General features: G+C 34.1%; 1 protein-coding gene across 1 annotated transcript; it reads right to left on the minus strand.

Moving 5' to 3' along the window:
• Positions 1–7502: 7502 nt before the first annotated feature.
• Positions 7503–11770, minus strand: LOC131032145 (DELLA protein RGA2). Its single transcript, XM_057963073.2, has 2 exons — positions 11004–11770; positions 7503–9180 (listed from the first exon to the last, which is right to left on the minus strand). Exons 1-2 carry the CDS (start codon positions 11421–11423, stop codon positions 7654–7656), a joined length of 1947 nt encoding a protein of 648 aa, XP_057819056.2. The 5' UTR covers positions 11424–11770; the 3' UTR covers positions 7503–7653.
• Positions 11771–72089: the final 60319 nt, after the last annotated feature.

Raw genomic sequence — 72089 nt, forward strand, 5'->3', positions numbered from 1 at the left:
AACTGCAAGCAATATTTCGCTGGCATATACTCTGGTTCTTCATCTCTTGAAGTGGTATCATGTTCTGTTCCAACAATTGGTTGTATATCAACCGCAACCTCAAATGCCTCACTTGGCCTCATATCATTTTGCAATGCAGATCAGTTAAGTGGCCAAATCCCTATCCTACGAAAGTCATTGATTATATTAGCCGGTGTCAATGCTTGGGCAAAGGCCTTGCTTGCAAGAGTTGCCAACTCCTCCCTTCCAATTTCAATTTGTGGGTACTTTGACATCCATATACTCCTCTATTGTTTGAAATATTTCTTGAAAGGTGAGAATACATAAACATCAAGTGGCTGCAGTTTGTGGCTTGTATGAGCATGAATGGTTACCAAATCTATACCTATATGCCTTGCTTCTTCAATTGTCTTGAAGGCTACATGGCTGCCATGACCGTTGAAGATTAGTAGGGCCCTACGTGAAGGTGAAACTCCATCAGGGACTGAACATGCAAAATATTTCAACCAATTTAAGAACAACTCCTTTGTCATCCATGCATGTTTTTGGATTGCCATGCATTCTCCTAGCTCACAGTTTGCAATGTCGTTTCAGATATGCCTCTTAGATTTGAGCAAATAAAATCTAGAAATGCTGAAACCACATGAACTAACACATGTCAAAATAGTAATCCACTCTCTACTCTTATAAATTAGGTGTGGTACACACCTCTAGCCCAATTTGGCTATCACTCTCATTCCACAATTCCTCCAATCTTGCACACTAGTCTCATCACAATTCCAAATCCGACTGCTACCATACTGATTGAGGTTGTACATTACCTCCAAGTTGTCATAGAAAGAGGCAACAATACAAGGTCGAAGCATAATAGCCCTATCAAAGTCCACTCCTTTTGTTGTTCTCATCATTAGATCAGGGTGCCTTCGTCTAAAACCTACCCACCATGACCTCCCTGACATCCCATTTTTAAATGGATTAGGCCTATTTTCGCAAATTTGGGCAACAATTGATTGAAGTTGACTGATTTGGAGACCGTAACCAATTTCAACCATGTTCTTGCACCATTGGACAACTTCATCCTCCTCCTCTGCTGATAAAATGGTGCATGAACCCCTCACAGTCGTGGTTGTGGCTCCCATCAGCCATGCCCTCAAAGAGGCAATGGGGATACCATACTTCATTGATGTGCCTTTAATAGACATGTGCTTGTCTTCTATGCATGATATTGCTTCTTTCATGTAAGATATGCTCCATTTTGGTTTGGCCACCTATACAACAGTAGTATTATAGGTTGTAGTAGAATGATAATCTACAATAGTAGTTTCCACATCAGTTGCATTGTTAGGTGAATGGTCATCTACAACAGGAGTCATTGGGTCTTCATTTTGGACAAAACTATCTCATCAGGGAAGTGCACCCACAAGTGACTCTAACTGTTTGACGTCTAACACATCTGTTTCCATTTTTACCTGGTGCCATTATGTTCAGTGAACCTGTAACGATAAGGTACCAATGATAAAATGCAATTGTGTGTGCCTATATAAATATATATACAAAGATAGATCATTGAAATGAAACCCTCAATGCCATTGAGATAAATGACGAAAAAGAAATCAATTTCTATAGGTACCAATGAGTACAAATCCATCATTGAACATCTCTGAACATAATAGAATGATACCGTGTCTCTATTTCTGTATACCTGATAATATAAACAATAACAATATAGCCACACAAATCAAAACAACCATGCAGCAGTTAAGTATGTAACTGTGATGTGATTGAAAATTGGATATTGGTGATATTCTATTAGATAGTGAACAATTACATCATTGAACATCTTTCAACAAAATAAAATGGTGCTCTGTGTGTGTATATATATATATATACACACACACACACATATGTACATAACTTGAAACATTATATAACAAGGAGAGAAACTAGAAGCACGAGATGCAGGAGTGAAAGATGTAATTGTGATGTGATTAAAAACTAGATATTGCTGATATAGTATTAAGATACAGATTCATTTCTCAAATGACTAATAATTGAATGATGTTGTTGTATTTCTCATATAAAATTTATTGAAAGTAATATTGTTTATGCTTAATAATATTATATACAATGAGTATATTAACAAATTGAAGGCAGAGCGAACAATGAAAATGCCTCAAAAAATATTCATTTCTCAAAGTTTTTAGGGCAATGTAGTTGGTGGCAATTCGTGCCAAGTGGATCATAACGTGTATGTGAGAAGGTTGTTGTATGTCAACAATAACACATATACACACATATGTGTGTGTGGACAACAACCTTATAGCAAGTATATAGTCACTGTAAGTAATAGTATCAGACATACACATTATTGTAATGATAAATAATGAAGGGGTTTTGAATAATTATGAACAATAATCAATTTTTTTTGCATTCTCTGTAATTATTTTGGCATTATAAATAGAGATGCACCATTTAACAGCGCACCCATAAAATGAAATGATAAATAATGAAGGGGTTTCGAATAAAACAAATAGATAAGCATTTTTTTTTGCCATTCTCTGTGAGGATTTCGACATTATTATACTGTAAGGATTTCAACATTATTATACTGTAAGGATTTCGACATTATTAAATTGTAACAGAGCATTGAAATGAAACCTATATCGCAAAATGAAGCATAGAAAGTGGAGTCAAGTTCGCACTATAATGAAGCAAAGAAATTGGAGTAAAGTTCACACTATTAATGGACAATAACCATATAGGCACATTAAAATATAAGAGAGCATTGAAATGAAACTGTAAACCACATACAAAGAAATCATCAATAGACAAAGCATAATGCAGCTACAAAGGAGCTAAACCATCATTGGACATCCAATATGGCTGTTAATATTATTTACAGTGACTATATTGAAAGAAATGTTGATTTATTGAAAACAATATAATTTCAATTGAAAGATTTATAGCATTTAACGTTGAATGCAGAGGGAATTTAGTTATTTTGTGTGTACCAAGCTGAATGTGCACCCTTGAATAAGGAATGTGCAGAGGGTATTTGCAGAGCTCAGAAATATGCAATGAATTGGATTGTAATGAAAATGACACGGAAAATTCCGTCTTATAATATAATTCGAATGTGCAATGAATTTGATTGTGGTAGCTAGCTATTTTCAAATTTGAATTTTTGTGGGAAAAGTCGGTCATGTCAAATTAAATATGCAGTCCTCCATTGCTTCAAATTGTTCAGTTTTCTTCTATGCTTTGAATGAAACTTGGTTTATTTTATTTGATTTTATGCAAATTCTTGGTTACTGGAGAGTCTTACACAAGTTGTTGCAAATGTTGGTACCAAATGCAGATCCATTTAATGCATGAAGTTGTGAAGTGATATTTGGAAGAATGTACACTTGAGTGTCTAAGAAGTCAAAAGTTGATTGTTTTTATGTCATGTAATGCACCAATAGTTGTGCATATGTAAATTGTAATTGGAGTACATTTGTACTTTTTAGCCACTTGCATAAAGTGGCAAATGTAAACATTAAGTTTTAAAAAAAATAAAAATGTTTATTAATTGTGTAAGTTGTTTTGTATTAAAATAGGAAATGTACCGGTAGTTGTTTATTTTTTTTACTTTTTTGTTTTCAATTACTAATTCATTTGTGAGCATGTATTGGTGTTGAAATAAATATTTACTGGTATGTTTATATTAATGTACTGACAATTTTTTATTTATGTTTTGGGGGTTCAACATGAAAATAAGGTGACGGTTATTGGAACTATGTTATCTATTGGTACACTTCCCCTAGTTAAGTCGCATGCGGAGACAACAAAAAAAATTGTCAAAATTCGATGTACCATTTAGAATATGTACACAATAAATAAACAATAAGATTGGAATGATGCCTAAATACCTAAACTTGAAACTAGACTTGTGCTTCTAAAATTTAATATAAAACCCTCCATTAATTTTTTATTTTTTTTCCCATTTTATAATTCTAGGAACAGGCCGGTTTTATTACACCGAAGGCGTTCCTTATCTGAAGTAGACCAGCTTACTTCTACCATCAGTAGCTCAAAAGTGTCTAAACAAGATGCAAGACGATGAAACCCATCTGAACCGTGGATTTTCACTATTTTTCATTGGTTGAAACGAAGACACTCGAAGCTGGTTTGACCGCTTAAGTGGCAGCTGTGGGCCCCGTTCCTGTCGTCAGCATTCGTTCCTATTGCCAGCGCCAGCGTTTGTTCCCGTTCGAACAGTAGTCGTCGTTAAGTTTGAATTTAGTCTATTCCCGCGCGACGTCAAGTGGATGCCTGTGATGGCTTAAAATAATACTGCTGCTTCACATTTTGAACCTAAAACTGTTTTGTAAGAAGCGACAATCGGAGCTTCAAAACCGGTTATGGGCAATCCATCGAACTATGGAAGAGAGGGGATTATCGTCAGATATTATAATTGGAAATGCTCAGGTAGACATCTCTGCAAAATATGGAAGCATAGACAAGGCACGTGAACTGTTTGAGCGATGCCTCAAGGAAATGTTGTTTCGTGGAATGCTTTGATTGCAGGAAATGCAGAAAATGAGTTTGTCCAAAATGATATAGAAACATGCAACCAAATGCGATTGGAAGGAATAAATCTAAACTCTGCAAACTTTTCCAGCATCCTCCCAGCCTGTGCGGAAATGAGAGGTTTGGAACAGGGCATGGACATCCAAGGATAAACGATAGAGGGATTTACTCAGATGTAGCTGCAATTGATCTGCTAGATGTGTATGCAGAAAGTGTACGCATAGACAAGGCACGCGAACTGCTTGACAAAATGCCTCCAAAAATTGTTTGACCGAATGCCAGGATTGTAGGATATGCAAGATGTGGAATCATCGACAAGCCAGGTGAAATGTTTGGCAGAATGCCTCAAAGAAATATTGTCTCGTGGAACGTCCTGAGTACAGGATATTAACAAAATAGATTTATTGAAAAAGCTTTAGAGACTTTGCAATTGGCAATTGGCAGGTTTAAAGCTAGACTTTACAACCTTCCCACTCTATCCCAAAAGGATGGGGAATTTCCTCAGAGGTGTTTGCAACTACTCTAGTATACATTTATGCACAATGTAGCTACATATTTCTTAGTAGTGTTGATATCATAAATAATTGTAGTTGCAGTGTATCATACAAATTAGCAAAGAATATTTGAGTTTAAGGTAGTTGAGGAAGGTTCAAATGAGGTATATGCTTAGGTTGAAACTAGTGAAATAATCATTTAATGGATGTGTACAATATTAAATTTTGATGTGTATCTATAAGTTAAGGTTCTTAGTTTAAACTTGGATGGTGTTTATTCATACCCATATAAACACTACCATTCCTCCTTGTCATTCTATGCAACTCTACATTTATAGAATGATTTTCTCTTTTACTACCATTTTGTTCCCTCTTACCTCTCACTCTTTTTATACACCATTCATTCTATCTAGGCTTCTTATACTACTACTACCCACACTTCTAAACCCTCAATACACTAGTCAAATAGTTTGATCAACTTAAGAAGAAAATCGTAACTCTAACTAGAGAGTGTGTTTAATCCTTCACTTTGCACATCTTTTACATGTGAGGTTGTTACACAACCCTTGCCCATTGACTTTATTGTAGCTATATTATGAAAAAGTTTGTCAAAATATTCACCTATAATCTTTTAATAATGCATGTCTAGATGTTACATAAGAAGATAAAGTCTTACCTAAATTATTTATATGAACCTTAAGGACCATGCCATTGAATACTTCTAATCCCTAGCTCCTATTTCTATCCATTATTTTGACAAGCTAACCGCCACTTACAACACTTATGTGTCAATATGGGCTAAGAAACAACTAACTAATTTAACTAAACATTCTCAAAGGCATAATGAGTCTACTAATGACTATGGAATTAGCTTCCAATATTTATATTGTAGAATTTGTGCTTCCATTTAAAAAAGATTAAATTTCAACTATTTGAATCTAATGGTTGGAATTATGTAAAATGTCAAAATAATAATGCATTTTCAAAAAAGGGAATGAAAAGAAAAAAAATATAAATCTAGTTCCAATAAAATTTGTATCACATCTACTTTTGTATCATTCAAACATTAAGGGCCTAGGAAATTGTAAAGCTTAGAAAACCATTGAATAATGTTCTTCAAACCATCTTAATAATTTTGTCAACCTTAGTTCTATCAATCTATTTGATATCTCCAAAGACCTAAGAGTTTTAATGAATATTTTTTCTACAATTTATAGAAAGTTGATGGACACCATACATATACTTGTATGGTTTCTTGAGCATAAAATCTTAGATCTCATTAATAGTAATGTGATTAATCTAATATAAGGAACAATATAAGCTAATATAGTCTATCTAATTAATCTCTATGGTATAAGCTAATATAGTTTGTCTAATCTCAATAGGTGCAAAGCTTGATTTATTCAACAATATTTTATCTTAATATTTTTGAAAGGAACACCAAAATTTATAAACTTTTTGCTAATTGAATTTTCTCTAATACGGGGAATATGACAATAGATTCATAAAACACAACACAAGACACTCAAACACAACTCTCTCTCTCTCTCTCTCACACACACACACACACACACACACACACACACACACACACCATCTCTTTACCTCTCTAGCTATATATCTCAATGTTTATTCTTCTATCTCCCCCCATATCTCTAAATATGTCTCCCTCTCTCCCTCTCACTCTCCCTAGAGGTATCTCCCCTTGCATCTCTAGACATGTTTCCCTCTCTCCCTCTCCCTCTCCCTAAAGGTATCTCCCCTTGTATCTCTAGACATGTCTCCCTTTCTCCTTCTCCCTCTCTCTCCCCATTTCCCTCTCCCTAGACCTCTATATTGACATATCTTTACCTTTCTAGCTCCATCTCTCACTATTTCCTTTTCCATCTCACCCTCTATCTCTATCTCATTACCTATCTCTCTATTACTATATATCTCCCTCTCTATATGTTTATCTCTTCTATCTCTATCTATCGCTCTCTTGTCCCTCTCTTGCTCTACATATCCTTCTCCATCTTAAAATGTCTATCTTCTCCTATCTCCTTACCCCCCCCCCCCCCCCCCTCTCTCTCTCCCTCTCTATTTCTCTCTCCCTCTCTACCTATTGCAAATATAACATGACTCCAGATTCGTAATGGAGCATGATTATCTTCTTGATTTAATTATCACTTCCCCATTGATACCTTTGTTGTACAAACAACATTATATTCTAAATTTCCTCAATTGACCTCATGTACTACAGAAATGTATGCAAATAATTGACCTCATGTACTACAAAAATGCATGCAAATAATAGACCAAAAAAAATTTCTATTTGACCTTCCATACCCATTTGGACGTACCCATTGCACACCAAGGTGCAAGTGCTAGTTTGTTAAAACAAACAAGCACACACCCCTTTAAAATAAATCCAACAAAATAATACAACCCGCGAGCAACATATAACCCGTACACCAATTATTTGAATCTCTTTACAGAATTTACATATAATTCGCTGCTACATAGATACGTACCGAAGAGAGGCTGCCGAATTGATAACTGGAATTCTTTGGTACGGTTGATTAAGTACAGGTTTCTGGAATCGTCATTAGCAGTGCCAGGCAGATGCCGTGATAAGTGGGCGGTTGTGCCAGCCCAGAGTGAGGCAACCATTTTTTTCTTCTACTCTATGGCCATCGCCGCCAGAAAAGAGCTTGAGCAGCATACTGGCCTGTTTAAAGGCGTTGGAGCCGAGTTGCAGGGGTCGAAACCCCGCAGCATGCATTCGAATCCTCCACTGCATCAAAGTCTCGTGTCTTTCCACTCTCTCGTGTCCCTCGCAGGCAACAATGTTGCAAATGTCACGCGCCAGGTACATCTCCGACATGACCTGCGGATAGCTGTGCATAGGCAGGCGGCGGGATTCCAGTGAATCGAACATGGTGGAATAGTAGTGCAGGGCCTCGGTGAAGCGCTCCAGAAAAACAGGGTTGTTATGGTTGGCTTCTTGTTCTGCGATTGTGAATATTTTAGGGTTTAGGCTTCGAACTGCTGCCAGGACGGAGGCTACTGGAGGGGGGATTTGTTCTGGACTGTAAAGGAGGCGGTGCAACTGGAGAGTTGAGTTTACAGCTAGGGTTTCGCCATGGCAGACATCTAGCATCCAAGGCTTGATGTCGCTTAGGCTGTCTGCGACGTAGCCGCGGAAGTCGAATTCGACATTGACGGAATCGGCTAAATGAGCAAGCTTTAGGCCGACATCGTGTAAAATGTCGTTGCCTTCGGGATGCGGAGGGCCAATTCCGGTGAGGCGCAGTGCCGGTGGGCCCCCTGGGCGCAGGGCCAGGGCTTGTATTAGCGCCGGCCATTGCATACCCTGTTTCAGACTGAAATCGATGACATGAACCCTTTTGTGGCCATGGAAAGCTTCCAGGATTGCCTGGTTAGCGGTAAAGTGTGCGAATTTCAGGTACGGGCAGGTCTCGTAGAAATGTATGTGGAGCAGATCCGAGAGCGAGTCGTTTTTCAGGTACATGGTGTCTTGGATGGGGAAGCCGTAGATTCGCTTCAGGAGCGCCTCTGAGAAATATTGTGCTACTTTCCCCATGGCTCCGCCCGTGGTAGCTGATAAGAGTTTAATTTGCCGTAGCATTTCCTGAGAGACAAGGGGGTTGTTGCTCTGCACTGCTTCTGCGCAGGCCATGAGTGTGTGTACAAGCTTTATCCCTGAATTGCATTCTTCCACCGCCGGATTCGAACTCGCGATCTGCTGCTGCTGAATAAGAGGCGGCTGTACTGTGCATGTATCATCTGGATTGACTTCCTCAATGTAATTGTCAATGTCATTAATACCGTTGTCGTTGTTTTTAATCTCTAGCTGCTTCTGCAAGGTCTGGGGTTCGATTCCCTGCACGGCCGATGCAGAGCAATGCTCCAGCCTGGGGTATTTAGGGTTCTGGAAATTCTCTACTGTGCTTGCAGAAGAGCAAGATGAGGACTGCGTCTGGCTAAGCTGCTGGTACGCTTCGTCCAGCTCGCGTGACCTTTGCAGAGTAGGCTGCAGGTCGTATGGTGGAGCCACCTTTGTTTGCCCCTGTTCCTGCTGCATTCCTTGACTTTTACAAATCAATGGAACCTGATACACAAGCATACTAAAATTAGGTAGTTTTCAGAGAAAGAAGACAGATAAAGAGATTACTATTACAATGGAGTACATCGATAAATGCAGAGATGAATACAAGAAAAAGCAATTTTTATTCAGTAACAATTTGTTCTATTTTTAGGAATACTAGAAAACCGTAAATCGCGTAAATCCTAACCAGCAGGCACGTTATTCTGATGTTAGTCGAAATAAAATCGACAAATACATGCTAATATTCATATTTATGTACAGAGCAGAGTCAGGCGAGTCGCTGCAATTCAAAAGTGGAGCTTGCTGAAAAAATTGTACAGTCTGAATTCTAGAAAAGATGTGAATTCAATACTAGACCTGAAATTTCAGGTTATTTGAGATGTATCAGCTGTTTACATCATGTTATTCGAGATGTACCAGTTGATTAGATCAAGTTATTTGAGATGTAACAATTTAAATAGAAATGATAGCGAAAGCCTAAAATTTATACCGTCTAAATTATATAAAAGATTTAGACTCAATGCTACACCTTAAATTGCAGGTTATTTGGGAGCTTTTCATTTCAAAATTTGAAGCAAATTAAAAGTATACACAGATCTAAGTCTACATTAAAATTTAGCAGTAACATTCATCATTGGCCACCACATCTGAAGTTCCTTTCGATTCGGCCTCCATTTATTTAAATATCAGAATTCAGTCAATCTGACAGAGGCTTCCAGCCAAAAAATGTTAAATAACCGACGAATCAGAAAAATTACTGTTTGTTGTAAACGTTTGAAACTTGCAAAAGTATTTCAGACTCTAAACCAGAATCTGCGACATTCTAGATCTGCAAGGGTGCAAGAATCCTAGAATGAAATTAGGAAGAAGTTATCGATTATTTATATGTGATTTACAGGAATTATTTTATTTATTGTATTGTACACAATTTTATTTAAAATCTAGGATTTACCTGCAGCAGAGGCTCCTCGTCATCGGCGTCGTCGTTAGTGGGGACCCCGAGCAGAGATGAATGCAAGAAAACACAATTTTTTATTCACTAACAATTTATTCTATTTTTAGGAATAGTAGAAAACCGTAAATCGCGTAAATCCTAACCAGCCGGCACGTTATTTCGACGCTAGTTGAAATAAAATCGACGAAAACATGCTAATTTTTACATCATGTACAGAGTAGAGTCGGATGAGTCGCTGCAATTCAAAACTGGAGCAGCGTCGGGTGAGTCTCTGCAATTCAAAACTGGAGCTTGCTGAAAAATTTGTAGTCTAAATTTTTTAAAAGATGTGAATTCAATACAAGACCTAAAATTTCAGGTTATTTGAGATGTACCAGCTGTTTACATCAGGTTATTTGAGATGTACCAGCTGATTACATCAGCTAATTTGATATGTACCGATTTTAATAGAAATGATAGTGAAGCCGAACAGATGTAGACTCAATACTACACCTAAAATTGCAGGTTATTTGAGAGCTTCTCATTTCAAAATTTGAAGTAAATTTAAGCATATACAGCAAAGTCTACATTAAAATTTAGCAGTAACATTCATTATAGCCTACAACATCTGAAATTCCATTCGATTCGGCCTCCATTTATTCAAATATCCGAATTCAGTCCACCTGCCAGAGGCTTCCAGTCAAAAATATTTAAACAGGAGACGAATCGGAAAAATTATGCAAAAGTATTTTAGACTCTAAACCAGAATATGACATTCTAGATCTGCAATGCTGCAAATATCCTATAATTTAACAAAGAAGTTATCGATTATTTGTATGTGATCTACAGGAATGAATTTAATTAAAGAATCTTTTCAATATTCTGGATTTACCTGCATCAGAGGCTCCTCGTCATCCTCGTCATCGTCAGTGGAAGCCCCGAGCAGGGCAAACAATCCACCTATGGTGTGATCGTCATCATCGAAAAAGGCGGGCGTTTCAGGCAAGTCTTGGAATTCGGGAAGTTGCATTTCGAACTGAGCACCGCTAGGCTCAGACAAGAGGCCGCTTCCTAAATCCGAGGAGGCAGGTAAAGAGAGCTCATCTATTTCGTTCATCCAATCTCCCAGCTCCGACAGATTGTAATGCATAGTATCTGTGGAGAAATTAGGGACGCCTGATCCTTCAAAAGCCATTTCTAGCTGCTCCAGCGTCTGCGCCACCTGCCACAGATCAGAGGTTCGAACATTCCTGCTTTCCTCCATCGACGGTGACGCCAAGCTTTCATCTTCTTCTCCTGCAGCCTGCCTCATCCTTCACAGTTTCGTTCTCGAATTAAATGCAACTACAGCATAATTGCAGTCACGTATATTGACAACTCTCAGTTCTATTAAAAGGCAAATGCAGGCCTGGTGTTCTGGATCCTGGAAGAAATGCAGACTGAATTTTCAGTAGTTTTCAGAATTCATACTTTGTTTGCACGCTCTTCCAATCGAAGGACGCTTACGTGTTAGTATTCCGGACGAGGAAGGCCCGAAATCTGTGGATAATACCGATTGTTGAAGATTCTCCATGTTGTTTCTGGGATCGAAATAACTATCGCTGGATGGCAAATTGATAAATATGTATAATTGCTTTCGAGATTAATTACAAGAGACAATGGAATTATTCCATTCCAGATTATTTCATACTACGCGATAAGATTAAAAATGAAACAACGCCCGCCATCCTTCCCTGACGATCTATGAATCTTTATCGTTTATACAAGACTTTAGTATTTCCTAGTACTTATTAAATGTGCGTAAATGTGCGTAAATGTATTTATTTTAAAAAAATAGTTTTCCCTCGTGTTTTTAAGATAAATGTATTAAAAAATATTTACAATTGAAGAAATGATGTGTGTCAAAACTAACGGTTTAAATCACACACACTAAGTGATCAGAAACAAATTTGAAATATCGAAAAAATATTTTCATATTTTTTCTAGTTTTTCTATATGTTAGTAATTGGGTATTTTGAAGGCCTTCGGGGCATTTTCAACCCTTGAAACTTTGGCCGGTCCTTTAAAACATTGTCGTAGGCTCTTTCAAGGCTTCACCTTCAACTCTTGGAGACCTTTCCAACAAGTTAAACGACTCGTAATTTTGAGTCCTGAGTAGAAAGTTATGTCTAGTCAAAGTTAGGACAAAATTTGATATAGTTTTTTGAAAATTTCGTAGTTTTGGATTTTATTATGTAATAAACAAATATGACTGTTGAGTTTCGATTCTCAAGGGGTTTTGGTGACCCTTGGAATCTCATGAACTGTTATATGTTGTATTTTCGAATTGAATGGATTACTTTTTGGCTTGCTTCAGTTCTGTGTTTACCTTGTTTGTGTAAACAAATCCACAATACCGCAGGTTCTCATTCAGGTGTTGTCATCCGAATCCATAATTCGGATCAATGGTATCAAAGAAAGTTCGCTCTTGTATGTCATATCACACACGATCAACATATCAAAGATTGGGGTTGGAAACAAGAAATCCTTCAGACTACCTTCCTTTGAGACGCACACGATCACAAATGGCTAAGTTGCAGACTGGCGATGACATTAAAGCGTTGGTTGCAGATGCATTAACAAAACAACATGAAGAAATGATGGAGCAATTCAAGCGAATGCTGGAAAGTCGTGGGTCACAAGCAAACCTACCATTCATAGGGTATACACCATTCAAGGTGCAAGTGAATTTTGATATACCCACGTTTCAAGGAAAGATTGATGCAGATGTTGTTGATGATTGGGTTTCAAAACTGGAAAGGTATTTCTCTGTCAACCAGTTCTCAGATGAAGAGAAAATAACTTTCGCTCTTCTCAAAGCTGAAAATCATGTGAAAGATTCATGGGAAGCAAAGTTAGCATCCAAGGCAGAAGAAACTGGCAGTACTTTTATTTTTGATCAAAAAACCACATGGGGAGAATTCATGGAGCACGTAAAGGAGAAATATTTTTCTGTAGATACATATGAACAAAAATATATGCAGTGGCAATTGCTTCAACAGAAAAAGGACCAAACTATTCAGGAATATACTAATATGTTTCATGCTTTAGCAACAAAGCTTGACATCAAAGATTGTGAGAAGCACAGAGTTCTGAAATATCAAAGTGGGATCCATAGGTATATCCAAACCAAAATGGAATTCCTGAACATAGAGACTTTACCTAGTGTACATATATAAATTTGCTACAAAAATTGAGGAGAAATTCAAACAGAAAGGAAGGAGGGATAACTTCGCAAACAACAAATGGAAGGGTGAAGGTGGCAAAACTGCATGGAAACAAACCTCCAAGGAATCTTCTCCCAATTCACCACTGAAAAAGGCATGGGGTGTGAAGAAGGCACAAGAGAACGATATGTGGTGTGAATTCCATAAAAGTCCCTCTCATAACACAAAAGATTGCAGAACCATAAAAATTTTAATGATGGAGACGCATGAGGACAAGGCAGAACCTAAGGTGGCAGAATCTTGCACAAAAGAAAGTCATGAACAGGTCATTGAGGCTGATCCATATGCAACAGTAGCTACTACCAAGATATTGCCTCGGGAGGATGAGGAAAGATTGTTCCACTCACAGACGTGGGTCGGAGGAAAAGCCCTGCACTTTATTGTTGATAGTGGAAGTCAAAAGAACCTAATATCAACAGAGATTGTGAAGAGATTGAATCTGAAAACAACAACACACCTGCAACCCTATTCAATGGGATGGGTAAGTCAAGGGAGAGATATTCAAGTGCACCAATAGTGTCGCCTTTCATACTCTATAAAGCCTTTCAAAGATGAGGTAATCTGTGATGTAGCTCCTCTAGATGTTTGTGATGTTCTGCTGGGACAAGCATACATGTACCAATGCCATGGTGTTTATGAGTCCAGACCTTGCAGCGTGACAATCGGATTGGGTGAGTAGAAATACCGAATACCAGAGGTAAGCCCTGCATACTCTACATCTTTGATTAGTGCTAAGCAATGTAGGAGGTTGGTTGCCAGAACGAGAACATTCATATTATTGATGATTCATTCTGAAGAAGAAAGGAAATTAGTATATAATTCCCATGCCATCACAAACACCACAACATTGTAGAAAAGATCAATGGATCAGATTTTGATAAAATATGAGAATCTGTTTAAGTTACCAACTGGGGTACCTTCACACTGCCAAGTGAGACACACTATTGATTTGATACTACAAACTCCATTGCCTAATGGATCAGTCTACCGTAGATCAGTATTAGAAAATAATGAAATTGAGAGGCAAATACAAGAATTGATTGAGAAGGGACATATTCGTCCAAGTGCATCACCCTGTGGCAGTCCCATTGTTCTGGCAAAGAAAAAGGATGGAACTTGGAGAATTTGTATTGACTATAGGGCCTTGAACAAAATTTCAGTCAAAAATAGGTATCCACTTCCCCAGATAGATGACCTTTTGGACCAACTTAGAGGGGCCCGATTCTTCACAAAAAATGATTTGAAATTGAGATACCATCAAGTACCAATTGACTCAGCTGATGTATGGAAGACAACTTTCAAATCTAAAGGGATTGTTTGAATGGCTAGTGATGCCTTTCGGTCTAACAAATGCCCCAGCTACATTCATGAGAATGATGAATGATGTACTCAGACCGTTCACTGATTCCTTTGTGGTGGTATATCTGGATGACATACTCATCTTCAGCAAAACTTGGGAGGAATATTTGCAACATGTGGAAAAAATTCTCTCAACTTTACAAGACCATGGGCTTTATGCAAACAAAGAAAAGTGCTCCTTTGGTATGCAGAGTATTAGATACTTAGGGTATGTTATTGACAGTGAGGGTGTCCATGTTGATCCTGAGAAGATACAAGTGATTAAGGACTGGCCATCTCCTAGAAATCTCACAAAGTTACGAAGATTCCTCGGGTTGGTAAACTTTTACCGCAGATTTGTGTTGGGGTTTTCCCATTTGTCGTGGCCTTTAAATCAGTCATTGCGGGGGGAACACAAGAAAAGTTCAAATGGATAGGTGCTCAACAAGAATCATTTGAGGAGTTAAAACAAAGGTTGTGTTCTGCACCAATTTTATCTCTTCTTGACCTACAACAGTCATTTGAAATATAAACCGATGCATCAGAATATGCCCTAGGAGCAGTCCTCATGCAGCATGGTCACCTAGTTGTATATCATAGTGAGACTTTTTTTTGATACAGTGCGTCGGTATGCCACTTACGACAAGGAATTGTATGCTATCATTCAAGCTTGTAAGCAGTGGAAACATTATATTTTGGGTAAGGAGACTGCCATCCACATAGACCACAAACCTCTTCAATTTTTGCAGACACAAGGGAAGTTGTAGAATGATCGACATCAACGATGGTCAGCCTATCTTCAACAATTTCATCTCAATATTTGCCACAAGAAGGGAAGCACTAACAAAGTAGCAAAATGTTGGAGTAGGCCTCTGATTGCAGCTATAAGTATGGTATTGGACTCCTGTGGTCATCAAACTGAAGCCTAGGTTCGCTTGTATGAGAATGATGTTGAGTTTGCAGATGTTTATAATCAATTGGTGAAGGGAAATCAAGTGAATGACTTCTATTTGCAGGATGGAATGCTTTGTCACCTTGGCCAAATCTGTGTGCCCAATGCAGAACACAAAAAGATGATATGGGAAGCTCACTATAGTAAGGTTGCTGGTCATTTTGGCATAGGTAAGACTACTGCTATACTTCAAAGGTATTTTTATTGGCCAAAGTTGAGAAATGATGTCATTTCATATATTCAAGCTTGTACTACATGTGCTATTGCTAAGCCTGCCAATCGTAAACTTGGACTATATTCGCCACTTCTTGTTCCTGAAAAACCTTGGCATTCAGTTTCTATGGACTTTATGTCTGGTCTTCCTGCCACCAAAAGAGGCCATGATTGTGTGTATGTTGTGGTAGATAGGTTCTAAAAAATGGCAGTAACAGTGGCTTGTAAAAAGACAATTTCTGCAGAGGACACTGCAAAGCTTTTCTTTGAACACATTTGGGTTCATTTTGGTCTGCCGAATACCATTATTTCAGATAGGGACAATAGGTTTCTTAGTAAGTTCTGGTCTACATTATGGGAGAAGATGGGCACCAAATTAACAAAGTCTATTGCGTTTCATCCTCAAACAAATGGCCAAACATAGGTAGTGAATCAGATGATCATTCACATCCTATGCATGTATCACTCAAAACATCCCCGCACATGGGATGAAAGTCTTCCATATGTTCAACATAGCTACAACAGGGCAATTCACAGTTTGACTGGTGGGTACATGCACGAAGTTGTGGTACCAAAAAGGTGCCACACTTCAAAAAAAATGAAAAATGCTCATAAGGCGCACGCCTTATAAGGTGCGCGCACATAGGGCGCCACACCAAACCTAGTAGGCGTGCGCCCTATGTGCACGCATCTTATAAGGCATGCGGCTTATGAGAGATTGTGGGCTTGGATCATGGGTCAAGGCTCCCATATAACCGTTTTTAGTGCAACTCATTTGGCTAGCACCAAATGACTTCCATTGAATTTTTTTAACATTTGATAAATTTATACTCTATACCCTATAATCTATACTCTATACCCTATAGTTTGATAGCCACAACTATAAAAATTAAACTATTTCAAACCTATAACAAATACCCTAGATCCTATGACCAAATATGCTAAATCCTCGACCCTATACAATAACCATAGACCCTATAACCCAATATGCTAAACCATATGAGGTTGTTATGGGTCGTATGGTGTCCTAAGGGGTCATATGGTGTCCTAAGGGGTCATATAGGTATCGATCAAGGGTGGATGTTTACTCACTCATTATGGTATTGGGATTAGAACTGGGCACCCCGTGTGAGGAGGTTAGGAAAGTAATGCGAACAATTGTGACGGAGGATTATCTGCTGAACATGGATTCACTACTTGAGTGGGTGGTGCCAAGGCGGGGCTTCGATGTCTTGGAAGGAATTTTGGTTGAGTAGGCAGAACTCAGAAATAGATGTATGAACATCCCCTTTCTTAGGAGGAGAGAAGAAGTGAAGGATTCGTTCTGAGAGACGACGAGGCGTGGTTGGGAGGCATTGAAGTTGTATGTTCAAATCTTGGAGCTAGAGGAAATTATCCGACAGGCACGAGTGGAAGCAGGGGAATTTGAGATGAATGGAAGGAGGTTGAGGCCGCGAACTAGAAGTATGTCTGAGGCTATGGCAACGAGAAATGCACCTCTAGCAATAGTTCAGAATGAAGGTGGAGATGCAACGGAAGGCACGGGTGGAGATTCAAATGTTGTGGTGGTGAAGGAGGAGGAGGAAGGTCGTCAATGATCCAGAAGAGTTCCCAGGTACCCCTGTTTTTAGCTCGTCATGTGCATAGTCTAGTTTTTAGCTCTGAAACTCATATACTCTTAGTAGTTGTCTGTTAAAATTGAATTGCCAGTGATTTTTTTATTATGGCAATGATGTAATGAGCGTTTTCGGTGCTCGGTTAACTATTACTTGGGTGTGGGAAGCTGGCTTGGCAGGTGGCTGGATGGTTGTTTTTTTATACTAATTTCTGGTTTGGGTGGTTTGGGGGTTTAAGTGGGTGGTTTTGGGTGGATGGTTAAATGACTCTCTGTTAATGTAGTGCTTTTATTTCATAATATAATAAAAAACAATATATTACCAATCAAAAAAATAAATAATAAACGTGGATTTTAATAATTTAAATTTAAAAATTTATTATATTTCAATTTTGAAAAGTTGCTCTAACTTATTTGCAGGACTTTCCATTCACCTCATTAGTTGATTCATGTTGGTTCATTTATTGATGAGCAATTTAAGTTTTGCATTTTAAGTGATATGAATAGCATGCAAGGCATTTTAATCAAAAACTTAATTTATAATTTTATTGAAAATATGTCTCCTAATACAAATAAAAAAAGAACAATTACATAATCCATAGTAAAACAAACAATCTATTTAAATATCATAATTTTAAAACAAATATACCTTTCCATAAATCTTTATTTATTTAAGTAAATGATTATTACTATAAATTAAAAACAAATAGAAGCTTTAAGGAATTTATATTTATTTAAACCTATTTAAGCATACTATTATTAGAGAAAAAATAATTAGTCATACAAAAAACAACTTACATTTCTTGTTATTTTTTCCCTACCCTCGATATATTACCCAAATAATATCTTACTATCTGTGTAACCATTACACTTCATTTGGTGCAGATGCTAGTAATATTAAATGTGCACAAAAATGTCTAAGGCATTGGCAAGCACTTAACGGTTGCACAAAAACATTATTCTTTCCTTATACATGTAATAAACAATATTCAACATTTTTTTTATTTTCATGGGTGTAGTAAACAATATTCTTGTGCATGTGGAATGCTTGAATTATTTATCACTTTTTTCTATCTAAAATTTGATTTGACTTGTTCCTTCACATAGAAAGTGACTAAAGTAAGAGGTTGAGCTAATATTCTCCACTCTAAATTTTATTTTTTAAAAGGTTGAGCTAATATTCTCCACTCTAAATTTTATCTTTTAAATTTTAAATTTAATGATAGGCCTAGGTGAACCTTATCTTAATCAGCTTTTTATATGGGAAATGTTCAAATTGAATGACATACCTATCATTTTGGATATTTCATAACATCATCGTTCCGTATAAATATATTATATAATTAAACATTTAAAGTAGTTATTATATCAATAGCTATAAGTATTTAATGTTTTTATTTTATTTAAGAAATGTTTATTTTATTTTATTTAAAAAATGGCTTATTTTTATGTAAATTTTAATTTTTACTTTTAAATATGTTATGGAAGAGAAGTAATAATCCCTTTATAAATCTAGGTACTAAATTTAATTGATATAGTGTTAAAAAATAAAATTATGTTATTTATTTTTTAACATATAAATTTTATTTTATTTAAAAAATAATTTATTTTATTATTATTTTATTTAAAGAATTTTTCATTTTTATGTTTTTACTTTTAACTGAATTATATTTAATATTTTGGTAATTGTTTTATTTTATTTTTATTTTGAAATGTATCATAAATAAATGTTGTGTGTGTGATTTCTTAGAATTTAGAATTTTGATTTCATATTTTTTTAAAATATGTTGATTGCTTTTGGTTATTATGTGCACGCATTTATATAATGTCTTCTGTTTTTTTATAATTGTAGAACTATTTTTTAGTATAATCAATTTTAATAAAATATTTAATTATGTTTTTAATTTGATTTTGGAATTGAAGTAAAAATAAAATAAGTAAATTTGTGTTTTGATGTTAAAAAGGGAAATTGATTTTACTATTATTAAGGAATCCTACTCGAAATTTCATGTTTTACTTGGAAATAAATAGTTGTGATGAATGTGTACTATGAAATCTAAAATAGTGCACAAAGATTTGGAACATGGCTACATTTGTGGCTCTAAACCCTTTCAGTATAATTTTGATTTCAAAAGTGCAACCTTGAACCTTTAGTGTAGTCATGAACATTTTCTCTCTTTCTTATTTACATGCATAATTATGTAGGGACACAACCTTTTAATTCAATTAAGTTGAAAAAAAGACACCAAAACTAATAAAGGAAATTATTATGATTAAGCATGGCACATGTACTTATCTTTATTACACTTAGAAATATATAATATTAGGATCAAACAATTGTCTTGCAAATACCTAATTTGTTCAGATTGGTGTTAATGTTGATGCCATTCTCTTCATTTAATTTATTTGTTTTTTTTAAATTTGGAGCTTTAACAAATATAATTAAATAATTTTTTTATTGTATGAAAGTTTAAAGTAACAACAACAATAATATTATATGTTAAATCGAGAGTAAATTATAGCATGATAACTCTCTATCAATCTAATATTTAAAGAGTGACAATCAGATGACAACAAAATAGTTTAAAGACCATAATAGTATGGCAATATAGTATAAACATGCATTATAGAAAAATAGTAATATAGTAGACTTAAGAGCCATTATAGTATGACATTACAAAATAGTCAAAACACAATAAATGAATAGTAACATAATGATAGCTATCTTCATCTTCATGATATCTCATCTGTGTAAACTAAAAACAAAGAGTTAAGTTTGCAAACTTTAAACTTGAAACCATGATTCTTACAAGTTCATTACTTCAATACGACATAAGTAGAACTTAATTTTATCTTAACGTAATAGAAATTAAAGAATTTTTTTTGCAATATTTTAGCAATTCAACTACTAATGTTTCATGATCAAAAGAGGCATCATATCAAATGCTTTTATGTTTTCTACTTTCTACCCTCTCTATTTGTCTATCTCTATCTCTCTATTTTTTATCTCTCCCTCTTCCTCTCCCCCTCTATCTCCATCTCTACTTTTATCTACTCTAATCTAATTACACTATTGGCAAGAGACAAATTGCCAATACAAAATACAAAATAATTAGCATAGGGAAAAGCTCTCCTTTGACATGACTAGTGCAAGGTAAAAATATATGGATAAACTTCTTTTAAAAGGAAAAATGAAGACACTCTTTGGACAAGATCCTTGTTTAACTCCTCTTATAGAATCATTGCTAAAGCTTGGCATCCTTGCTTAACTCTTATAAAGTCATTGCTTAAATTTTAGCTACAAAGATCAATTAGTGATGAAAGGGATAGTAAGATCCAAACATACATGATTTCTTGGTAGAAGATTTATCGTTGATGACTTGATTTTGATTTGGGAAACTAATGAATGAACTCAACAATCAGATCAAAATGCATTGCTAGTTAACTCAAATTTTGATAAAACATATGATAGAATGTGATGAAACTTTATCCTCATTGCAAAGTTGGGATTTGTTCCCAAAATATGTAAGCATGTTCAAATGTTCAGAACTGATTACACATCCATATATTTAACAGGTTATATAAGGGACACATCTCGCGATAGACCTTTTTCTTCTTATATAACTTTTTATATAATAGTTGTTCCAATACTTAATTGATAATTAATAATTCTTCAGCTCATCCATTCTATCTTAAAAAAAAATCCTTGACAAAAATATATCCATGCCAACGATAATATTGTATTCAATTTGCATTATGCTTCTCAATTATTAACTCTCAATCAAAAGATAATCATAAATCAATACCCCACCTTACATTCCCTTCAACTCTTAGTCAAAACAATCATGCAGGTATTAAGCCTTTACTTCACCATTAATAATTGCAATGGAGCCAAAGAGCACATCATAAAACATGTGAAAGACAGAACATGAATCCACGTCACGTGCTCGAAAAGAGAGTTGCTTAAAACATTCTTATTTTTGTTTCTTTAAAGTTAGTAATTGAAAAGTTGGATGAGCAAAGAGTGAAAGATCACTAAAACATGAAAGGTAACTTATTCATGAAAATATGTCACTTTTTCATATAATTTTGAAAAAAAAAAGAGAGAAAGTAAATGAAAAGTGACATATTTTCACCATTCCAAATTTCCAATTGAAGACCACATATGGGTATTCCTACTTTAGTTGCCTTGTGCGAACTGGCATTCAATACACTTTCGTTATCATTTACAACTGCATTGGCTAAGTGCCTCCAAGTCATTGATGATTTTCACTTTGAAACAAAAAAAAAATGAAAACACTCACCATTCCAAAATTTCAATTGAAGACCACAGATGAGTATTCCTACTTTAGTTGCCTTGTGCGAATTGGCATTCAATACACTTTCGTTATCATTTACAACTGCATTGGCTAAGTACCTCCAAGTCCTTGATGCTTTTCACTTTGAAACAAACAAAAAAATGAAAACACTCACCATTCCAAAATTCCAACTGAAGACCACAAATAGATATTCCTACTGTAATTGCCTTGCGTATTGATATTCAATACACTTTTGTTATCATTTACAACTTCGTTGGCTAAGTACCTCAAGTCCTTGGAGCTTCTCACTTTGGGTCCAGAATGTGTATTCAACACCTTCAACAACACTCAAACATGTGCAAACACAAACTAGACAGTTCCATCATATTCATCGATAAAAAGTAGAGACGGAGTTGCCAGTAATGCATGCTATTGTCTTACTCTTGTCTAACTATTCCATGCATGCATTTCACGTGAAAACAATGTACGTGACTTTAACTATGAATGAGTCCAAATGCACGGACCTCAAAACCACACGATACCCTCCACGCCAATTTAGGGAAGAACGCGTGATTTCTGACTTCACAAACTTTTAAAACAGCTTGCCTCTATTAACTGGGGCAATCATTTCTTTTTTAACTTTCACGCCAAATAGGAGAATGGATTATTATTAATGCATTAATGTAAAATATAGGCTATACATAATTTCTTCTGGTGGATTTTATAACGTCTAAAACAATTTAGTTTTTTAATAGAAAGGTCTTTATATTGAAATCTTTTGGTTGAAAGCAGCATTGATAGATATCTATTTATGATCTCGATTTTTTTTAGCAATCTCTTTTTATTTTTTTATTTAGAATTTACATACTTAATTATGTCTCTAAAAATATAATTATAATTAACTATAGTAATATTTTATATTATAAATATGTTTAATAAATTAAAAATATTTAAGTATTAATTGTAGTATAATATAATTCTCTTAAAGTGTTTTTTTTTAGTCTTTTTTATCTCTTTATTCCACCCTTCTAAGTCAAATGTAACAAGCATTGTGTAATAAAATTTGGAGACCTACATTCGAACTGTACAATAATAATATTATTATTTTATTTTATTTTCTACGATATTTTTTTATTATCTAGATGCATTCTACAATGATAACAAGAGGTGGAGTGTAATGATGTGAATATGTTAACAAAAATTCTTACCTTTGGTCTTAAATTTGATAGTCATTTAAATGTAAAAGTATTTATATTTACAAATTAATATAAATATTACATACAGATTCAAACAATTTTTTATTTTCATCTCAACATTATCTTTGTTTTCTTATTGACAAATTTAAATAATAATAATAATTTTTTTTTTATAATACATCTTCTATTTTTGTATAGATTTCACAAATGTATTACAAAACATAGATTTTTAAAAATAGATAATCAAAGTACACTAAAATAATAATAAATTATTTATTTAAATATTTTCAAAATTAAAAAATATATCTATGTTAAAGAAAAATAATATGTAAACTTTGACAGAGGAAGAGAGCGAGGAGGAGGAAGGAAGCGACAAGGAGGATAGAAGAGAGAAAGAAGAGGAAAGGGAGAGAGCAAGAGAGTTCGGAGAGGAAGTGTGGCAACAGTTTAAGAGTGGGATCCTCAACGAAGATCTAGCTAACTTCAGAAGTTTTGCAGAGTCTGAGGAGTGGTGGTTGTCTGAGGCGTCCACAAAGAAGCTGAATGATCTGGGTGAATATGTGATTGTAATACTTCAAATTATGAAGAATTAGATTTCTATCAGACTAGTAGTGTGTTGTCATATATTTATAATGTTGTTTTGGTGTTAGGAATTGTACGTTTGTTGAATCTCGGGGTAGTATGTGGGGCTGGGGCTGTTAGGATTGCCAGGGAGTCAGGCAATTGTTTTGAAGTGTCTATATATTGTAATGTTTTGTTAAGAAATAGAGGGAGCTATCCCCAATAAAGATAACACTTACCTTTAAAAAAAAATATATGTAAACTTTGAAACAATTGATATGAAGTAAACAATTTATTAAATGGTAGATATTTTTTTAAATGCATTTATCCTAAAAACATCACTAAAGATATTTCTTAATTTCTTTAAAATAAATATATTTAAAACATTTATATTAATTTATTTATTTGTTTTCGTATTAAATAAAATTTGATATTATTTTCACACAAACCATTTATTATGTTGTGGTTATAAGATATTTCTTAATTTCTTTTAAATTTAATATATTTAAAACATTTATATTAATTTATTTATGTTTTGATATTAAATCAAATCTGATATTATTTTGACATACACACATTTTTACACAGGCAGCTTTAAACCACACACATTAAGCAAAATATTAAGTTTAGAGAATGTCAATAAACCATATAAAGTGTTAATAGTTGACATTCTCTAAACTTAATATTTTGCTTAATGTGTGTGGTTTAAAGCTGCCTGTGTAAAAATGTGTGTATGTCAAAATAATATCAGATTTGATTTAATATCAAAACATAAATAAATTAATATAAATGTTTTAAATATATTAAATTTAAAAGAAATTAAGAAATATCTTATAACCACAACATAATAAATGGTTTGTGTGAAAATAATATCAAATTTTATTTAATACGAAAACAAATAAATAAATTAATATAAATGTTTTAAATATATTTATTTTAAAGAAATTAAGAAATATCTTTAGTGATGTTTTTAGGATAAATGCATTTAAAAAAATATCTACCATTTAATAAATTGTTTACTTCATATCAATTGTTTCAAAGTTTACATATATTTTTTTTTAAAGGTAAGTGCTATCTTTATTGGGGATAGCTCCCTCTATTTCTTAACAAAACATTACAATATATAGACACTTCAAAACAATTGCCTGACTCCCTGGCAATCCTAACAGCCCCAGCCCCACATACTACCCCGAGATTCAACAAACGTACAATTCCTAACACCAAAACAACATTATAAATATATGACAACACACTACTAGTCTGATAGAAATCTAATTCTTCATAATTTGAAGTATTACAATCACATATTCACCCAGATCATTCAGCTTCTTTGTGGACGCCTCAGACAACCACCACTCCTCAGACTCTGCAAAACTTCTGAAGTTAGCTAGATCTTCGTTGAGGATCCCACTCTTAAACTGTTGCCACACTTCCTCTCCGAACTCTCTTGCTCTCTCCCTTTCCTCTTCTTTCTCTCTTCTATCCTCCTTGTCGCTTCCTTCCTCCTCCTCGCTCTCTTCCTCTGTCAAAGTTTACATATTATTTTTCTTTAACATAGATATATTTTTTAATTTTGAAAATATTTAAATAAATAATTTATTATTATTTTAGTGTACTTTGATTATCTATTTTTAAAAATCTATGTTTTGTAATACATTTGTGAAATCTATACAAAAATAGAAGATGTATTATAAAAAAAAAATTATTATTATTATTTAAATTTGTCAATAAGAAAACAAAGATAATGTTGAGATGAAAATAAAAAATTGTTTGAATCTGTATGTAATATTTATATTAATTTGTAAATATAAATACTTTTACATTTAAATGACTATCAAATTTAAGACCAAAGGTAAGAATTTTTGTTAACATATTCACATCATTACACTCCACCTCTTGTTATCATTGTAGAATGCATCTAGATAATAAAAAAATATCGTAGAAAATAAAATAAAATAATAATATTATTATTGTAGTTCGAATGTAGGTCTCCAAATTTTATTACACAATGCTTGTTACATTTGGCTTAGAAGGGTGGAATAAAGAGATAAAAAAGACTAAAAAAAACACTTTAAGAGAATTATATTATACTACAATTAATACTTAAATATTTTTAATTTATTAAACATATTTATAATATAAAATATTACTATAGTTAATTATAATTATATTTTTAGAGACATAATTAAGTATGTAAATTCTAAATAAAAAAATAAAAAGAGATTGCTAAAAAAAATCGAGATCATAAATAGATATCTATCAATGCTGCTTTCAACCAAAAGATTTCAATATAAAGACCTTTCTATTAAATAACTAAATTGTTTTAGACGTTATAAAATCCACCAGAAGAAATTATGTATAGCCTATATTTTACATTAATGCATTAATAATAATCCATTCTCCTATTTTGCGTGAAAGTTAAAAAAGAAATGATTGCCCCAGTTAATAGAGGCAAGCTGTTTTAAAAGTTTGTGAAGTCAGAAATCACGCGTTCTTCCGTAAATTGGCGTGGAGGGTATCGTGTGGTTTTGAGGTCCGTGCATTTGGACTCATTCATAGTTAAAGTCACGTACATTGTTTTCACGTGAAATGCATGCATGGAATAGTTAGACAAGAGTAAGACAATAGCATGCATTACTGGCAACTCCGTCTCTACTTTTTATCGATGAATATGATGGAACTGTCTAGTTTGTGTTTGCACATGTTTGAGTGTTGTTGAAGGTGTTGAATACACATTCTGGACCCAAAGTGAGAAGCTCCAAGGACTTGAGGTACTTAGCCAACGAAGTTGTAAATGATAACAAAAGTGTATTGAATGTCAATACGCAAGGCAATTACAGTAGGAATATCTATTTGTGGTCTTCAGTTGGAATTTTGGAACGGTGAGTGTTTTCATTTTTTTGTTTGTTTCAAAGTGAAAAGCATCAAGGACTTGGAGGTACTTAGCCAATGCAGTTGTAAATGATAACGAAAGTGTATTGAATGCCAATTCGCACAAGGCAACTAAAGTAGGAATACTCATCTGTGGTCTTCAATTGAAATTTTGGAATGGTGAGTGTTTTCATTTTTTTGTTTGTTTCAAAGTGAAAAGCATCAATGACTTGGAGGCACTTAGCCAATGCAGTTGTAAATGATAACGAAAGTGTATTGAATGCCAGTTTGCACAAGGCAACTAAAGTAGGAATACCCATCTGTGGTCTTCAATTGGAAATTTGGAATGGTGAAAATATGTCACTTTTCATTTACTTTCTCTCTTTTTTTTTTCAAAATTATATGAAAAAGTGACATATTTTCATGAACAAGTTACCTTTCATGTTTTAGTGATCTTTCACTCTTTGCTCATCCAACTTTTCAATTACTAACTTTAAAGAAACAAAAATAAGAATGTTTTAAGCAACTCTCTTTTCGGGCACGTGACGTGGATTCATGTTCTGTCTTTCACATGTTTTATGATGTGCTCTTTGGCTCCATTGCAATTATTAATGGTGAAGTAAAGGCTTAATACCTGCATGATTGTTTTGACTAAGAGTTGAAGGGAATGTAAGGTGGGGTATTGATTTATGATTATCTTTTGATTGAGAGTTAATAATTGAGAAGCATAATGCAAATTGAATACAATATTATCGTTGGCATGGATATATTTTTGTCAAGGATTTTTTTTTAAGATAGAATGGATGAGCTGAAGAATTAATAATTATCAATTAAGTATTGGAACAACTATTATATAAAAAGTTATATAAGAAGAAAAAGGTCTATCGCGAGATGTGTCCCTTATATAACCTGTTAAATATATGGATGTGTAATCAGTTCTGAACATTTGAACATGCTTACATATTTTGGGAACAAATCCCAACTTTGCAATGAGGATAAAGTTTCATCACATTCTATCATATGTTTTATCAAAATTTGAGTTAACTAGCAATGCATTTTGATCTGATTGTTGAGTTCATTCATTAGTTTCCCAAATCAAAATCAAGTCATCAACGATAAATCTTCTACCAAGAAATCATGTATGTTTGGATCTTACTATCCCTTTCATCACTAATTGATCTTTGTAGCTAAAATTTAAGCAATGATTTTATAAGAGTTAAGCAAGGATGCCAAGCTTTAGCAATGATTCTATAAGAGGAGTTAAACAAGGATCTTGTCCAAAGAGTGTCTTCATTTTTCCTTTTAAAAGAAGTTTATCCATATATTTTTACCTTGCACTAGTCATGTCAAAGGAGAGCTTTTCCCTATGCTAATTATTTTGTATTTTGTATTGGCAATTTGTCTCTTGCCAATAGTGTAATTAGATTAGAGTAGATAAAAGTAGAGATGGAGATAGAGGGGGAGAGGAAGAGGGAGAGATAAAAAATAGAGAGATAGAGATAGACAAATAGAGAGGGTAGAAAGTAGAAAACATAAAAGCATTTGATATGATGTCTCTTTTGATCATGAAACATTAGTAGTTGAATTGCTAAAATATTGCGAAAAAAATTCTTTAATTTCTATTACGTTAAGATAAAATTAAGTTCTACTTATGTCATATTGAAGTAATGAACTTGTAAGAGTCATGGTTTCAAGTTTAAAGTTTGCAAACTTAACTCTTTGTTTTTAGTTTACACAGATGAGCTATCATGAAGATGAAGATAGCTATCATTATGTTACTATTCATTTATTGTGTTTTGACTATTTTGTAATGTCATACTATAATGGCTCTTAAGTCTACTATATTACTATTTTTCTATAATACATGTTTATACTATATTGCCATACTATTATGGTCTTTAAACTATTTTGTTGTCATCTGATTGTCACTCTTTAAATATTAGATTGATAGAGAGTTATCATGCTATAATTTACTCTTGATTTAACATATAATATTATTGTTGTTGTTACTTTAAACTTTCATACAATAAAAAAATTATTTAATTATATTTGTTAAAGCTCCAAATTTAAAAAAAACAAATAAATTAAATGAAGAGAATGGCATCAACATTAACACCAATCTGAACAAATTAGGTATTTGCAAGACAATTGTTTGATCCTAATATTATATATTTCTAAGTGTAATAAAGATAAGTACATGTGCCATGCTTAATCATAATAATTTCCTTTATTAGTTTTGGTGTCTTTTTTTCAACTTAATTGAATTAAAAGGTTGTGTCCCTACATAATTATGCATGTAAATAAGAAAGAGAGAAAATGTTCATGACTACACTAAAGGTTCAAGGTTGCACTTTTGAAATCAAAATTATACTGAAAGGGTTTAGAGCCACAAATGTAGCCATGTTCCAAATCTTTGTGCACTATTTTAGATTTCATAGTACACATTCATCACAACTATTTATTTCCAAGTACAACATGAAATTTCGAGTAGGATTCCTTAATAATAGTAAAATCAATTTCCCTTTTTAACATCAAAACACAAATTTACTTATTTTATTTTTACTTCAATTCCAAAATCAAATTAAAAACATAATTAAATATTTTATTAAAATTGATTATACTAAAAAATAGTTCTACAATTATAAAAAAACAGAAGACATTATATAAATACGTGCACATAATAACCAAAAGCAATCAACATATTTAAAAAAAAAAATGAAATCAAAATTCTAAATTCTAAGAAATCACACACACACAACATTTATTTATGATACATTTCAAAATAAAAATAAAATAAAACAATTACCAAAATATTAAATATAATTCAGTTAAAAGTAAAAACATAAAAATAAAAAATTCTTTAAATAAAATAATAATAAAATAAATTATTTTTTAAATAAAATAAAATTTATATGTTAAAAAATAAATAACATAATTTTATTTTTTAACACTATATCAATTAAATTTAGTACCTAGATTTATAAAGGGATTATTACTTCTCTTCCATAACATATTTAAAAGTAAAAATTAAAATTTACATAAAAATAAACCATTTTTTAAATAGAATAAAATAAAAACATTAAATACTTATAGCTATTGATATAATAACTACTTTAAATGTTTAATTATATAATATATTTATACGGAACGATGATGTTATGAAATATCCAAAATGATAGGTATGTCATTCAATTTGAACATTTCCCATATAAAAAGCTGATTAAGATAAGGTTCACCTAGGCCTATCATTAAATTTAAAATTTAAAAGATAAAATTTAGAGTGGAGAATATTAGCTCAACCTTTTAAAAAATAAAATTTAGAGTGGAGAATATTAGCTCAACCTCTTACTTTAGTCACTTTCTATGTGAAGGAACAAGTCAAATCAAATTTTAGATAGAAAAAAGTGATAAATAATTCAAGCATTCCACATGCACAAGAATATTGTTTACTACACCCATGAAAATAAAAAAATGTTGAATATTGTTTATTACATGTATAAGGAAAGAATAATGTTTTTGTGCAACCGTTAAGTGCTTGCCAATGTATAAGCTCCTTATGATAATGGTTGCCTTAGACATTTTTGTGCACATTTAATATTACTAGCATCTGCACCAAATGAAGTGTAATGGTTACACATATAGTAAGATATTATTTGGGTAATATATCGAGGGTAGGGAAAAAATAACAAGAAATGTAAGTTGTTTTTTGTATGACTAATTATTTTTTCTCTAATAATAGTATGCTTAAATAGGTTTAAATAAATATGAATTCCTTAAAGCTCCTATTTGTTTTTAATTTATAGTAATAATCATTTACTTAAATAAATAAAGATTTATGGAAAGGTATATTTGTTTTAAAATTATGATATTTAAATAGATTGTTTTTTTTACTATGGATTATGTAATTGTTCTTTTTTTATTTGTATTAGGAGACATATTTTCAATAAAATTATAAATTAAGTTTTTGATTAAAATGCCTTGCATGCTATTCATATCACTTAAAATGCAAAACTTAAATTGCTCATCAATAAATGAACCAACATGAATCAACTAATGAGGTGAATGGAAAGTCCTGCAAATAAGTTAGAGCAACTTTTCAAAATTGAAATATAATAAATTTTTAAATTTAAATTATTAAAATCCACGTTTATTATTTATTTTTTTGATTGGTAATATATTGTTTTTTATTATATTATGAAATAAAAGCACTACATTAACAGAGAGTCATTTAACCATCCACCCAAAACCACCCACTTAAACCCCCAAACCACCCAAACCAGAAATTAGTATAAAAAAACAACCATCTAGCCACCTGCCAAGCCAGCTTCCCACACCCAAGTAACAGTTAACCGAGCACCGAAAACGCTCATTACATCATTGCCATAATAAAAAAATCACTGGCAATTCAATTTTAACAAACAACTACTAAGAGTATATGAGTTTCAGAGCTAAAAACTAGACTATGCACATGACGAGCTAAAAACAGGGGTACCTGGGAACTCTTCTGGATCATTGACGACCTTCCTCCTCCTCCTTCACCACCACGACATTTGAATCTCCACCCGTGCCTTCCGTTGCATCTCCACCTTCATTCTAAACTATTGCTAGAGGTGCATTTCTCACTGCCATAGCCTCAGACATACTTCTAGTTCGCGGCCTCAACCTCCTTCCATTCATCTCAAATTCCCCTGCTTCCACTCGTGCCTGTTGGATAATTTCCTCTAGCTCCAAGATTTGAACATACAACTTCAATGCCTCCCAACCGCGCCTCGTCGTCTCTCGGAACGAATCCTTCACTTCTTCTCTCCTCCTAAGAAAGGGGATGTTCATACATCTATTTCTGAGTTCTGCCTACTCAACCAAAATTCCTTCCAAGACATCGAAGCCCCACCCTGGCACCACCCACTCAAGTAGTGAATCCATGTTCAGCAGATAATCCTCCGTCACAATTGTTCGCATTACCTTCCTAACCTCCTCACACGGGGTGCCCAATTCTAATCCCAATACCATAATGAGTGAGTAAACATCCACCCTTGATCGATACCTATGGCCGATAATCGCTTCCTCCTCTCCCAGCACCAGCTGCATAGATTTCAGAAATAGGGGCTCCCTAGATTTAAACATGGTCTTCAATCTTCTCTCCGGGATTGGGCCCCAAAATGTCGACATCAATCTGTTGGTTTTAAGAGTGAAATTAGCCTCCATATCATTCGCCACCTGCAAAATCGCCTTCCTCTATCGCAAAACCACTCACTCGACCTCCAATAGTCTCTAATCATCCTCACTGACTAAGAATTCATTCTCAAAATTTCCATAAATGCATCCTCCATTACCACTACAGAATTCATCAACATTAATTGCCAATGTCAGTGAAATTCACCTAGGCTCGCGTGCAGGGGTGGGAAATTAATCTCACACGCTTCATCTGGGCGGCTATACTATACGAAATTAGGCATTCAAATCATGCCAATGGAATATGTCATCATCCTTGTCCCACCACTTTGTCATTCCTTTATCTAGCTCACATGCCACGTTAGATAGAGCATTTGCTAACTCATTGCCACCTCTTATGATATGGGTTATACGAAAATCTTGAAAGTTGCATAATTTGAAATAATCAAGGCTATGAGCTTATTTAATCTCCAACTCGGGGTTACCCCATTCATAATTGCGTTCACTACAACCTTAGAATCTCCTTCAAGGTCTACCTTCAGAATCTTCATGTTAACTGCTAACTCCACTACTAATAAAGCGACCCACGCCTCTGCATCATTATTGGATCCATCTTGTAGTCTCTTCGCACCCTTAAAGAGTATCATCCCACTTTCATCACGAGCAACACATCTTGCCCCTGAGATGCCCAGATTACCTCTAGATGCCCCATCAAAATTTATTTTAATCCACCCCTGTTCTGGCTTACTCCACGATTCTTCCTCCTTTCTTTGTTCTACACCCGAAGGATGAATCCTTGGAAACCCATGAACGGGTCTATCCAAGTTTATTATTCATCCATGTATTTTGTAATTATTTTAGATTAATAATCATTCTAATAGTCATGTATTTAATTAAATAAATGGGGCAATATAAAACAACTGATCCTGTAAATGAAAATTATCGTAGAAAACTAAGTAAAGTTTTTTTTGTGAATGTATTATAGTATTGGAAATGGACTTTTTTTTATAATAAACTAAGATAATTTTGTGTTATTTCCTATACATTTCTTTAACTTTTCATGGGACATTTTTTAGAATAAACTAAGATAAATGAAAAATCTTGTGAAAAAATAAGAATAGCTTTTTAATTTTAAATAAAGTAAATATTTAAATTTTAGTTACAAAGAAAGTTTAGGTTTATAATGAGAAGCTATCTATCTCATAGTAAAGATAAAGACTAATAAGCATTTGTAAGTCTCAATAGAAATAAATAGTAGGTTTTTCTTGTGTTGAAAGAATTTTAAATTATTTTGTATTTTGACTCTTAATTAATTTAAAGACGAGATTTACATTATATTACCATCTTTTTAGAAATCAAAGGAAATTTGTTTTAAAAGAACATGAAGAAAGCTATTTCAGAGATAAGAATTTGTAAGTCTCAATAGAGATAAATGGTAGGTTTTTTTTTTGGTGGCAAAATTTTATTTTATTTTGTATTTTGACTTTTAATTAATTAAAAAACGTGATTCACATTATATTATCATCTTTTTATAATTCATATTTGATTAAGCATATTAATCTACTATCTTATAATCTCTCTTTACTTTTGTGAATGTTAAATTTTTTCTTTTCTTTTTTATTCTATTATTTATAAATTTAATTATCTTAAATTATATTTTATTATTTAAACATAGACACACAAAACTAATTACATGATATAACACATAATTTAACTTTTAGTATTATTTAATTTAATTATCATACTATTTTATTTAAAATAAATATATATTATATTATAATAAGAAGAAAATAATAACAGTGCTAAGGAAAATGTTTCAAAGTACCTTTAAAGCTTTGGTTTTACTTTTCAAAATTGTATTCCATGTCAGCTAAGAGCACGTAAAGTGACAAGAGTTTTCTAGTGATTGGGAGAGTTTTAACTCAATAAATACAAATCCCAAAAAATACTAACAATACATTCTAGTTACATAAAACCGACTATTTTATATATATTATATTTAAGCCAATAGGCTTTTAGTGGGCAAAAGCGCCCGGAAAATTGCAAGACATTCCGATGGCCGTCGGAATGTCTTGCCGCCGGCGTTCTCCCTCCGGTGCGCACGTGTTGATTGTCCGGTCCGCTTGCTGACGTGTGCGTCCGTTGTGGTCGTCTCTATGCGTGCGCTCTATTTTCGAAGCGATGGTGTCTTTAATGATTTCATCCCCAAGGCTGTGCACGAATGTTGACGTTCTTTATGGCTGCTTGCAACCCTAAAATCTAATTTGTTTTGTTGTTGTCGGCAATATTTCGGTCTGCAATTTTCGCTCTCGAAATTTTCGCATAAGGTTCTTAGGTTTTGTTCTTGTTGTGACTATTTTACTGGTTAGGTTTTCTTCTCGTTGTGACTGTTTTACTGGGCTTCTTTGTGAGTCTGACAGCGTGAATGGTTTGAATTTGAAGGTAAGGTTTCATTTTATTTAAATGTGTTTTTCTTTTGTAATGCATTTTGTTTATAGTTTGCTTATTTTCTTCTTCCGTCTGCTTGCAAGGTTGTTGCTTTGTCTTTGTTGTTTAACTGTTTGTGGACGTGGCTACTTCCAGTTTGCAAGGAATTTTCGACGGTGCTCTGTCAGTTTCAAGCTGTGAATGGTTAGCATTTGCAAGGTAAATTCTGGTTATATGTATATTCTTTCTCGTTTTGTAATGCATTTTTTTGGAAATAGCTTTTGTTTTATTTAAATTTAGTTTGTTTTGTAATGCATTTTTTTTATATGCTTATTTTCTCCTCCCGTGTGCTTGTAGGGTTGTGGCTTTGTTTATGTTGTTTAACTGTTTGTGGGCGTGGCTACTTTCTGGTTAGGTTTTGTTCTCGTTGTGACTGTTTTACTGGGCTTCTTTGTGAGTTTGAGAGTGTGAATGGTTTGAATTTGAAGGTAAGGTTTTGTTTTATTTAAATGTGTTTTTCTTTTGTAATGCATTTTGTTTCTTTCGTTTTATTTAGATTTATTTTTGTTTTGTAATTCATTTTTTTATATGCTTATTTTCTCCTCCCGTGTGCTTGCAGGGTTGTGGCTTTGTTTATGTTGTTTAACTATTTGTGGGTGTGGCTACTTCCAGTTTGGCAGGCATTTTCGAGGCTGCTTTGTGAGTTTCACGCTGTGCATGCTTTGAATTTGCAAGGTAAGTTCAGCCGCTGTTTTATTGGGCTCCTTTGTGAGCTTCACGGCTTGAATGGTTTGAATTTGCAATGTAGGAACTTTATTTAAATTTGTTTTGGTTTTGTAATAGATTAAATCTATACTCTGCTTATTTTCTGCTTCCGTGTGGTTGTAGGGTTATTTGTTTGTTTATGTTCTTTAACTGTTTGAATTTGCAAGGTAAGTTCGCGTTTTTTGCGCTCTGCAATTTTCGCTCTAGAAATTTTGGCATAAGGTTGTTAGGTTTTGTTCTCGTTGCACTGTTTTATTGGTTAGGTTTTGTTCTTGTTGTGACTGTTTTATTGGGCTTCTTTGTGAGTTTGACAGCGTGAATGGTTTGAATTTGAAGGTAAGGTTTCATTTTATTTAAATGTGCTTTTCTTTTGTAATGCATTTTGTTTATAGTCTGCTTATTTTCTCCTTCCGTCTGCTTGTAGGGTTGTTGCTTTGCTTCTGTTGTTTAACTATTTGTGGGGGTGGCTACTTCCAGTTTGCAAGGAATTTTTGACGGTGCTCTCTCAGTTTAGAGTCGTTGACTTAGGTTTTGTTTTGGTTGTGTTTGTTGTATTGGGCTCCTTTGTGAGCTTCACGGCTTGAATGGTTTGAATTTGCAATGTAGGAACTTTATTTAAATTTGTTTTGCTTTTTTAATGGATTAAATCTATACTCTGCTTATTTTCTGCTTCCGTGTGGTTGTAGGGTTGTTTGTTTGTTTATGTTCTTTAACTGTTTGAATTTGCAAGGTAAGTTCACATTTTTTGTGCTCTACAATTTTCGCTCTGGAAATTTTGGCATAAGGTTGTTAGGTTTTGTTCTCATTGTCACTGTTTTATTGGTTAGGTTTTGTTCTTGTTGTGACTGTTTTACTGGGCTTCTTTGTGAGTTTGACAGCGTTAATGGTTTGAATTTGAAGGTAAGGTTTCGTTTTATTTAAATGTGCTTTTCTTTTGTAATGCATTTTGTTTATAGTCTGCTTATTTTCTCCTTCCGTCTGCTTGTAGGGTTGTTGCTTTGCTTCTGCTGTTTAACTATTTGTGGGGGTGGCTACTTCCAGTTTGCAAGGAATTTTTGACGGTGCTCTCTCAATTTAGAGCCATTGGCTTAGGTTTTGTTCTGGTTGTGTCTGTTTTATTGGGCTCCTTTGTGAGCTTCACGGCTTGAATGGTTTGAATTTGCAATGTAGGAACTTTATTTAAATTTGTTTTGCTTTTGTAATGGATTAAATCTATACTCTAGTTATTTTCTGCTTCCGTGTGCTTGCAGGGTTGTTTATTTGTTTATGTTCTTTAACTGTTTGAATTTGCAAGGTAAGTTCACGTTTTATTTAGATTCTTTGTGGCCGCTTGGAACCCTAAAATCTAATTTGTTTTTTTGTTGTCGGCAATATTTCGGTTTGCAAACTTTCGCATAAGGTTGCATATAGTCGTTGAGTTAGGTTTTGTTCTGGTTGTGATTGTTTTATCAGGCTCCTTTTTGACCTTCATGCTGTGAATGGTTTAAATTTTTAAGGTAAGCTCTGGTTTTAAATTTTTTTTTTTTTGGTTTTGTAATGCATTTTTTTTATAGTGTGCTTATTTTCTTGTTCCGTTTGCTTGCAGGGTTGTTACTTTGTCTATGTTATTTAACTGTTTGTGGGCGTGACTACTTCCAGTTTCCAAGGCGTTTTTGCATAACTTTGGATATAGTTGTCGAGTTAGGTTTTGTTCTGACTCTGATTGAATGGTTTGAATTTGCAAGGTAAGTTCTGGTTTTAGTTAGATTCTTTTTTGTTTTGTAATGCATTTTTTTATAGTCTGCTTATTTCGCAGTTTGGTGTAGTTGCAAGGTTTGGTGTAGTTGCAGGTTAAAAAAGTTTTAGTTGGGTTTTGCTGTTTACAGATATTTATTGATTTAAGTTTCTTACTTTGTTTTAATCTTTTCGTCCTTGGTGATGTGCACGAATGCAAACTATTTTGTTTGACTTGTTTTAATAACCATGTTCTAAAGTCTGTAGGATTTATTGATACAAGTCTGCGTTTTTGTCTCAAAGTAGTCACGTCCACAAACAGTTAAATAACATAAACAAAGTATTTCTATAATTGTTTTCCTTAGAATACTTTGTAGTGCTGATATATATATATATATATATATATATATATATATATATAGGGTTTTATTAAATCTCTGTTTTAATAACTCCATTCTACAGTGTGTAGGATTTGTTGATACAAGTCTGCGTTGTAGTATGAAAGTAGTCACGTCCACAAACAGTTAAATAACATAAACAAACTATATATATAATTCTTTTTGTTAGAATGCTTTGTAGTGTTGATATATGTATATGTACATACACACACGTACACACACACAGACACACACAGACACACACACACACACACACACACACACACACACACACACACACACATGTATATAAATACACACATGTACACACACACACACACATATATATATGCATGTATGTACATATAGACATGTGCATATGTATATATACATAGGGTACTCTGTCTTGTAGTCTGAAAGTAGTCACGTGCACAAATAGTTAAATAACATAAACAAAGTAGCAAGCCTGCAAGCATCAAGGAATTTTGATAGTGCCAATGCTTCTATATATATATATATGTATGTATATATGTATGTATGTATATACAAATGTAATCATATATATACATGTCCATATATATACACATGATGTACATATATATATCAATTTATCTTAGTGAATAAAAGCCTTCGTGTGCACACAAAAGCAATCACATATATACCCTTGTAAATTAACACCACTGCAACATGAATGTTAGTAAACAGTTACCTTGTAGAGTAAAATACTTACAACAACAAGAAAATAGTTACATTGCAGTGAGCACCTTACAAACCCCATCAAGTAAACACTCATAGCCAAACGAAAACCTAACTTGACAACTAAATCAAATGTTACAAGAAAATTTATAGAGCGAAATACTTACAAAAACAACAAAAGACATTACATTTTATAGTTTCAAACGCCCATAAGAAACTTAGAACCCTACAAGTGCAACACACAAAAAAAAAAGCACAACATACGTGCACAAACAGTTAAACGAAGTGACAACCCTACAAGGACACATAAGGAGAAAATAAGAAGACTATAAAAAAAATGCATTACAAAACAAAAAAGAATTTAAATAAAACCAAAGCTTACGTTGCAAATTGAAACCATTCATGGCGTGAAGCTCACAAAGAAACCCAATAAAATAGTCACAACCAGAACAAAACCTAACTCCATGACTATATACAACCTCATCCAAAAATTTGCAGAGGGAAATATTGCCTACAACAATTAAACTGGAAGTAGCCACGCCCACAAACACTTAAACAACATAAACAAAGCCACAACCCTGCAAGCACACGGGAGGAGAAAATAAGGAGAATATAAAAAAAATGCATTACAAAACAAATTGTTTTTAAAATAAAATGAAAGCTATTTCCAAAAATTTGCACAACAGATTCCAAAAAAATGCATTAGAAAAGAAAAAAGAATATAAATATAACCAGTATTTACCTTGCAAATTCAAACCATTCACAACTTGAAACTGAGAGAGTACCCTCGAAAATGCCTTGCAAACTGGAAGTACCCACACGCACAAACAGTTAAACAACAGAAACAAAGCAACAACCCTGCAAGCAGACGAACACATTTAAATAAAACAAAACCTTACCTTTCAAATTGAAACCATTCACACTGTCAAACTCACAAAGAAGCCCAGTAAAACAATCACAACAAGAACAAAACCTAACAACCCTATGCAAAAATTTCAAGAGCAAAAATTGCAGAACGAAATGTTGCCGACAACAACAAAACAAATTAGATTTTAGGGTTGTAAGCAGCCATAAAGAACGTCAACATTCGTGCACAACCTTGGGGATGAAATCATTAAAGACAACGTCGCTTTGGAAACAAAGCGCACGCACGAAGATGACCACAACCGAGGCACATGTCAGCACAAAGTAAAACCCTTTTAACCTACAATAGAATACACACAAATCAAAAATGTTTTCATAGCAGGATTATACATCTCACACATGAAAACATTAAACACAACGTTGCTTGCCAAAATATATGGCCAGACTCACACAAATCAGATAACTAACTTTGTGCACATGAAGGCTTTTAATCGCCAAGATAAATAACCACTAACAAATGTTCCATATTTAGAACATTAATATATTGCAATTGATGTCTATAATTTTGCTTTTGTGACCACCTTATTACATAACATAGGTACGTTCTTTAGTTTACTAATAATAAATTCTCATTTTTGAAGTGATGCTCTCTTTAATGTTTTCCTTGCCATCCAAATCCGCAAGTGTATTAAATTTTGTTATTGTATTCATCACAGACCCTTCAAACTGTAAAATCGAATAGTTACCTTGCAGAGTGAAAGCATTCATGCCCATACTTAAATATATATCCATGTATTTATATTGATATAGATGTATATATATCAGATCTATATGTATATGTGTATGTACATTGATATATACATGTATAGCTGTATAGATACATATGGATATATATACACATACTCTAAAATAGATGCAACTAAGCACTTGTCTTGCATAGTGAAAGCTTTGTAACTTGACTCATTGGTCAATTTATAAAACTTAAAGTATTAACCTAATTATTAAAAGTTTTTATAATCAGTTAATAGTAAATTCATTATGATTCACAAAAAAGAAAATGTGATCTACTTAAAGATTTGCTGTATTATTGTTGTATGTTCACTTTTTTTAGTAATGCATTTCCACTCTGTCATTCCAAACAGAAAACATCCACACTAACACAATCAAATTTCAGAATGGATAGAAGATGGAAAGCAACAAAGAACATCAACAATGTAATTGAAAGCATGTTGCAAGAAAGCAACAAGTTAAAGAGCAACCTCAGAAAGATATTGCTCACTACGAACATAAATCACCTAACCAAACAACAGTCGACCTCTCTACATCTTGTAGTGCTGTAACAACCATACATAGTATTGAATTAGCACCTTTACCAATACCAAATACTGAACAATTAGATGATCCAACGGTTGTTTTCACGTTAAGGGACAGAGTATTTAAATGGACTGATAACGAGCTTGGATGGGTTGCTTGGCTTGATCCTGTGTTGTTGTAATTATTCAATGTTTGAAAAGTTACATTCATATTTTGGTTAACATTCGAAATAGACTGAAGCATCCCATATTTTCAAAGATCTTTGATGAGATGAACTCACATTTTGTTAATATGCTCTCAAATATGTAAATCATGATGTCATACTTTATATTTTTTAAGCTTATCATCATATACCCAATTATCGTTTTCAATGCATGTTTCAATCACATTATGATCAATTCATTACCATTTGAAACAAAAAATAAACTGTAACAACGTTACTCTAAACTTAGTTAATTTTGCTTTGCTTGTCCATATATACCTTTGATAAGCTTACATCATGTTGTGATTGTATTATGATATAAGAACTACAATTCATCATGCTTATAATTTACTTTTAATTCTCAAAAGGTATATATGCACAATGGCATCTTCAGCAGCCACCTCTAAATCGATAGACCACTCCACCATTGATAATTTGGTAAGCTAAATTATCAAAACTTTTCAAAATACAAAGCTTTTATGCTTTTTTTGGGACAATTCATCTCTCTTTTCCATACCATCCTTTTCATTACTACATGCATCCTTTTTTCATAGCTTGATTACATACTTTACTAACACAAGCTTTACATTAACAAGTAATGAAATATATAAGCTGCTTGTCGTTAAAATTAAGTCCTGTATATTCATATTATTTTTTGTAGGCAAAAACCCAAGAGTATGTCCCTACCACTTTTGCAATTAAATCTATCAATGCTGGGGATGACCTTCCTTCAACATTGCTATAAGTTTTGTCATTTCAGAAAATGCAGAACAACATAGATGATACTGACAGACATAAATTAGTGTTATCTGATGGCACATACATGTAGTTGGCAATCTTGCCTTCTAAATATGCTACTCTGATAGATTCAGATATTCTAAAAATAGGCACAATAGTCCAGTTATCGAGTTATACATGCCGATACATATGCAACACAAGGTAGGAAATCAACTATGGTTATTAAATACAATATGTTTCATCTTTTTTTTAATTTTGTTTATGTATAATCAACAGTAATTTAAAAAGAAGTCTTTTGTTTTCACAGGACTATTGTAATATTTAGTCTGGAAGTGAAACAAAGTGATTGCCCATTCATTGGTAAACCAGTATACCTGTTCAAAGAACAAGAACCAGAAATGATGTCTGAGGACAGACCATCAACATCTAAATGATCTCTTCAATTTGCCACTAAATTGCCATCCTCGCAAACAACAACTTCTGAAAATATAAGCCCTATCAAAACTTTGAATCCATACCAAAATAAATGGACAATCAAGGGAGAGTTACTCATAAACGGCCTATTAAGGCATATAGCACAACCACAAAAATGGCCATGTGTTTAGCTTTGACATTGTTGATTGTGAAGGTTCTGAAATTAGAATTACATGTTTTGATGAGATAGCTAAGTTACACTCTAACCATGTGGACATAGGTTCACATTATCTTATTTCAAAGGGATCTATTAAGGAGGCAAATGCAAGGTACAAAAAACTAAATAGTCATTTAGAAATCACCTTGTCTGATGCATCCATATTGAAACACTGCACCAATGAAGAACAAGCAAATCAACAAGGTCCTCCTTTCACGCCCATTAATGAATTGTTTCATCTAACAAATAACACGTTGGTTGACATAATTGGCCTTGTTCTATATATTGGACATATCATTCCAAGACACAGGAAAGATGGCAGTCAAACACACAAACGTGTTGTGAAAATTAGTGATCTATCTTATTCAACAATTGACATCAACCTATGGGGTCCAATGGCAGAACAAAAAGGCCTAGAATTGAAAAATATGTTGAGCAATGATAGTGTGGTTATCCTTGCTTTACGTAATGCTCATGTTGGCTATTTCAATGGGAAGCTTATAAACATAACAGCTGCAACCACATTACATATCAACCCAACTTTTCCAGAAGCAGAGCTTCTAACGTTAAGAGGAAAGGACCTTTTGCTTGCTGTACCCTTTGTTGTAGAAACTATCCACATAGATGGTAAATATAGTAGAATGACTATTTCTTCAATCCGTGAGCGGATGAGCATCAAACCAGAAACAATTCAGACAACTTTGCTAGTCATTCTGCGCTTTGTAAACGTAACTGACCAAAATTTCTATTATGCAGCCTGTCCACTAATAGTCAATGGAAGGCCTTGCAAGAAAAAATGTACACAACAAGTTGATGATTCTTGGTTCTTCTCTAGATGTCAAATGACTATGCAAGACTGTAATTATAGTTACCTCTTGCCACTAAAGTTACAAGATGCCACAGGTACTCTATGGGCCACTGCATTTGATGAGGGTAGCATTCACTTGCTACACAAAACTGCAAAACAACTTTGTGCACTACAAAATGATGTAACAACAACAGAGATAGCTTCCTCAGTGATTAAGAGACTACTGTCATGTCACTATTCATTCACACTGCTGGTTTCCACTGAGACATATAATTCAGAAACAAAGATGAAAGTGATAGTCAATAAAGTCGCTCCTGTTGACTTCAAAGCTGAGTGTCATGCACTACTTGTAGAAATTGGCTGCCTAAGTACACAGGCTTACAATTATAATGCATCTTTTCAGATTATTAAACTTTCAGTTTACAATACAATTATACCATTAGCTAATTTACATATTTAATAGTTTTACATATACAAACAATTACGTTTTACGAACACAAGGCTGCTTCTATATATCTATATGTACATTTCTTACATCTACCTCTTATCTCTTTGAAAGTTTTCCCTCTTGACATAAGTTATTTGCACTCATACTCAATACTTTTAAATGTGCTGAACTCCATGTTGTTTCCATAAAATTTATACATATATGCATGTATATCTTTTTTTTCCTGGTCTAATATCTATTTATTTAACTATACAACACCAGAATTATTCATACTTATAGAATTCCATAGATATACAACTATACTTATATATATACATAACTATATATAAGTATTCATAGTTATAGTCTTTTTTGATATACACATATGTGGTTATATATGTGCATATGTTCATATACAAAATTTTGAATTTTTAAATGATACGTATATATACATGTGTATATGTATGCATACATCTGTATATATCAGAAATTACTATATTTGTGCATACCTATATTAGAATGATGCTTTCAAAAACAACAAACAACTAAGAACAACAATAATTATACATATATACACTCATATATATATATATACACTATTCATAGTCTTAGTTTTTTTGATATATACATGTGTAGTTATGTATGTGCATATGTTTGTATGCAACACTTCAAATATTTAATTCATATGTATATATACATATGTACATATATACATACATGTATATGTATAAAAAATTACTATATCTATGCATACCTATATTACAATGGTACTTTTGAAAAACCAAGTTGCTAACAACAACAAGTGTACACAGAACAACACTACAAAGTCAATTTATGACTTTCCAGAACCCATACATTTCAAGTAAAGTCATTTACAAGTATATAAATATGTGTACATATAAGTTGACTAAACGAGAGCAACAAAACAACACAATAGATCACTAGACATACAAATAAACACAATAAAAGTACTTTACATACATAACAAATCCTCTAAAATCACATTACCATAGATGCAGCAATTTTCAATTCTCATACATTCTTGATACATAGTTCAAAGTTAACTACCTTCAATCATGAAAATTCTGACATCCCTGTGCTCTCTTTCAAATATTAGATATCTATCCAGCCTTTCCCTCAAGAAATTGATGCAAACAAATTGAAGAGAAGCCAGACCAATAAAAATTACTATGCAAAGAACAAAGCCGATATCTCCAAGAAACGACAACTGAGACGTCATGCACTACATAGACCTTGCAATAACCCAGGAAAGTTATTAGAAATAGAAAAGAATCATCTTGAGCAAATTAATCTCAATCAAACATCTTCTACTGCTCCTGAACTTGCTGTCAAGACTGCTTCATTTCAAAATACGTTGTCTAATTTCCGCAAAAAGATTGATATGTTGGAGGTCACACACCCATGTTTTGTTTGCAAAGAAATGTATGTGGGCATGACTATTAAAAAAGTCAATCACGTACTTATGTGCATGAGATGTTATGGTGAAAAAGGCCTGCACCGCTTCTCATTATCAAACAATATGGACCCAGGTGAGCAACCTTCTATTTTAAAGTGTCTCTCTCAAGTAGAAGAAATGCTCATATCAAGAATTGCTCCTGTTTTACAAGTAACACATGCAAGGGGAGGGCAATACAAATATTCTGGTCATACAATAAACTTCCCACAAGATATTTCTGAAATTGCAATAACATTACCTCACCATATTAAGCAATTAGAAATTCTAATTGTCCGTAGAACCAATTTGCAAGGATTAACTTATGACTATTACGTGAATAGATTTCACGTCATGAATGCATTGACTTACAAAATGAAACATGATCAATACTACAAGGATGTAGTTATTGATCCAGATGCAGTGCATCTATTGCCAGAGCAAACTACTGACATTACAGAGCTACTGCATTCAGTACATTCCCTGGAAGAAGATGTTGTTCAAGATACTTCCACTCTGGTGAATATTAACAATGAAGAACAAATCGGGGAGAATAGTTCCTCATTTATTCCACAATTACCATCATCAATACCAGAACTTGATGCAATCAAAAACATCCTCCATCTAGATAACAACAACAACAATGTTGTTCCTTGGCCACAAATTAGTTCATCATCTATCAATGAGTACAATACCGAGGGCCTCCTTTCCATGGCATTCCCAACACTATTCCCTTCTGGAATAGCTTTACCACTACAACAAAGAACAAGGCAAGTACATTTACACGAATATGCTTTACACCTGATCAAATATTTTGAGCAAAAGATTTGGGCAACATGTTCGCTTTAGATATTATATCTACAATCTTATGATGAGACATCGATCCCAGCAATCAGCTGCTGTCTTCATTAAGACTAATCTACAAGATAGTCTTCCACACAATCTTCATGGTCTAAAGGAACACTTACAAAAGACACCGTCAAGTGAATTACCAAATCATATCATGCGATATGTAGCCTCATTGCATGGTACACGAGCATTTTGGAGCAAGTCCCGATGTGACCTTACATCAATGGTAGAATAGTTAGGTGCACCTACACTATTCTTCACCTTAAGTTTAGCTGATACAAAATGGCCAGACTTGCATAAGTTATTGCCAAAAACAAAGTCACTTGCTATTCCCAACACTAGAAGACAATTTACTGAAAATTTAGTCAATAATCCCCACATTACAACTTTATACTTACACTTAAGATTTCAAATCTTTCGTGATGAAGTCATTGTCAAAGAACTGAAAAGCATTGACCACTGGTACAGATATGAATGGCAACACCGAGGATCTGCACATATACATGGATTTCTTTGGTTGGCAGAAGCACCAAATGTTGATAACCTTGACTGGTCAGATCATGCAAGTATCCAATCAGTTAAACACTTCTTTGACCTATACATCACAGCCTAGAACCCACGTCCTGAAGATGCTCGCTTGAACAGGCAATGTATGCCCACAATTTCAGATCCATGTCTTGCAGATACAAAGATCATATCCAAGTCGGATCCTTGCACTGATTATACTGAGTTACTGAATGCTGTTCAATGACATACAAAGTGTTTAGAGTATACCTGCTTGAGGAAAAAAAATTCAACCCTTCAATGCCGCTACAAAGCTCCTTGGGTTGAACAACTTGAATCCTCATTGATGTTAGACCACAACAATAACCCATCATACAAACTAGCAAGGAATGATGATCGTCTAAATGTACATAACCCAACAATGCTCGCCACATGGAGGGCTAATGTTGATTGTCAGCCTGTCTACTCCAAAAAAATAGTTCTACAATATATCTCAAAGTACGCATCCAAAACTGAACAAAAGTCAGAAAGTTATATTGATATCTTGAAACGTATAGTTGAATCAACAAATTCAGATGATGCAATTCTCTTAGCATACCAAAGGCTCCTCATGGGAATTGTTGCTGATAGGGACATTAGCGCACAAGAAACTTGTCACATGCTGCTTAAACTCCCATTGATATCTTGCACATGCCAATTTGTAACACTTAATGTTGGTCAAAACATCTTTCAACGCATAGCTAATTGTGATGAAGAATCTCAAACCTCAATATCCTACATCTCAAACTACATGAAACGACCATTAGAATTAGCAAACCTGACTTTGCTTCGTTCAGCCTAGCTATATACATACTCTGACCAACGTAAATCATGTAAATGGATGAAAAGAAAGGTACTCGCAATTGTAAATGTCTACCCGTAACACAAATCTTTACCTTTAGAAGAGGACAACAGTTTTGAAAGTTTCTGTTGGAGTGAATTTCTTCTTTACAAACCATTTCGAATAATTCCTCTATATATAGGGAACTCAGCTGAAGAAATTATCATAAATTGGAAAGATCTTCAAAGTACAACTTACATCCTGTGGCATGTAAATGGTTTTGAAGAACACATTACCACAGAAAATGGTGAAGACCTACAACCAGAAGATATACGTCAATCAACTCATGAAGATCTGTACGAATGGGAATTCTTGTCACAGATGGGAGAATCAAACAACTTTGACGTTGCTTCTCTTCAAATGCTTGGCAAACGTGATTTTGATCTACAATTTGATTGGACTACTTCTATACCCGATGAACCACTCCATTCAAAAGCATCTCACTTTATTTTTACAGAGAAAATCCAAGCACCCCACAATCTTGCCAACCCGCATTTAAATGCACCTAATAACTATGAGCTTGCACGGAACCAAAATATTGCACTTGATATTGTTAAAACTCATGCTGAACAAAACCTCCATTCTTCACCATTACGATTAATCATTAAAGGCACAACAGGCACTGGAAAATCATTTCTTATTGACTGCATACGCAGATAGTTAAATTCAAATTCAGAACATGCACAATACCCTTTGCTTGTAGTAGCACCAACAGGTGTCTCCGCATATAATATCCAAGCAACCACAATCCATGCTACCCTCCGTATACCCATTCAAGAGTACAAACCCTTAACATGCCATTCCCTATTAATGTTTCAAGAGCAATGCAAACACTTACATTACATTTTAATAGATGAAATGAGCTTTGTTGACCCTCAATTACTCATTAAGATTGATATAAGATTGTGAGAAGCTTTTCCCAGCAGACAACATGAATCATTTGTAGGTATCTCAGTTATTTTGGTTGGTGATCTTCCACAACTTCCCCCAGTTATGGATAGGCCATTATATGCGTCTCACTCAACGACACTGGCTCTATGGCACACATTCAATACTATTGTGACCTTGGATATTCTATTTCGTCAACAAGGCACAAGTTCTTCACAGATAAGATTTCATGAAATATTGCTTAATATCCACAACTCAACACCATTGCAAACAGACTGGGAATCCCTACAGTCACGCTCTACCCATTCTTTGAGACATGATGAGAATAATCACTTCAGCCAATAGAAGCATTTGTTTGCAACAAATGCAGCTTCAAGTGCACACAACATAAAAATGTTAACACAATTGCACTCACTCATTGCACATGCAACAACGATCATTGCACATCAAAGAGATAAGCAGGCACACCAAGAAGAACAACTAGCATTTGAAATTCTTCTTTCTATAGACCAAGAAATTATGCTTATTGCAAATTTATGGATAGAAGTTGGCCTTGTAAATGGTGCTTTGGGTCAAATCAAACAAATTGTCTATGATGCAACTTCCAAACCACCTGATTTGCCAAAATATGTTGTTGTTCTTTTCGAACATTATACTGGGCCTTCATGGGATCCACAAAATGCAAAACATGTCCCAATTCCACCAATAACTAGAGGAAACTGCACACAAATTCCACTAGCAATGGCTTGGGGCATTACTATTCACAAATCACAGGGACTGACATTAGACTTTGCCATAGTTGACATCGACAAAATAGAGAAAAAAGGCCTAACATTCACAGGACTGTCAAGAGTAAAAGCAATTGAACACCTACATATACAACCAACCTTCACCTACCAAAAGTACTCCTGATTGAAAGGTGCAACATCAACAGTACTACGAAAGGTAGAGGAAGCCCACTTGCTGCAGCTATCGCACAACACAGAACAAACATACCTACAAAACAAGCAACATCAGGTATACAAATCACATCTTCATTATGTTTTCATGTATTGTATATCTTCTATTCAATGTATCAACACAAAATAATATTTCAACTTTTCAAGATCAACAACACAACTAATGTCTGTGGAAGTGAACAACCCTTTTACATACTACGAAAGGCAGAGGAAACCCACTTGCTGCAGCTTTTGCACAACACAAAAACAAACATACCTATAGAACGAGCACAATCAGGTATACAAATGACATCTTCATTATGTTTTCATGTATTGTATATCTTCTATTCAATGTATCAACTATTTTGTAACTTTCAACAATTTTTTCCCCTCCTATTTGCCCAACAATTGTTTCACATACATTCTTATTTATCATAGCTTCCAATACACTTTCACTCTACAAGGCACCTGTTCACTTTCACACATATAATGGTTTTGATGCTATTTACTCACTGTATCGCTCTTTACAATTGGTAAGTATTATACTATTTATCATTACCTACCTTTTCTCATTAACATTCCTTCCTAATGATGTACTAATACAAGATTCTTCCTCTGTTTATTTTCTTTAACTGCACCTCTTCCCTTTCATAGGTATTATAGTTTGTGAAGTTTAGCTTTCAAAAACAACAACATCCAATACACCAAGCTCATTAATTTGAAGGTATGTAACACTCTTCAGTCTGTTGTTTAACTGTTTGTGGAGGTGGCTACTTCCAGTTTGCAAGGAATTTTTGATGGTGCTCTGTCAGTTTCAAGCCATGGATGATTTCAATTTGCAAGGTAAATTCTGGTTATATTTATATTCTTTCTCATTTTGTAATCCATTTTTGGGTAATCTGTTGTGCAAATTTTTGCATATAGCTTTCATTTTATTTAAAATAATTTTTGTTTTCTACTGCATTTTTTTTATATGCTAATTTTCTCCTGCGGTGTGCTTGCAGGGTTGTGGCTTTGTTTATGTTTCTATTTTTGATGATGTTTCCTCCCTGTGCCTCTCTTTAAAATTAGTAAGTATTATACTATTTATCATTACCTACCTTCTCAAAATTACCCGCCTTCTCTCTTTAACACTCCTTCACGCTTTCAGGTTCTCTTCACTGAACAATTCAGCTTTCCATGAAGACCAATAGGTAAATCTTTTCAGATTACAAAATACTTGTAAAGCGGAAAAATCGAACCCTAGTCGTTCTCCCCTCCCCAACTTCGAGGAGAGAGAAGGGAGAGTCACTAGGGTTGATGGTTTTCACTTAGGGGAGACTTTACATTCAAAAGAGGGGTTGAAACCCACAAGATCCAATCCCACGCAATGCAAGATTGGATTCTATATGAGTTTCAAGGGTTGTGATAGCAAGGATACCCTCTTTTGTAAAGAATGTGGATAGAGTGATTAAGCTAGGAATGCATAGAGAGTGAGAAAGATTCGCTTATAAACTGAGTTAGGGATATGATATGAAGCTGCAGACCTGGAATTAGCAGTAAAATGTCGAGACGGCGCTGTCCTGCAAATTTGAGAAAAAGTTGACGGGACGATGGCGCCCGGCGTGCACACGGTCCTCCGAAAAATCCGCGAAACGAAGGGGGATCTGTTCGTCTCTGCACAAGGATTCCAGATCTTCAATTTCAGCCACGTACCTGCAACCTACACACAGAAAAGCGAAGACAATTGGGGGGTTAGGGATGAGGGGTTTGCCTTTAGGTCAAACCCCGGTTTTGGAATTAACCAAGAAATGAGAAATGCTGTAAATGTAATGTAAAACAAGTACTAATACCTTGTTGTAAGGATGTTTGTATCCTTATATGCGAAGGTATAGATGTTGTTGTATGTTGTATGTTTGTATATTGTAGTATGTGATCTCCTCTTCAATGGTTGAATTCTTGTCTTGAATGCAACACTTAGCCTTGAATGGAGACTTAGAATGATCAATTGCTTGAAGGAATGCTGGAATGCTTGAATGCTTGAATGCTTGAATGCTTGAATGCTTGAATGTTTGAATATCGTTTCCACCTTTTTCCATCCTCTCCAAAATGAGAGAGGAAAAGTAGTTTATATACTTGCCGATTAGGGTTAAAAGACTGATTTTCCCGACCTTAGGCCGACCAGGAAATGTTATTTTCCAGTTTGCAAACAAAAAGGCCCGAAGTCCCATAGGAGACCGGGCCCAAAATAGGGCTAGGGACCAGGGTGCTGGGCACCCTGGTCCTGTAGGACCAGGGCACTGGGCGCTCTGGTCCCACCTCCCGGGACAACAGGGTGCAAGGAGGATCAGGCCAGGGTGCTGGAAAAATGCAGTTTTTGGTGTCGTGAGCAAGTTTCGGGGTCTCCATTCAAGTTTAGTGTTGCGTCGCCATCGTGAAGACCCAAATGCAGTCAAAATTGCAAGTGTCACAATTTTAGGACGCTACAATACTCTTAGGTAGATAACTATATAATTACTGAATAGCATCAAATGCAGCAAGGTCATTACTTTAACGGTATGTAAACCTTACTCACTTGTTCAATATATTGATTTTCCAATGTCTGCTTGCAGGCTTCTTACTTTGTTTACATTGTTCAACTATCCATGCACAAGTTAACTTTTACACGTCTTATGCTTGCTCAAGGTTTTGAATTTGTACCTATTATTTAATTCAACATTAACAACCTTCTCTGTTTAACAACCCTTCATGCTTTCAAGTTCTCTTCACTGAACAATTCAGCTTTCCATAAAGAACAACAGGTAAATCTTTTCAGATTACAAAATAGTCTTACGTAGATAACTATATCATAACCACTTGCAAAAATTAACTTGCTTTCACTTCTTAAACCAAATTTGATTATTATTTTCATTGACTTATCTGCAGAAAACCTCTCTCACAACAAACAAATACTGACATGAATCATACAGGAGATTCCAATTCTGCAATTACACATCCATAAGGTATTATATTACTAAAAAATACTAACTTTCAAATTTTCAAGATTTTCAAAGTATTTAACTTCACCAAACTTACATGTTGCCCAGATCTAACTTATACAAATGAAACAATGGTGCAGGTCTTTCAACATATACATCACATGGAATTCAACAAAAGGCTATATAACATGCTGCTCTTACCAGCATGGGGGATGGAGGGTGGATAACAACAATACTTTAGGTCCAACAAAAAAAATTGGTTGGGAATAATATAGCTTACAAAAAAAAATGACAATATTTATGACATTTTCTCCAAGTACATCATGCTGCATACACCAGCATGGGGGATGGTGGGTGGAAAATTTTCAACTTTGGGAACAACCATTGGTTGGGTTATGTACACAGAACTTGTCTTACTGTACAATTAACTTTTTAACTTTAATAAAATTTTGTTATTCAGTTATACAATACAATATACTTCTCAATATCACAACTATATCACATCTACTAGCATATTACCTTAAAAATCAGACCTATCGGCCTCCTGTTGCAGGCACTTCCCCTGCAACTGCTAGTTAAAATTAAGTTTGTATTCTTTAATGCCCTTGCTTGAATGGCTGCGAGTGTGGGAGGGAAAACACAGTTATGGGTAAATCTTACATCTGTATTTTTGACTGGATTATTTATCGCCTAATTAACATAGGTTTTAAAATAAAATACATACCTACTATTTTTTGAATGACGTGAAGGCGCAAGGCTTACTCAAAATATTTTAGCCAATCACATGATCAATAAATTATTTTTTTAATAATTTTTGTTAAAAGTTTTGTATGTTAGCTTTTGTAAAGAAAAAAAATATTTTAGTTTGATTTTTTTTAAAAATTGATTGGTTAACAAGGACAATGACTAATAACTATTTAAGCTATTTAAAAACATCATGGATGCAATAGCATCCTTGGTAGGAACTAATAATTAAAAGTACATTAATAAATTTCAAATGTACTAATAGTCGTCCATTTGTACCCCCACAATTAAAATTTGTAGACTTTAATTGGAGGAGTTGTGTAACTTTATTGGTAACTAAAGCGTACGACTATTGAAAAGTTTGTGCAATAAACAATTATAAGAGAAAAATGTATTGGTTCTTAGAGTTATATGTATTGGATTAGTTGTGCAAATTTTTGAGGTGGTTGTAGTGCACCTTTAAGTAGGTATGGGGTGACACTTTGAAATGACCACATTTTTAACCTTGTGTGCATAACAGATCCCACAACGTTTGTCATTACTACCCAAAAGACAAAACAATAGCTATAAGCAATTAAGTCACATACAAAAACAACAAAAAAAATCATTTAAATCTGAAGTGCCATTTAGAATCTGTGAGTGCATGAAGTTAGCTATAACGACTACCAATAGTCTTCCTCTATTTATATTATTTTTTAATATTTGTTTCTTGTTTTTAGAAATTGTTAGTATAGTCTAAATTTTATAGTATTTAAATGCATTTAATGTGTATTTAATTTCATCAACAAGAATGCATAAAGAAAACAAAAAATATTAACGCAATTCAATTTCTAAAAAGGCAAATGAATTACATTTACAAATAGATCAATTGTATATTAGCAAATGTTACTTTTGATATAACTCATGTCAATATCAATCTCGCTCATCATGTACTTTTTGTCATATCAATGTCACACATCTAGATCATTGTTAATCCCATAGTTCAATCCCTTAGGGTGTAAGTTTGACCTAGCTAAATTATAAGAGTAACCCAATTCAACTTATATTATTTTCCTTTCAACACATAAGAAGTTATGATTCTAAGTTACAATTGAAAATTTACAACCAAAATACTACGACTATGGTAGTTTGTGTAAGCTAAGAAATTTGACAATTTGAATTCATGTCCCATAAACTTAAGAAGCAACACAAACTTAAAAGTATGTAAAATAGAGCAAATGCAATGACAATAGATAGTATGAACACTGATAGGGATAAGAGTGGTTCTTCCTTATCTTTTAAGTCTTAAGTGAGCAAATACAACTTCAAAGAGGGAATGCCTTCGACATAAAAATTTGATCAATTCTTATAGAATAAAAATGTCCAACAACTTAAAATATCTGGATTTAGAATTTTTTATGGTGTTTTTCTTATTAAAAGGCTGTTTAACTCATAGGATTATGTATACATATGTTTATGGGTCATTTAATAACACCTTCACATTGTTTTATTAATTTATAACAATCTTATAGATTTAATAGTTTAAGAAATTTTAATAAATATATTATAAAAAAACTTTTAATGTATTAGAATTTTATTGAAATCAATAATTTAATGTGTATGAAAAATATTCACAATGTTTTTATCATGTATCATTTTTTGCATATCAATTTTGCACTTATGTTCCAGAATATTTCAATTTTAATTCTTGAGCCTATAGAGGACATCCTATTGAAAATCCTTTTGGGATCTTAATCTCTTCATGCCCACGACATCAACTACTATAGTTAATATTTATTCAAACAGATGCAATTTTGGGTAGGTAAATTTCAAAATGAGAGGGAATTTTTGTGAGAGATAATAACAAACAAAAGATAATTTTTGTTGCAAAGAAGCTGCATCAACAACGGTCAAAAGAATATTTGTGTAACAAATAGTGGGGTGAGAGGAGAAGAAAAGTGAACATTAGCTAGGTTTGTGAAGGTGAACAAAATAACAAGGAGTGTTGTGCAACAATTGTCTCTTGAGGTAGTTGGGTTTGTGAAGGTGAATAAAAGAACAAGGAGTGTTATGCAATGAGTGGCTCTAGAGGAAGTAGAAGAGAAAAATGTGCACATTTATATAGAGCAATGATTGATTGCAACTCTAGATAGTTATAGGAAATCAATTATGAATAGTAGTTCTAAATAGTTGTAGATGAACTATTTGTAAACATATTATCAAAAAAATATGGAAGCATGATATTTGTAGGTTAAATAGAAAAGATTTTTTTTTACCTATCATTATCTCTATAGTTTGTTATTTTATTTTATTAGAGTAACAATCTGTGTTTGTGGTATATCCAATTTCAATATTAATATAACAAATTGGTATAATATCTCTAGGTCTTCTTTAGCTGAAGTTTCAATATTTTAGATGAGATGGATATTTTACATTGGACAATTTCTGAAAAAAGATATGACTAGATACAAAAGATTTAGCAATGCTTGTATTCCTTTGTTATTTTCACAATTTCAACTTCATGCAACCAACCAATTGAGAAAAGCAATCGGAAGCACCTACTACCAACATCTTCAATCAATGCACATTACAATAATTGCATAAAGTGTGTGTGTCATGTTGTTGCTTAAACTTTCTATTTTTGCCATGATATCATGCAAAACAACAAACACAAAACTGATCTTGCACTCTTTGGGTAGGAACTTTGATGTTGTGTAGCACTTGTTAATGATGGACCCCTCCCCTCTTTTAAAATATGCTCATATGATGTGGGTGGAAAATATATTTCAAGGAGCTTGGAGTATAATGTGTTTTTTAACTGTTTGGTCATATGGCAAACACTCAAGGACTTGAAACTTTTCTTGTTTATTTGTATTGGAGGCAAATTTTTGGAGAGATATATTTTGTATCTATATGTGTTTTTTATGATTTTTTCAAGAGTACATTTTTTTGAGATCTACATATTGGTACAATAAAGATGAGTTTAAACACTTCTTGATATAAATTTACCAATATTTTTAGGAAGTGATGGATTTGATGCAAATAAGTATTTGGATGTCTTATGATTTTGAGGACAAGGATTAAGCAGTGTTGAGAAACTTTAGAGAACAATTTAGAGGGAGTTTATGAATAGACATTGTTGTTACTACTTATTAAGTTGCCATTAGTTTTATTTCCAAAGTCATTCTATATACTCTAGTCAGTTACCTCTACCGAAACATTTGGTTGGTATGCACAGAACAGTCGGTTAAAGAAGAAAGTATTCACAGAGTCCAATATACATTGAGCTATCTACCGAGTATCACTGTATGTCTACCGAGCAGCAATAATGATACACCGACTGAAACGTTTTAGTAGATTCATTGAACCTAGACACACATGTGGAAATGTGTTACAAGATTGAGGAACATAGAACCGTTATCACATTGGAAATTGCACTTAAGGATTGTGTATGATTTTGAGGTCATTTAACCAATGAAATATTTTGTATGGTTATTCATTCGATAAATCATGTTTGTAAGATCGAAGCAATAAATCAAATCACCGACATAAGAGATCTATTTATACAGCATGGATTGAGATCAGATATAAGGGATATATAGTGACAGAGAGAGAGAGAGATAGAGGTGTATGAAGCAAGACATGTGAGATACATAAGAAAGCACTGAGTGTTATGACTGTTATAGAGACACAGAGGTCACTGAGAAGGATTTCAAAGAATAGTCAAAGAACAGAGTAAACAGAAGGGTTTATCGAGTTACTTTATGGGTTACTGAGGTATGCTATAAGCAAGGTAATCTCACTTTGAGCACATAGAATCTGCTATAACATTCCAGATGTAAAGTTGCAGATATTTGTAATGATTTATTGTAATATTTTGAAGTTGTAAGAGAAACCTTTAACAGGGTAAAAGACTCTAACAAAGTCTATAAATTGTAAAGCCTTTAACTAGGTGCAACATTTAGAATAAGTGTTGTAAAATCCTTTAGCAAGGTAGATCTAAAGATCTTAATACTCCTAATAGGGTAAGCTATCAGAAATAGCTGAACATGTAGCTCTAACCGAGCACTCTTTATTATTGCAGTAGTGAAGTTGTGGGTGCCATCCCCACTGCAGTTTTTCTCTCTAACCAAGAGTTTCTGCGTAACCAAAATATATGAGTTATGGAGTGAATCATGTATGATTGTTATTTATTTGTTTTAGCTTTATGTTATGTTGCAGAAGTTTTTGGTTTATGCATAACAGTGAAGTTATTGTTGTTAAAAGGATTTGAAGTACTGATTCACCCCTCCCCTCTCAGTATATTAGCTTTCCATATTGGGCCTAAAAATTGGTATCAGAGCTTTAGTCTTGGAAAAGGGTTTAACAGCCTAAAGAGAAAGATCTTATCAATGGAAGGCTATAAACAATCTCAGAAAATTGTGTATCTACAAGAAGAACTGGATCATGCTAATCAAGTGATTGCAGACATGCAAAGACAAATGCAAAAATCATTGAAAGTGAGAAGAAGATTATCTGATGATTTACAGGACTCTCAAGAGTTAGTGGAACAAATTGAAACATCATCCAAGAACAATATATCTGAAGAAACTGAAGAGATGATTGGACAACTGAAAGAAAAGAACAAAGCACTGACTGATTAACTAAAATCAATGAAAAGAGGACATGAACATTTCAGCACACATATGACTAATAATCTTGATGCATTGAGGACAACTGAAGATAGAGTAAGAGATCTAGAAAGAGATAAACAACAGCTTGAAGCATTAGTATCTGAAAAGAATGATGAAATCACAAGGTTGACTGGGATTCAACAAAATCTGCCAGATCAATTAGGTTATGCACATCATGAAGCAAATCTGAAGGATGAAGAGAATAAAGCATTGAAACTTGAAGTATCAAGGTTGACCGATGAACTTGAAACATAAAAGAAATCCAAGGAAACACTAAAAAGGAGTTATGAAGCATCAAAGATGTTGGATGAGCAACTGAATACAAGAAGACCCAACAAAGATGCAGGACTCGGTTACAAAGGAAAAGAATCTACTGAGAAAGGAATTCATACAACCGAGAGAGGAGAATCATCAAAGCAAGCTGGAAATAAGAAGAATATCAAAGGAAAGAAACCTATTTGCAACTACTGTGGAAATCAAGGTCATACTGCTAACTTGTGCCAAATCAGAAAAGGTAAGTAACTGATTGTCAGTAAGTCTAATGGTTATTGTTACAATTGCAATAAATATGGTCACACATCTAATCAATGTAGGACAAAGACTGTTAACAATTATCAGAAGGCAAAATTCAAAGGGTTTTGTAAAAACTGCAATAGATATGGACATAGTATCGAGAAGTGTTGGCTTAAGCAAAAGAACTATATGTGGTCTACACACCGAGAAAATGCTAGAAGTTACCGAACTCACACAGATCCTTACCGACAGTATTTTGCAGTACCATGGGATTACAATACAAGGATATGGTGTGAATGTTGTGGAAGACATGGACATATAAGTGCCAACTACTTTATAAGGTTTGGAATGAACAACCAAAGATCATGGAGAAATCCTGGTATGGCATGTTTTCATTGTCACAAAGTTGGACACTTGGCTTGAGATTGCAGAGATCAACCTAGAGGAGATATTGAAGAAATAAAAGGCAAATTACAGATGATTTGGAAAAAGAAGGAAATTGTGTCAAATGAAGAAAGCACCTTACCTACCGAGTTAGGTGCACCTATTCCAAATTAATCGGTAAAGGTATGAAGGGACTACATTCTCTCAATGGTTAAATCTTAACAGTTCCTATTTTATCATGCACTTAATTCAAAATCTGCATAGTTAAAGATGCATTAGAAAATTTGAAATTTTATCAAGTCTTTTGGAACCTTGTCTAGTCAGTGAATACAGGAAGACTGGCTACTCGGTGAAATCATAGAAAGGAAGTGGTACCGAGTGCATTTAATGTCTTTTGACCTAACTACATAAAGCTCGATAAGGTATATTGTGTACTTAAAGCTATTGCGCGGTCATTTTACACTTACCAAGTTTTCAAGAGAGCAGAGCAAAGCGATTCAAAGGCAATCAAACCACCTCCCGAGAAAATTCAAAGGTATTTACATCAATCACAATGCATTATCAAGATAGTTTACCGATCATATCAAGTTGTTATTATTTGCTAAGTAGAAAGCATCTACCGTTTGAAAGTCTTCAAACCCTAATGATCTTTTGCTAGTATTTATCTGAAATCTGCAATGGCACCTAAGATCCAGAATCTTGTTGTTGTTGAGAACATCGAAAAGCCCTCACTGAAATACTCTCTAACTCCGAAAATTACATCTGAACCGGATGACAAAACCACATTTTCACTCATTCTGGATAGAGTTTTATTAGTCGAGGATGTGAGATTCTTTACTAAGTGTCGAGTTGAAGAACTAGGTCATGTTGAGATCAAAGACACATATGATGAACTGTGTACTGATGGTAAAATGGATAGCAAATATGAACACATAAGAATCAAGGGATTGACCGAAGCCCTAACCTATCCCCATGTATTCAAACCCCAATGTGTCAAGTTTGTTCTAAGTAGAGTTCATGATGACTTCATGTGGCTAGAAGAGATATCATTTAAGATCACCAAGGAAATCATTCATTTGATCACCGGTTACCCTATTTATGATCATGCCTGAGCTCAGAAAATGATTTCACAGAAGGAATTGATCAGTTTAACCGTAGTAGAATCTGATTGCAGAGGACTGAAACTGAACAATGTCACAGATGCAGAGCTAAAGTTTGCCACTAGAGTAATAGGATATTGTTTCTTCCAATCAGCAAGGGAAAACAGTGTACCCTGTGCAGCAGTAGACTTAGCTTATAAAATTGTGAAGAAAGGCATGAAAATTGATTTATGTCAGGTATTGTTGAAAAAACTATTTGAGAATCTCAATACCATAAGGAAGCCAAAGAAGAACAATTCGGCGAACACACTGAAGTTTGGATCACTGTTAATATGCATGTTTTTCTATTTTGAGAAATTCTTTCCATCAGTTGGTAAAGTAGTTTGGGAGCTACACCGACCAATCACCCATCAAATCAATGACTTCATCAAGAAGCTAGGTGATAATTTTAATGATATTATGGATGATTATTTTAGCAAGTTTCAAGAGAAGATGCATAACAGGTATCGAATTCCACCCCAGTTAGTGGAGAAATACAAGGATGACATATGCTTTGAAGTGGACACTGATTACTGCTATGTTAATGCTGTGGAACCAAGAACTCAATCTTTGCCACCTGTGGGTTATGAGATTGATTTTGACATCACAGAACAACAAATAGATTCTTTTTTGACATTACCAAGGCATGCTACCGAGTTGAGGTATGGAACATATGAAGAAGTGAAGGAAAAAGTAAAAATGAGCATTGTAGTACCCAAGGCTACAAGGAAGGCAACAAAGATGATTAAGACATTAAAGGAGAAATTTGGAGAAGGTTCTTCCTCCACACCTGTCAAAGGCACTATAGTAATCACTGAAGAGGAATCTGAAGCCCAAGAGGCAACTATAACATTGAGCATCGAATTGCCTAAGGGAAAAGTGTTGAAAAGAAAGAAACAGGATACATCAAAAGTATCACCGACTCCTCCTGCAAAGCGACCTAACACAAGAGCATCTGCAGCTTCACCGAGTAAGAAAACAAAGAGTGTTGCCGCACCCAAGGTAACAAAAACTTACAAGAAATCTACTTGGAGACTCATTTTCACCAAAGAGTCTAGTGACACTGAATCTGAAGATGCAAGCAAATTTCAGATTGTCAAGAGAAAAAAGGTAAATGTACATAGTGTTGAAATTTTTTGTGCTAATCTGAAGAAATATGGTGGATTTGGAGCATTCAGATATATTAAATATGAATCTAGATCTGATGATTAAAAGAGACAAATAGAAGAAGCTGTCATCTGCACACTATTGAAATTCCGATTGGCTCCATTGGAATTATCTAAGTCATTTCCAAATGAATTATATTTGCATATTGACAACAGATGGAAGTATGACATGGATTTAGAGAAATAGATGAGAGAAAGAAGTCTAGTACATCTTTTCCCAGACATGTCGGTAGACGAGATCACCAAACATCTAAAAAACTGCCACACAAAATTCCTAGTCAAGCAAAGAGCCTTGAAATTGATGAATGGCCTTTACTTGGATGTAGAGAATGAGACCAAGGAAAAATGGTAGGAAATATTTCGAATCAAGAATGCTGGTGAAAAAGCTGAAGTTGAAATAGTTGATGTCACCGAGCAAGTTCCTGATATCACCGAGTAGGACCCTGCTGACACTATACAAGTAGATGAGGATATCATGGAAATCGAGGCACCTGAACAGGAAATGATCGAAGGTAATGGATATGCCAAACTGGTATCCAGTGAGTCAGTTTTGGAACAAGTTTAACCCTATCCTCTGGTCACTCAACCTACTTCAACCGAGGCCCCTCATGATACTGAACAAGGGACAGAAGGTCACAAATCTACAGAAGGAGAAACTGCTTCTCAGGCCACCGGGGAACAGTCTTCACAAGCTCCTTCTAGCACTGAAAATGTTACATCTGAGACCCCAAGCACTGAAGCACCGAAGGACACAACAAAGGCTACATCAGAGGTTAAAGGAACCAACCAAAGTGTTGCCTCTACCGAGCAACCTACCGAGGGTCATCAAGCCTCACAAGCCATTATTTTAGTTCAACCGATGAAAGGTAAAGAAAAGAAGATGAAAAAGCATAGTTTCAAATTAGATTTGTCTAAACCAATAGTGTTGCCCAATGTTGATATATCCAAATTAAAAGGGCAAGCACTCATTGCATTCAGAAAACTATGCAAAGCCAAAGCCAAACAGGAGAAGCAAATGGCTATTCAAAAGAAAAATAAAGTACTTCAGAAGGTGAAAGCACTCTTAACCGACATGCTACCTGAAGCTACAGTAACCAAAGATGTAGCCATCCACATTCAACAAGATGAACTCCTAACCAAGATAGAGACATCTGGAGTAGATGCATCCGAATATTTGAGCAAGATAAAGGATAAGGAGCTCACTGCAAAAATGATTGAAGTGGTACAGAAAGCTATTGCCATTGACAAAGTTAAACTTGTCAAATTTATTGTTGAGTTGTCCCCTCAACTCAAGCACATTATTTATTTATTTCAAAAATTCTGTACATTCTCTCTATTCCTCAAGGACATCAAAAATAAAACATAAGCAATTGAGAAAGAGATCACTGATCTCTCTAATAAGTTGACCACTGAGCCACATTCCATTCAGAATTTTTATACCAAGCTACAACAGCTCATGGCTCAACAATTGGAACTAAGGAATGAAGAACACAAGATAAGGATGGACATAATGACCCTTCAAACATTATTCCTTCCTCATCTTTCATTCGTCCAAGAGTAGATCAACAAAGCGACCTCCCTATCCACTCAACAAGAGGGAAACACCTTAGATGGACTCATCTCACTGTTAGCTGACATTACAACTTAGAATTCACTTATGGACAGTGTTAAGGATGCCCTCTCTGCCACTCTCACCGATGGCAAGACAAAGTACAAATCCATTTTTGACCAGTTGCCACCACTGAATGGTAACTAAGTTTAGATGTTTGTCAAAAAGGGGGAGTGAGTATCATATCAAAGTATATAGGGGGAGTATATACCGAGCAAAACAGAGTATTCAAATGCAGAGTCAATTTGGACAGGGAACAGAGAACAGAGCAGTGAACCAAGCAGTTATTACAAAACATTGATCACCGAGCATGCAAAATCAGAATTTTGTACAAAATAGTGATAAGGGGAGTATATCTAAATATACTATTTCATTGACTAATGTATATACTGTCTGTTTAGTCAAATTTTGCAAGTATATAGATTTTTGAGTTATGACTTTGAAAGTAGTTTTGTCAAACATCTCAACTAATGTCAAAAGGGGAGATTGTTACTACTTATTAAGTTGCCATTAGTTTTATTTCCAAAGTTATTCTATATACTCTAGTCTTTTACCTCTACTGAAACATTCGGTCGGTATGCACAGAACAGTCGGTTAAAGAAGAAAGTATTCACAGAGCCCAGTATACACTGAGCTGTCTACTGAGTATCACTGTATGTCTACCGAGCAGCAATAATGATACACCGAGTGAAACATTTTACCAGATTCATTGAACCTAGACACACATGTGGAAACATGTTACAAGATCGAGGAACATAGAACCGTTATCACATTGGAAATTGCACTTAATGATTGTGTATGATTTTGAGGTCATTTAACCAATGAAATATTTTGTATGGTTATTCATTTGATAAATCATGTTTGTAAGATCGAAGTAATAAATCAAATCACCAACATAAGAGATCTATTTATACAACATAGATTGAGATCTGATCTAAGGGATATATAGTGACAGAGAGAGAGAGATATAGAGGTGTATAAAGCAAGACATGTGAGATACATAAGAAAGCACTGAGTGTTATGACTATTATAGAGATACAGAGGTCACCGAGAAGGATTTCAAAGAACAGTCAAAGAACAGAGTAAACAGAAGGGTTTACCGAGTTACTTTATGGGTTACCGAGGTATGCTATAAGCAAGGTAATCTCACTTTGAGCACATAGAATCTGCTATAACATTCCAGATGTAAAGTTGCAGATATTTGTAATGATTTATTGTAATATTTTGAAGTTGTAAGAGAAACCTTTAATAGGGTAAAAGACTCTAACAAAGTCTATAAATTGTAAAGCCTTTAACCAGGTGCAACATTTAGAATAAGTATTGTAAAATCCTTTAGCAAGGTATATCTAAAGATCTTAATACTCCTAATAGGGTAAGCTATCAGAAATAGCTGAACTTGTAGCTCTAACCGAGCACTCTTTATTATTGCAGTAGTGAAGTTGTGGGTGCCATCCCCACTGCAGTTTTTCTCTCTAACCAAGAGTTTCTGCGTAACCAAAATATATGAGTTATGGAGTGAACCATGTATGATTGTTTTTTTTTTTTATAGCTTTATGTTATGTTGCAACAGTTTTTGGTTTATGGATAACAGTGAAGTTATTTTTGTTAAAAGGATTTGAAGTATTGATTCACCCCTCCCCTCTCAGTACATTAGCTTTCCATATTGGGCCTAACAATTGTCAATGGTATTATAGGTTGACTTGTATACTAAAGATGGTGATAATAGTGTCATGGAAGTTCTTGTATGCATTTTGGAGCTTCGACGCAACATATGGTCAATTATGGAAATTTTAAATCGTGAAGTCATTATCTTGTTGATTCAAAGATCATAGTTTTACTTTTCCATTTGGAAGCTCCTAGGGTTGTAGTTGATTCTTTGTTTGTGTGAGGGTTTTTGGTGATATTTAGTGAGGATATGCTTATCATGAATTTATCAATAACTTGGTATCACTTTCAATGGGATCTTTGGTAGTCATCTAGATATATCAATTTGGCATATGATCCTTAGTTTGGAGGATATATTTTTTTTGCGTCATGGTGGACTCTTGATTAATAGTCAATTTTTTGGCATGATACAAGTTATTTTGGGAGTATAATTATCAAATAGAGATAAATGATCTTTCTTTGATGATGTTTAAATCACAACATCATGTTGACTTCCTAGATTCTACACTAATCATTTAGAGTATTGATGTTTTTGTATCATGGTGGACTCTTGATTAATAGTTAGAGTTTTGGCATTATAGAAGTGATCTTGGAAGTAGAATTATCAAATAGAGACAAGTTAGCTTTCTTCAAGGATATGTAAATCATGAAATAATGTTGACTTCCTAGATTCTATATTGATCATGTAGAGAAGGCCTTGATAGTGGTTTGAAGCAGTCTTCCAGTGCTGAGTACAGTGGTCGTTCTGACTTGTAAGATTCTAGATTTTTCAATGATGTCATTGGAGTCTAGTTGGCATAGGATGGTTGGTTGGATTCTCATTAATGCTAGATAGAATTGTGTGAGGTTGATCTCTGGAATTTGGAGGTTGTGTGTTGAAACAATGACTCTTGATGAGGTTTTAAGAAAAGGGTGGAGAAACCTTCACCTAGAGATAGACTTGAATTCAACATGGACATGATGAGGATATTTTTTTTGGATAGAGAAATATTTCTCCCCACCCTTATCTCACTAGACAAATAATCATCTAATAGGTATTTCCTACTTTGTTTTAAAATTATTTTATTTCATCCTTTGTCTTCTCATGGTAATGATGCTTGAATTACATATATTAATGCTAGAGGGATAGTTTGATGAGTACTTGACATGGTTTGTTTTTCCTTTGTCTCCTTATGTATATGATTTTGTTATGAGGATAATTTTGAGTACAAGAGATGGTTTTGGGCATACATGTTCTATGATTTTGGGAATGTTTCTTAGTTCAATCTTCCTTTAAGTAAGAGATATCATCTTTGGTAGTTTACTGGTTTATTGATGTTGTGTTTGACCTTAGGGTAGATTGATTAAATGCTAAGAAGGATTTTCTATTTGGGATTTTAGGACATCAAACTTGTCATAGCTAGAGAACTCAAAGTTGCTGTAAAAAGTACATGATACATGGTATAGTTTGTTATTTTTCTCTTTATCATCATTTATTTCTTGTAAGTGGTTTGTATTCATATGACATTGGAATTGAGATATTTGTAGAGATATTGTGACCATTGTGTTTGTGGTCATCTACTATCATCGCACTTCATTATTTTTAGTAATAGTATGAGGGAATTTTAATATATATCATTTGTGATGTGGATAACCTAAGAGAGTTGTGGATATTAGTGGTGAGAGAGTGAGCAAAAAAGTATTTGAAATAAGTATACTCTAATTTTCTATGGTTTGGTTGTACTACTATAGTTGATTGTGTGTGTTCTTTGATACTAGATAATTTTCATGATACACGCCAAATCATTCTTGTGAATGTTGTTGATGAATCATTTTGGTGTTATGGTTGGCACTAAACTATACTTTGCCCAAGTAGTAGGATTTATAAAGAGCTATATGTACCATTGGAATATACTTATATAGGTATTTAGATTTTATTCATTTCTATATGGTTTTTACCAATGGCGACAAACTTTGTATAGGATTGTGTATACACAAGGACTTGAGATTATATATTGAGTTGGATATGCAAATAGAAAGAGGTTTACAATGTGTGTGCTTGTCCTAATTTGTGGTTTAGTTAGTTGTATGTGTGAATGACAAGTTGTGATTATTGTTCCATATATGTATATAAGTGTGTGGCATCTATTAGATGATATTTGGTGCCATTAAAATTTGGTGTTTGTGTTCATATATTAAGTTGAAGAAAGATACAATGATGTTTCTATGTGATGGTTAGGGTGTTATAAGGTTGGATATGACTATTTTTTATACATTGCATGATGTAGGACAAAATGTTTATGGTTGATATGGTGATCACCTTTGTTGATATTTTAGACACTTTAGTGGAGAACATGCGAATAGTAGAGATTTGATTGCATAGATTGGCTATGAGGGTCATCCCCTAGATGTTTGAGTTCATTCTTTGACTCCTTATGGAATGCAAGTTACAAAAAGTGGGATAATAATGAGAAAGGTTCATTGCACACCTTGCATAATAATGTAATACTATTGTTTAGTCGTGCATCTTTAGATGTGCAATTACACTTGGATAGGAATTCTTAAAAACATGTAAGTTTTATGGGACATTATACATTCATTTAATTTTGGAGGTCATAGTTTAGTGAGAACATGGTTTTTGGTTCAAGTTTTATGTACTATCACTTAGTGGTTTTCTAAAGCTTATCCTATAGAATCTCAAATATTCATTTTAGTTGATCACATGAGAAGTGTAATTAGGTTGTATATTAGTGTTGAATTCCTATATGGAGAACTTTACAAGTATATCTAAATATCTTTCTTGAGATAATACATTGATTTTGTGGTGATTTGAAAGTTATATTTTTTTTGAAAGGGTTCTCCTATCTTACTTTTTGGTGTTATCTTATAGTTTTTTCTGAAAGGGTTCCCCTATCAAACATTGTGTGGTAGAGTTTAAACAAACATCATAGTTGCATTTAGCAGAGCCAAAAAATGAATTTTCATATATATCACTTGATGTTTTAATGACTAATTATTTTTGGAGATTTCGAGGCCCATCCATGGTTGGGTCATATGTAAATCCATACAAACCATATGAATCCATACAACCTTTGTACCATCAACACCAACATCTATCCTCTATGATATAATCTACTTCAATTTTCATGCCTAACTTCAACCTTCGTGCAACCAAACGACATTAAGTTTTTTTATTAATTTTTGTTTTTAGTTGTAAGTTATACCCCCATATATTCCCTGTGGATTCTTCTATAGTGTTAGTGTTGCCCGAAGAATATTCTATCAAATAGATAAAATATTCCATTTCTTGCACCACTTTTTGTTACCATTGTTAGCAAAGTCAACACTTGAAGAATATTCCACTAACAGCGAAAATTCTTTGTAATATCCCTTGCCTAATCTGATGTTTAAACTTGATGTTTAAGGCTTGAGGAATATTATCAAACAATTCACATATAATCTTCTAGCTTGCTGGACTGAGTTATCAGTTTGATATAAATGCATGTTATTGACACCAAGGCACATGCAATGCTTGCAAATGATTTCTATAATAGGTAAACTATAGACTCAATGCACAAATGAGTACTTTTTGACCTTGCCAATGCATATATATGATTTCCAAATGAAGAATGTGCACCTACAACCAAAAAGCATTTTCCCAAACACTTGGCATGCAAACTATTATCATCATGAATATGGACATATCATCAAATAATGGCATGCAACTTATTACTCCTTTATTATATGCAATCACTAAATGTAGACACTTAAATTTGGCTAATTACTTTAGTCAAATTTATTTCCTTTAACAATTTAATTAATTAAACCCATCCCTTGAATTAATTAATTAATTCCCCCCTTCCAATCTCTTGAATTAATTAATCCACCCCTTTCCAATGCCTTGAATTAATTAATTCCCCCTTTCCAATCTATGAATTAATTAATCAAATTAATCAATTCCCCTTTTCATCCCTTTTATTTGAATTAATAAAAAATTCAAATATTCCCTTTTGATCACATGTCTCCTAACTTCTAACTACCTAAATAACCCCCTTCTAACCTAACCTCCAATCTAAACCTTGGGTTCTAACCAACCCTATCTCTCCAAACTAACCTTATCCTAACCTCCCCTCACATGTGTGTGCAGACACATATTCCCTAATTTCTTTAATTTTAGGAAATCAAAGCCTATTTTGGGTGGCTTCCTCCAAAAAGGGACATGTGTCCTTGAGGACATATGTCATCCTTCCCCAAGACACGTGTCCCTTTTTTGGATAATTGTATTTCCCTCTTGAGCCACTTAAGGACAAGTGTGGAATATTGTTCCACTTGTCATTCCTGGGATTGCCAGTTGTCCTCCTTGAGGACAAGTGTTGCATTTTCCCAATCCTTTCCTCTCCTCCCTTCTCCTATTTAATGCCCCTCATTTTCATTCAAATCCTCCACTTTCATTACATTGCATTGTTATAATGCAGAATTTCATCCACCATTAGCACATCCATTTTGTCATAATGCCCAATTTCATCCCCACTTCATATCATCCAATCCTCATGTTTTGAATCCAATCACCATAATCACATCATGGAGTAATATCAAGCAGTTGTTGCGTCAATGAATACACATTCTAACATGGGATAATTAAATCAAAGATTTTTGAATAGAGTTTGCATATTATTTGGTTTTTACTATCTTTAATGCTTTATTCATTTCTTTTAACATCCCTATCTCGAGGTGTTTGAGCTAATTGTGTTTGCTTGGTTGTCTTCGCAAGTATTTCAATCTCCCATATTCGAGCATAATTTTCCCTCACAAATTTTATGGCACACCCTGTGGGACCCACTTCATGGGTCGATTTAATCATATTTGCAGGTTACCATTTTTAGCAAGTTTCTAAATCTGGCAGGTTTTCTTTTTTTTTTTGCAGGTTTTCATTTTTAATAGGTTTCTAATTTTAGAAAATTCCAAAAAAAATCAAACAATTAAAAAAAATAAAATTTGATGTTGTAATTTTGATTTCTTCCACTAATGGTTTGTCTGCAGCATGTGGCAAGGATAATAGAGACGTTTCGATCTGCCAAAGCCTTACATTGAAACTTCTAATCATTTTGCTTGCAGGGGTGTTTCGAGCAGTCTAAGACAAATCTGAAAACTTCTAACGATTTGTTTTGCAGGGGTAACTTAGGAGTGTGTTTTCCTTTTAGAGAAAACAAATTCTATATGGGGATTAAAATGTGTAGCGTCCTAAAATTGAGACACTTGCAATTTCGACCGCATTTGGGTCTTCACGATGGTGACGCAACACTGAACCTGAATGGAGACCCCGAAACTTGCTCATGACACCAAAAACTGCATTTTCTTGCACCCTGGCCTGAACCTCCTTTGCACCCTGCTGTCCCGGGAGGTGGGACCAGAGCGCCTAGCGCCCTGGTCCTTCAGGACCAAGGCGCCCAGCGCCCTGGTCCCTGGCCCTATTTTGGGCCCGGTCTCCTATGGGGTCTCGGGTCTTTTTGTTTGCAAATTGGAAAATTAACTTTCCTGGTCGGCCTAAGGTCGGGAAAATCAGTCTATTAACCCTAATTGGCAAGTATATAAACTACATTTTCCTCTCTCATTTGGATAGATACATAGATGACAAGAAAAAGTGTGGAAACTACACTCAAGCATTCAAGCATTTAAGCATTCAAGCATTCCTTCTAAGTCTCCATTCAAGGCTAAGTGTTGCATTCAAGACAAGGATTCAACCATTGAAGAGGAGATCACTTACTACATATTACAACATACAACAAACAACAACATCTATACCTTCGCACATAAGGATACAAACATCCTTACAACAAGGTATTAGTACTTGTTTTACATTACAGACATTTACATTTTACAACATTTCTCATTTCTTGGTTAATTCCAAAACCGGGGTTTGACCTAAAGGCAAACCCCTAATCCCTAACCCCCCAATCGTCTTCGCTTTTCTATGTGTAGGTTGCAGGTACGCGGCTAAAATTGAAGATCTGGAATCCTTGTGCAGAGACGAACAGATCCCCCTTCGTTTCGCGGATTTTTCGGAGGACCGTGGCGCTTGGGTGCCATCGTCCTGGCAACTTTTGCTCAAATTTGCAGGACAGCGCCGTATCGACATTTTACTGCTAATTCCAGGTCCGCAGCTTCATCCTATATCCCTATCTCAGTTTATAAGCGAATCTTTCTCACTTTCTATGCATGCCTAGCTTAATTCTTCTATCAACATTCTTTACAAAAGAGGGTAGCCTTGCTTTCTTAACCCTGGAAACTCATTTAACATCCAATCTTGCATTGTGTGGGATTGGATCTTGTGGGTTTCAACCCCTCTTTTGAATGTAAAGTCTCCCAAGTGAAAACCATCAACCCTAGTGACTCTCCCTTCTCTCTCCTCGGAGTTGGGGAGGGGAGAATGACTAGGGTTCGATTATTTTCCGCTTTACATTTTGGTGAACCCGACGTGAACATCCTTTCTGATTATTCATAGTTAGATCTGAAAATTGGATTCCTTGATTACATTTCCATGTTTGATCTTTTGCAAAATTTTAGAGGTTAATTACATAAAAACCCTAAATTTTCTTTTTAAGTAATTAAACTTGTGAAATGTTTAATTGTTAATGCTTGTTTCAGATCTGCCCTTCTATTACAAATTGTCAATTCATATTTGTGCTTTAATTTTGAAAATTAAGTGGTTAAGTGTCAAAACCCTAATTTTTGAAACCCTCTTGATTCAACCTTTGTCCGACAATTTCACTGATCAAAACATCTCCAAATCAGCTGTAACTTTGGATTCCGCAATAAAATCATAATATCTTTCATCCTTGAAAATTTGGAAAAAAGTTGCGAGGACCGTGTGCACTCCGAGCACCATCGTCCCTGACATTTTTTCCGAAATTTCGGGAGCTAGATCTTACTGTATTTTTCTGCTAAAATCCAGAATTTTGGCTGATTTTATCAATTTTAACACCTTCAAAATTACAGTCAAAGTTGGTCTAGCGATTGCTTGGATTGAGGCTTCTAATCATTCAAAAATTGTTGAAACTGAAATTCATGTCAAAATTGTGTTTCTTACTGTCCTAAATCTGAAAAGTGTGTTAGCATTCATTCGAAATTTCAATGCTTTATTCAAATTTTTGCAATTTGTGACTTTTGAAATTAAGTGCTTAATTACAACAACTTTGATTTCCGCTTTCAAAATTGAATTTTGCGTGAAATTGAGTCAACTTTCAAATTTCAAAACTGGCATTGCTGTTGGTATTCCCTCTAAAATCATAAGATTCAAAATTTTAGTTTCCCTCTCTTTTTCAAAATTCAAATTTTGCATTTTTCGACAATCTTGGTAGGGTTCAATTTTGAGATTGCAACTTTAATTTGGCCTATCTACAGATCGTAAAATCACTCAATTTTTTCAGGTTAGCTGTAAAATCATCATAACTTTCATCCCTGCAAATTTCAAAAAAAGTTGCGAGGACCGTGTGCACTCCGAGCGCCACGGTCCCGGACATTTTTTTCGAAATTTCGGGAGATTGTCCTGATTGTATTTAACAGCTTAAATCTAGAAGATTGGCTAGTTTTACTGAAATTTGCTACCTCTAAAATTCAAAATCTTCTCTCTCTCTTTAGTGCATGAGTTTTACAACAATAAGCCCTACTTACACTATTCCCGTTAGACGAAGCCTTAGAATTAAGTCCTTCCAAGGTTTAATTACTGAGGAGATGGAACCTAATTTGAATGGCCTTTTTAACGAGGACATGGGTAATTCCTCTAATCCTCTTAATGATGAAGAAGCTCTCCATGAGGTTTCTGTAGAACAACTTTCAAAATTGGATAACCAATTTGATGATTTTCGACAGTGGATGTCTCCAGAATACCCTGATAGTCAAGCTCTTCCTTTAATTGAGGGTCTAAAACATATGCTTCAAAGTGATAAGAATGGAATTGATATTTTGCGTGGTATTGCACACATTGTGGATTCAAATGTGATGCCTATGAAAAGTTGTGCCGAAACCTTAGGTTATACACAACCTCCTACTCAAGACAATCATTCTATTCCTTTGACGACTCCTATTGCTAACATACCTATTGTTACATCAAACATAATGACTACTTCAACACAAGACATTCCTCCTATGATCACTAGTCATGGGGGAAATCCCTCTTCTTCATTCAATCCAACTTCTTCATTCATTCCTTCAGTGAGTGTTCCTCTTATATCTCCACAAATGAACATGACACAAGGGGGCAATTCATTTAACCCTTCCATTCCTCCTTGTAGTGTTCCTCCTTTCCAATCATCTCCTATGACTAACTATCATAGTGTCCTGCCACCTTACTCTTTACCTTCTTTCAATAACATAACACCTCCATCACAATCTAACACGTCTAATATGAATTCTTCGACTGAAGCAACCATTAACAATCTTGCACAAACTGTCTCTTCTTTACAGCAACAAATTGCCTCTATGAATCAATCTAAGTTTAGTGTGCCCACATTTGATGTTGCGAGTCCACTTTCTCTTGATATTGTTCGAGCTATTCCCCCTAAACATGTTGAAATTCTGCATTTGGAGCTTTATAATGGTAAGGGTGATCCTCTAACACATGTTAAGACCTTTCAAACAATATGTACTGATTTTGCTTATGACCAAAGGTTGCTTGCAAAACTGTTTACTAGAACATTAAGAGACAAAGCCCTACAATGGTATTGCTCGTTGCCTTCCTATTCTATTACTTCTTTCGAACAACTTACAAATGCTTTCATTCAACAATTTCAAAACAATATAAGTCCTAAAGTTACTTTGATTGATTTAATGCATTGTAAACAAGGTGTTAAAGAAAAAGTGACTGATTTCATTGGTAGATATAAGCATTTGTATGCTCAAATTTCCTTTCCAGTGCCTGACAATGATATTCAAAGAATCTTTATTTCTAATTTACAAAAAGACATTAGAGAAAAACTCCTGTTTTCTAAGTTTACTTCTTTCCAACAGTTTTGCGCAACTCTTCACAATTATCAACTGACTGTGAGTCAAATGGAACAATCACATCCTATGGCTCCGAGTGATAAGGGTGATAGTAGTCAACAACCATTTGGGAAGTTTAAACCGAACAGAGAGTCCATTAAATTCAATGAACACATCATCAACAACAATGTGAATGCAGCATCAGGTGTGTCTCCTATTTCTAAGTTTTTCAAGA

Source organism: Cryptomeria japonica, chromosome 4 (assembly GCF_030272615.1).
Source record: "Cryptomeria japonica chromosome 4, Sugi_1.0, whole genome shotgun sequence".
NCBI lineage: Eukaryota > Viridiplantae > Streptophyta > Pinopsida > Cupressales > Cupressaceae > Cryptomeria > Cryptomeria japonica.

Excerpts from the sequence above, each read along its gene's own strand:
- LOC131032145 (XM_057963073.2), bottom strand. The coding sequence starts at position 11,423 with ATGAGGCAGGCTGCAGGAGAAGAAGATGAAAGCTTGGCGTCACCGTCG. Across the intron at positions 9,181-11,003 it reads ACGAGGAGCCTCTGATGCAG|GTTCCATTGATTTGTAAAAG; the intron begins GTAAATCCAGAA and ends CTTGTGTATCAG.